The 72089-nt window shown below is 40.8% G+C and overlaps 1 protein-coding gene across 1 annotated transcript; it reads right to left on the bottom strand.

The window, feature by feature from the left end:
- Positions 1-15761: 15761 nt before the first annotated feature.
- Positions 15762-55835, bottom strand: DDX1 (DEAD-box helicase 1). The gene is made up of 26 exons (XM_057741430.1): positions 55719-55835; positions 53053-53104; positions 52710-52773; positions 51679-51708; positions 50642-50738; positions 48900-48947; positions 47191-47274; positions 46868-46951; positions 46413-46489; positions 45174-45246; positions 43502-43578; positions 43284-43398; positions 42410-42548; positions 30692-30752; positions 27310-27408; positions 26420-26509; positions 25497-25685; positions 24777-24828; positions 22763-22909; positions 19807-19898; positions 18322-18394; positions 18094-18166; positions 17968-18010; positions 17127-17222; positions 16753-16873; positions 15762-16101 (listed from the first exon to the last, which is right to left on the bottom strand). Exons 1-26 carry the CDS (start codon positions 55732-55734, stop codon positions 15971-15973), a joined length of 2223 nt encoding a protein of 740 aa, XP_057597413.1. The 5' UTR covers positions 55735-55835; the 3' UTR covers positions 15762-15970.
- Positions 55836-72089: the final 16254 nt, after the last annotated feature.

Genomic DNA, 72089 nt, shown 5'->3' on the forward strand with positions numbered 1-72089 from the left:
GGAGAGAGTGGGTCTGCGTGGCGGAGGGGTGACTCCCTCTCTCTTTTTCTGCATCTTTGAGCTGGGAGTCTATGATTCTAGGAATTCTTCCAGGGGTGAACCCATAATGCAAGATGTGCCTGTTCGGATGCACAGAAACATCAGCAGCCAGAGTCTCCCTGGGGCCATGTGCACGGTGCAGGTTCACTGAGTCCAAGGAGCCCAGCCTCAGGCCCACACCAGAGGTGATGTCACTGTGGAAACAAGAGCACTCCAGCCCACACCTTTCCAGGTCACTGAGCTGTCCCTGCAGCAGGAAGAAGCATTTCCTGGCTCTGGTCTCCTCTCTGGGGTCCCAGCCGGGTATCCTGTTTCTGGTGGGGCAGGGCATCCTGTGGGGGTCCCTGGGGCCTGCGGAGCCTCTCGGGGGGGTGGGCCTGGCAGAGCCCTTGGTCCCGGCCACAGACATCACAGTGTTTGCATAGCTGGGGTGTCGGGCTTCCCTGAGGACAATCTGAGGGGCAGTGCCTCCCACAGGGAGAGGAAGTAGGGCCCCCCGAGTTCCAGAGAAGACCCCCTGCTGTCCTATCATGGCCCTTGCTTCTCTTGGCCAATTCTCTAAAAGAAACCCTTTCCCAGGGTGCTCCATGCTGCCCCTAGAAAACTTACCCAGCACCTGCCATCTGCCAGGCCACGCCACCAATGGGAAGGTCACCACAGGGCAGGCTGGGTCTGTCCCTGAGAGGTGTTCTGTGTGGAGGGCGCTCAGTGCCCAGCGGGGCCGGGCTGTCTGCCTCCAGGAGCCTGAGCACAGCAGCACAAAGCCGGGAGGACTGTGCTGGCTCAGCCCTGTCCACACTGGAGCCCCTTCTGAGGGTGACGGGTGGTCCATCCACTCTGAGTTTAGGGAATTTAGGGCCTGAGTACATGGGGGTGTGGCTTGTTTGGCCACAGGTCTTTAACTGACCAAAATCATAAAAGACAAAAAGCACCCTAGATGCAGTGGTTAAGAATCTGCCTGCCAATGCAGAGGACACAGGTTAGAGCCCTGGTCTGGGAAGATCCCACATGTCGCCAAGCAACTAAGCCGGTGCACCACAACTACTGAGCCTGTGCTCTAGAGCCTGTGAGCCACAACTACTGAAGCCTGTGCACCTAGAGCCTATGCTCTGCAACAAGAGACGCCACCACAATGAGAAGCCCATTAACCACAGCAAAGAGTAGCCCCCGATCTTTGCAACTAGAGAAAGCCCGTGTGCAGCAACAAAGACCCAACACAGCCAATAAATAAATAAATAAAAAGTTTACTTATTTATTTAAAAAAAAAGCACCCTAGGGAAGTAGAACAAACCATCCAGATGATTTTGTCCAGTGTACAGATAGAGAAACCGAGGCACTGGTCAGGGTAACTTTTTCTTCCTCTAGGTTCTAAAGCCCATTTCAGTCACTCCCTTGAGCAAAGCCACCAGGCTCTGGGTGTCCATGGTGCCGGTCATTCCTGTCCCACGGGACATGCGGACACCCTGCCCTGGGGCTTCATCCAGCTCCTGATGGCAGCAGGGTCGTCCTTGACGGCCCACCAGCAAATAACTTAGCTAAGTGCAGGCAGGTCAGACCCAACCATGCAGCCACGAGATTGAAAGGGGTCCTGCTCTGGGACCAGTTATGACAGAGACCATCAGCTTTGCTGTCAGAGAAACCAGGGCTCCAATCACAACTTACTGCTCACCAGGCACAGACGCTGGATAAGTTATCTAACCTCTCTGAACCTCGTCATTTTCATTAGTGAATGTCCATCCCAATACTCTCCATACCTACCCATACCTATCTGTAGTGGATATTTGCTGTTCAATCACCCAGTCTTCACACCCCTTCCTTCTAACCACTGCACTCCTACTTTCCTTAGAGGACCATCTTCCTTCCCCCAACCCTTTCATTTCCGGTGGGGCTCTGAGCTCTAGAGATGCAGTAAGCACACAACCTGGGCCCGACCAATCATGCATCAAGCACCCCAGCCACAGTGACTGGTCATGAGTGGGCATACGATCCATATTGTTCACATTATCGTAATATACCTGAGTCTTGTGCAAGTGCAGCTCTCTGCTTTAGACTCAGAGGCTCTGAGCCTGAGACCATCTGGGGTCAGCCTGAGAATGAGGCCAACCCAGAAAACAGCAGAGCCAAGGAGTGTAGAGAAACCAAGACTCACTGCCTTGGGGGCACCCCCGGATTAAGTCTCATCTCAGGCGACTCGGAGTCTGGGCTTCCTGGTTATGTAGGCTGGTACACTCCCTTTTAGGCTTAAGCCAATGTGAGTTGAATTTGCTCTCATGTGGAATCAGGAGGTTCCTAACTGCTGCATATCTTAAGTTTCTCATTTTCTCTTCATACCATCTTAGTGAAGCAGGAGATGAACAAGGAGATTTTGTTGCTGCTGCTGTGGTGCACGCTGGCGTAGAGGACTGGTTGACACACACCTGCTGAAATAAGTCGACATTCATCTCTGGAATTACGAACTCCTAATCATCCTTCGAAATCTACCACTGTCACCTCTACCTGGAAGTTTTCCCTGAACTCTGCAACCACGGCCCCGTGCTCTGGGCCCTCCGCGTTCTCTCGACCATCACACTTGTGCATCCTACTTGCATTCTGTCTACTTGTCTATCTCCCACAGAATGAGGAAAAGAGCTGGGTATGAATCATTTATGTGTGCAGGTAGATGCAGAGTAAATGACTGATGAATGACAAAATTGATGGGAAAAATTCACATGCATGGACACCAGAGTCACGTAACTCCACCATCAAATATATAAAGCGCATGTTGCAGAGGGTGTTAGATGTCTCCCCAATATTGAATTTTCTATTCTGGCTCAGGTGCAAAACCCCAAAATGCCCAGATAAGGAAGGAAAGAAGGAAGGAAGGAGGGAAGGAAGGAAGGAAGGAAGGAAGGAAGGAAGGAAGGAAGGAAGGAAGGAAGGAAAAGAAAGAAAGAAAGAAAGAAAGAAAGAAAGAAAGAAAGAAAGAAAGAAAGAAAGAAAGAAAGAAAGAAAGAAAGAAAGAAAGAAAGAAAAAGAAAGAAAGAGAAAGAGAGAGAGAAAGAAAGAAAAAGAAAGAAAGAAAGAAAGAGAGAGAGAGAAAGGAAGGAAGGAAGGAAGGAAGGAAGGAAGGAAGGAAGGAAGAAAGAAAGAAAGAAAGAAAGAAAGAAAGAAAGAAAGAAAGAAAGAAAGAAAGAAAGAAAGAAAGAAAAAAAGAAAGAAAGAAAGAGAAAGAATAGGAGGGGAAAGGAAAGGAAAGGAAGGAAGAAAGAAAAGGTAAGAAGAAAACCCACATGTTCTAGCCTCCCTCACAGAGATGTGGCCTCAGGTTCTGGCTAACGACATGTAAATAGAACAACTACCAAAGCCCATGCGCCCAGAGCCCATGTGCCCAGAGCCCATGCTCCATAACAAGAGAAGCCACCACAACAGGAAGCCTGAGCACCGCAACAAAGAGTAGCCCCCATTCACTGCAACTAGAGAAAGCCCGTGTGCAGCAACAAAGAGCCAACGCAGCCAATAAATAAATAAATGAATAAGTTTTAAAATAAATAAGTAAATAAGCAAGTAAATAAATAAATAAATACTTTGCATGTAGGTCATCATTATTTTGAATATGCTACTGTATGTAATTGAACCTCATCCTGATGTAATATGACACCAAATTTTTATATTAATACTCATTGATAATAGGTATTTCTGTTATTCTAATTAGAAAATGAAATTTTAAATCTACATCCAATTTTTGGAAGAGTGCGTGTGTGCCAGATATTCTGAAGACACAGAAGAGGAGAGGATGACGTTTTATAATTTATTAAAATGCAAGTACCAGTTCATCACTTTCTCTGAAAAAAAAAAGGAATTATTTTACTGATTTTATGGTGTGGAAATTAGAGATTGTTAAAGTGAGACTTAAAGCTTATATTTCCTTATGTTAATTCCAGCCCCTTCCTCCCCATCAACAGCAGGTGGGAGGGCTCTGGGTGGTCAGAGTCATTCCTCCACGACTTCCTGTCATGGAACCTGAGTGGATCAAAAGGCCAAGAGAATGGGGAGACTTTTCTCCTTCAGAATAGCTCCTCAGCCCCTTGAAATGAATGAGCAACTTCTTTAACAGACTCCTCCCCCCCGCTCACATTCCCCATGGTTGGTGAAGCAGAAAATTCACAAGAACAAAGCTCTTGCCCTAAAAAGATCTTCTTTTCACTTTAGGGTCAATTCCACATTGGGGGCTTCCAGAAGAGTTATCTTTAAATTAAGAAAAGGAAAAAAGGGGGCCCTTGCATAGAAGCCAGGGAAATCACACACGTGAAGCTGCCAAGCACCCACCCTCCTCCCCGCACCACACACATATCCTTCTTGGGGACCCATAAATAGACCTCCTCAAACAGGCTCCCACCATGTGGGGGTACACCGGGGATCGCTGAATCTGGGAGGCCAGAAAATGGGTTCCTCTCCCTGCCTGCTGTGCATCTTGAGCAACTTCCAGGGGCCTCATCTTGTCCTTCTGAAAAATGGGCAAACAGCCTGCACCCTGCCTTTCTCACATAGCAGAATGTCTGGCCAGAAAGACGTGCCATTTGTGAAAGCGTTCTGCCTGCTCCCTGCCCCCCAGGACCGGTGGCCTTGTCACTCCAGCCTGAATGCATGGGAGCCTCCTAGGGTCCCCTTCTCCCCTCCAGCCTTTTGGGACATATCGACATGCACTTGGGTTAATTAAAGTCAACATTCTTTACATTTCACCCCCTACAAAATGTCAGAAAGCCAGACTCCACGTGGAGCTCAGTCTGGCTCAGCTAGGGTGCCGATGCCACACCCTTTTTCTTAATCTATCCACCTAGGGACAAGATTCAGCATCTGGGGATGCCTGGGATCAGCTGCCCCCTCGGAGCTGGGCCAGCCCTCACCAGGAGTGGTAACCAGGATGGGGAGGGGGTGGACAAGCACACACTCCTACTCTGAGCCCTGGGGCCAGGTCAAGGTGATTGAGTTTCTCACTCCAGTCAGAAACCCCATCACCCCTGGCTCCAAGGTAATAAACTCAACGTTGGGGCTTGAGCTATAACACGGTTCATTTCTGGGCCAAATCCTTGAAGCCGAAAGGTTTATTTTTAAGGACAAGCAGTTTGCTGTTTTCAGCGTTTCTCATCAGAAATAGTGCAATTCAGCCCAATCTGCATGGGAAGCATAATTTATCATCTCACACAGATGGTTGACTAAGGGTGGGGAGGAGGCTTACTTTCCATTTTAGTTCAGCAAACATTTCCTGAGCCCCTGCATGTGCCAGGCACAGAGCAAGGCACTGGGGATGCACAGACAGTAAGGCAGCTCCTGGCCTTGAGACTCACAGTCCAGGTGGGAGACAGACCCCCAGCCCCAGCTTTGGCATCAGAGAGTCCTGTTGTCTATTGGACAATAGCCGTTTACTCCTGGGGTCTTGCTGGGAAAATTACCTCACCTCTTTCTAGCTAAGCTTTGTCAGCTTTGTTGATCTTTTCAAAAAACAAACTTTAGGCTCTGTTCATTTCCTCTGTTGTTTTTATATTTTCTGTTTCACTAATTTCCACTCTAATCTTTATTATTTCCTTCCTTCTGATTGCTTTGGGTTTAGTTTACTCTTTTTTTTCTTCCCAGTGCCTTGAAGCAGTTGGTGAGTGTATCTATTTGAGATCTCTCTTCCTTTTTAATATAGTCACACAGCTATAAATTTCCCTCCAAGCACTGCTTTACCTACATCCCATATGATTTCCTATGCTATGTTTCTGTTTCATTCCTCTTGAAGTATTTTCTGATCTCCCCTTTGATGTCTTTGACTCATTGGTTGTTTAGTATTGCGTTGTTTAATTTCCACATATTTGTTATTTCTTTTATTGATTCCTAATTTCCTCCCATTGTGATTGGAGAGTATATACAATTTCAATCTTTTTAAGCATACTGAGGCTTGTTTTATGCCCTACTGTGTGGTCTATCTTGGAAAATATTCCATGTGCGCTTGAGAAGAATGTGTGTTCTCCTGTTTGTTGGAGTGTTGTAGAGATATTTATTTCTAGTCAGGTTTATAGTGTCTGTCGTTCAAGTCTTCTATCTCCTTGTTCATCTTCTGTCTACTTGTTCTATCCATTGTTAAAAGTGGGGTATTGAACTTTCCAACTACTATTGTTGAACCTCTGTTTCCTTAGAGATAAATAATTATTCTTGCCTTGCAGAGGTGTAGAGACAAAAAATGCGAAGTGTGGTGGTACAGCCTGCTACACAATGAGTGTTACTGCTGTGTCTCAGAATGACTTGACAGAATAGAGGACAGTGGTGGTTATGATTTCCTCCTAGAATGACATGGTGGCTCTGGGTTAAGCCAACACAGTCAGTCTGAAAAACATAAACCCTTCTTAAAGGGAAAGGTGAGGCTCAGAGCCTGTCTATTTCAGTGGCCTTATATTCAGGATATGCAGATCTCATTAAAATTAAAAAGTAGCTAGCAAATTCTAATTTCTCATCCTTATTTTGCTAGCCAATGTCTAAAATTCCTTCATAGAAATTTCTTGTGATAACTCATTTATCCATCCATCCATCCATCCATCCATCCATCCATCCATCCATCATCTTCCCTTTCTTCTTTCCTTCCTTCCTTCCTTCTTTCCTACCTCCCAACAGAACAAATGTTTACTAAGCCATCTTCTCTGGGTCAGACTCTGGTCCAGGTACTGAGTATACTGAAATCAGACCTGCTGTAAAGGATCAGTCCTATCTAGGAAGAAACACTGATATGGAAGCAGGTAAGTAAAATGTAGGAATATAAATGTTACAATTAAGGAAGAAAAAAGGTTTGAAGGGCACAGGAGAGGAAGTGACCTGCCTGATGGGGGAACGAGAAGAGAAGATCAAGACGGCTTCCCAACAAATGTTAACAAAACTGAAAAGACATTGTCAACAGAGGTTCAAGTTTCATAACCCTCCCTGCCCCTGCCAATCCTCTCAGGTAGGAGGGGGCCCATGGGAGGAAAAGGAGGAAAACAAGAGGATGTTACACAAAGTGAGTCATCCAGCCTCAAATAACCGAGAACTGCAAAGGCAGAAAGTTCTTGACTTGGAAGTTTGCCAACTTCAATGCTACAAAAATAACCATGATGAATTCACATATTTCTCTGCAAATGTGGGTCCACCATAATATTGAAACCTCAGCCATAGGAAATCAGAGCTTTGGGCCCCGTATGTTCAAAATCATGCTCATATTTTGGTCAATTTTTCTTAAAGAAGTTAAAAGCTATATTTTCCTATTGAAAGTGGTCCTGCTCTTCCATCCTGTCCTGGCCATTCCTGTTCAGGGTTAAAAGTCACTAGATGTCTTTTGGTTTGGGTTTTCAGTCTCCACAGAATCTTTGTTGCTGTGAGGTAAATGGATAGACTCTCCCCACAGCATGAAAAATAAGCTAATCAGTATTTGTCATATGCCCACGATGGACAGTGCAGGAAGAGAAAGGGGGGTAGAGACCAGAAACCTTCATTAGAAGTACTTTGGATCCACCCAAAGACGTGCGGTGGGGGGGCAGTCATGAAACAATTTTTTTAAATTAGGAACTATCTAACGTACAAGGGCATGACCAAGAGTAATGTACTGGAAGACTTCCTAGAGGCAGAGCATAGAACCAAAAATCATAGACTCTGGAGCCTGACTTAACCTGCTGGACTTGGACTTAACCTTTCTGAACCATGGATTCCTTATCTGCAAAAAAAAAAAAAGAGAACATTGGCTCTTACATGAGACTAAATATAAAATATCTGGCTCATGGTTGGTATTTAAAAACGTGGTGTTCTCTTGCCCCCACGAAGGAGGTAACAGTGACTCAGATCCCTGAGACTGGGTGGCATCTGACTGGTGAAGGGAAGGTGGGAAGGCCTCCCAGGAGGCACAGCAGTCACGAAATCCCAGCAGCAAGAACAACAGGGCGTAGTGGATATGCGCCTCCATTCTAATTCTAGCTCCACTGTTCACTAGCTAGGTGATCTTAAGTAAATCGCTCTCCTCTTGGAGCCTCAGTTTCCTCATCTGTAAAATGGAAACACTAATAGAACCTATATTCTGGGGTTATGAGGGTTAATTGACTTAAGATAAGTAAACACTTAGAATAATACCTGGTACATAGGGATGGGTCAGTTTATGTTAGCTATTGTTATACATGGAGGTAAGTGAGAAGACCAAGTTCAATGTGAATTGGGAAATAAAAAAAATAAGGATGGGAAGACTAGGACCAAATTTTAGAGAGCCTTAAGTGTCCAAGTTAGTTGGTCTGTATTTAATTAAGGCAATAAAGGCCCATTTCAGGTTCTTGAGTGGGGGTTGACATGAATTAATTATAAACTGAGGACTTCCCTGGTGGTGCAGTGGTTAAGAATCTACCTGCCAATGCAGGGGACATGGGTTTAATCCCTGGTCTGTGAAGAGCCCACATGCTGTGGAGCAATTAAGCCCATGTGCCACAATTACTGAGCCCACACTCTAGAGTCCATGAGCCACAACTACTGAAGCCCACACGCCACAGGTACTGAAGCCCTAGTGTCTAGAGCCCGTGCTCTGCAACGAGAGGCCACTGCAATGAGAAGCCTGCACACCGCAATGAAGAGCAGCCACCACTCAGAGCAACTAGAGAAAGCCTGCGTGCAGCACCGAAGACCTAATGCAGCCAAAAAATTAAATAATTTATTTTTAAAAAATTACAAGTTGAAATGGTGAAAATAAATGAACTCCTGTTGTAGTTTTAAATTATACCAGAAAAGGCTGTTCTTGAATAATGACTCAAAGCTCCTGCTTCTACCCCACGAGATGGTATTCTTTGGAGAAAAGTAGAGAGCAAAGGACAGATCACATATCTGGTCATTTTCCCACTCAGATCTCTCTTATCCTTCAATCCTGTGAAGTCACTTGGTCTTGGGGTGTCTGCTCATCATTTTGGCTTTTCAAATAAGGAGGCACAGCCACTTTCTGTAGTGACTAGGCTCATTGTTTGGGCTGCCTGTCTGAGCCCACACATCCTGCCCTCACCCCACCCCTACCCACCCACAGGCAGGCCAAGTCAATTGGGGATCATCCCACAAATCTCCACCATGCTCTCAAAGGGCGATGCCGTAATTCCTAGGATCACCGGATAAGTGGCAGGAAGATGAGTGGTGTTAACATGATACCCCACCGCACTGCATTCAGATCTGGGCTTTTAGAGACAGGCAGAATCAAGGAAAAGAATGAAGAGAAGCAGCCTGCGTTCTGGAGATGGCAATGAGAATGGCAATTAGCCATTTGTACAGAGAACTCCCAAATGCTGGGCCCAGGGGAAAGCAGATGTGGTGGTCCCGTACGTGCTTTGTGATGGGAGAAACCACTGCAGCACATACCGTGTGAGGCCAATGCATGCGGGGGAGAAATCCTAATTCACATTTCTTGGCCTTCAGGATCCAGAAAAAAAGACCACAGACTCTGACAGATGTAATGGGAAATAATTCCTTTGAATCTATGATTTGCTTAGCAGAGAGAAAAAGGAAGTCAGATAATCCTTAAGTGACCCCACGTGGTAAAAATATCCCAGCATAAGGGTTTAGGTCTTCGTGGGTATTCACAATGTGACACTAGCGCCACCTGGTGCACTTGGCTGGAAATGACAAGCCACAGGCCCCCGAGAGCAGATGTAGGTAGGGGTGGGCCCGGCTGCCTTTGCGTCATTTCTCATGGTCCCGGGTTGTGAGCCAACAGTGGGGAAATGAATAAAAAATTTATGGACGGAAGCGTATGATAGAGTTTGTTATTACAACCAACAGAACTAACACCAGTATTTTAAGTGAACGGTATTTAATGATATGGGTATAATCCAGTCTCCAAATTGCTAGCTTTTCAGAGCCAAACAAAATACCTCAAGCTTCCAGCCTGTGTAACTGCTGGTGAGCCAATTCTCTCCCAAATACGTCTATGATGTCGTGGGAGCGCCTGGTACACCTGGTTGCCCTGAGCCTGACTGTCACCTTGCTGAGCTTTGGTTTGGGTGACTGCTCCAGGGTTTTCTTGTCCCTTCCCATCATTATGCAACAATTTCCCACAGGACAGTGTCCTAACCAATTCCCCCACCCGCCAACATCTCCCTGTCCAAACACAGACAGAGCCCTCCATTTACTACCCAAATCATCTAACATACCCAATCGCTAACGCTTGAGCAAAATTTGAGGATCTCAGGGGAATCACACTGCAGGAAGGGAAAACCAAAACTCATTAGCAGACACTGTTCCTCCCACGAGACTCAACTGATGCCATTCCTACCAGCCATCTCTCTCCATCTCCACCCTCCCCCCGGCGACTCCTATTCTGATCAGGATTTTCCAAGCTAGATTCTCTTCCCTGAGACCCTGACCCACCACAAAAAGTAGAACACCCTTAGCATCCAATTATTGTGCTGCAGAGGGACAACCTCTGGCTGCCTCTTCAAAGTCCTACTTGGCAGTAGCAAGTACTTACCCTTTGGGATTTAAGGCAACATACAGCCAACAGCCAACCAGAGCCTTTTCTGGTGAACAGAATGAGTTACCAAGCTGGGGAACAAGACTTCAGGTAAAACAATGTGTTGAGCCAATGATTTCCAGAGGTTTATAACACAGTTCTGTGGAAAGCACAGGAAATGTTTCCAATACAAAGTGGCAAAAAGAAAAAAAAAAGAAAAGGCCAAATGGGCTTTGAAAAACTGAAGCATCCTTAAAAGATTTATCTGAATCCCCAAAGTAAAAATTTTGAAAGGAACTAAACTCATCTGGCTACAAATTTTATTTTATTTTTATTTTTAATTTTGAATTAATTTATTTTATTTATTTATTGGCTGTGTTGGGTCTTCGTTGCTACACACGGGCTTTCTCTAGTTGCAGCGAGGGGGCTACTCTTCATTGTGGTGCACAGGCTCCTCATTGTAGTGGCCTCTCTTGTTGTGGAGCACAGGCTCTAGGCGCATGGGCTTCAGTAGTTGCGGCACATGGGCTCAATAGTTGTGGCTCATGGGCTCTAGAGCACAGGCTCAAGAGTTGTGGCGCACGGGCTTAGTTGCTCCGTGGCATGTGGAATCTTCCCAGGGCCGGACTCGAACCCATGTGCCCTGCATTAGCAGGCAGATTCTTTACCACTGCGCCACCTAGGAAGTCCTACAAATTTTATTTTTTAAATAAACATTAGTTTCTCAAAAATGGTCTATGATACCATTTTTATCAAAGTTTTTCTCTACAGTAACCTCTGTTGCATAGTATAATAGCAAGGGCTTGAATCTAAACTATATTTAACTTTAAGACATGTACCAGCTGGGCCATGTGCAGAGGGCACACGATGATTTGCAGTAGGATCAAGAAACACCTAGTCAGGCCGTTTAAAGCAGCAGCTCTCAACCCTGGCAGTACATAAGCATCACCTGGGGTACCAGGCCCCACTCCAGATTAATAGAATCAGAATTTCTGGAGGTGAAGTGCAGATACTGGTATTTTCTTTTAAAGCTCCCTAAGGTGATCTCAATGCGCAGCAGGGACTGAGAACCACTGACCTAAGGGAAGGAACCGCGTTAGAGGCAGTGGACCAGCCCAGGAAGACAGGCGATTCTAGTACGGCAAGCATCTCTCTCTCTCTCTCATGTCCTTTTCAGTCATCTTGCTTGAGTCTTGGGGTAAAACACTGCAGTGAGAATTAAAGCTCTAAGAGCCATTTCTCCATAACAGTGTTTCTTTATGTGTGGCTCGAGGCCCGTCTGCACCACGATCTTCTAAGGGATTTGTTAAAGTGCAGCTTCCTGGCCCCACTTTAGACCTAGAGACTGTGACTTACAGCTAGAAGTCAGTAACATTGCTGGGATCAGGTCCAGGCCTGTCTGACTCCAGGTTCTTTCCAATTCCTCAGCAACACTTTTGACCAGTAAAAGTGGAATCTCTGTTAGAAAAACCAGAGCTTTAGATGATTTTAATGAAAGGTAATTATTTAAATCTATAGAACGAAAGAAAAACAGTAAAAATTCCCCTCCCATTCCTCCCACCAAAGGAATCCCCCATCAGTCACCCTGGAGCAGCAAAGCACTATCCATCCCTTTCCTTCCTGTTCCACTACATTTTTTCCACTTTAACGAATATTCCTTTTTCCCCTAAATAAGGTCACCTGGAAAAAAAATTCCTGATAGATGTCAGCATCTATAGGGAAATAATAAAATTATTTTATAAGGGAAACTACCCTGGACCTCATTATATTTACCTACACGTTTTTCATATTTTACATATCTCATTCAAGCTGCAATCAAGCACATGGTTCCCCCATAAGTCAGAAGAATAAGGTGAAAATTTTGACTACGTAGTTTTGCCCATTTAGAATTGGCTGGGAACCAATTTTTATTTTTAAATCTGAACCATTCTTCATCACTGCCACACACACTTCTACCTTAAAAAAGAAAGAAGGCTTGCACCTGATTTATAGTAAATTTGGATCCTTGTTTGTAGTATAATGATGGTGGTGGGGCAGGAGTGGGGAAGGCCATGGGGGCTGAAGAGTCACACGCGAAGAAGCTGCAGGTCTGACGTGAGGACCTCTACTCACCGGCACCAATTCACACAGCACACGAAGAGACAGGATGAAAACAAACTTCAAATGCAACAAGTACTATTTCAGTTTGTAAAATAAGTTGTACAGAATTATTCCTATATCGTTAGTGCGAATATCAACCAGTACAACCCTTTCAGAAAGCAATCTGAAAATGACCCTGAAAGATGTCCATAAGGTTCATTTGTTTTAATTTAAGAACCCAGTTTCTAGGAATCCAGGCGAAGGAAAAAATCCCGAAGACAGAGCAAAGATGTTGACGGTAACAACGGACAACTGTCAACAGTGTAAACACCATGAGATGTCGTATCAGTGCCTCTTACCTGCTGACTTCTGCTGAATGTTTAACATAGTCCTGAATGATGAGAATTATTTTCACCATTTTTATAAGCAAAGAAACAAAAGCTGACAGAGGCTTTATGGCCTTGCTTCCGTCATCCTGCTCAGTAGAGATCGAATGGGATGTGCATCCAGGCTTGACATCTGAGGTTCACACCCTCTTCAGTTTCCCTCAATGATCATGAGTTACAGACCACAGCACTTCCAATGGATATGCAGCCATTAAGATATTTATAGCAGGAAAAATACATTAAACAAAGATATAACACTGTACATACAGTAAGATCTAAACTGTATACCAAAAAATTTACAGAAAAAAAGAACGAGACAAAATGTTATTTAGTGGTGACTTTCTCTGCGAGTGGGAATGTAAGTAAAAAAGTAGGGAAGGCTGGGAATTGCTCTAACCTGAAGTTCCCATTTCTGTTTATAATAGGAAAATATATATTACGAACAAGGTACAGAAAGGTTTTGGCAAGCTATAACTAATGCCACTGGCTGGAGTCTTTAAGAATCAGTTCTCTTAAGGCAAATATCCCTAGGCAATGAAAGCATTTGGTCCTTCCGTTTGGTTTTCTATGTTCTGTCTCGGGTGGCTCTGTCCTAATAAGAGGTTCCTAGGATCTTCCAGATGAGCAACACAGTGAAGACACAACCCAGAGTTAGAGAAGCTCATTTAAGTTTATTCAAATTTAGATAGCAAAAAAAAAAAAAAACCCAAACACAAAACCACTCCAGTCACTATGAAAAGTATAAATCTAGCAGAGGCTGAAGGTAGCTTTAAAGAGAATGAATGGTGAACAAAGGACAGATGGGTGATAAGGAGAAACGTTCCAAGACTCATAAGACCTCGAGACATGTCTATAATGTGTTGAAGGTGGGGCCATTCTAGGCGTTTGTGTGCAGAGTGGAGACTGACAGTAAGGGATCCGTGAGTACACGCACAAATCTTTACACCATCCAGGGGACAAAGCTGAAGCTGTAAGTCAGAAATACTAACATCTGCTGGTTAACATTTTAACATTTTCTGGACCTTCAAGTGCCTCTAGTGTCTGTGTTAGCTGAGGACCTGAGCACTGTACCAGGCAGCCTCTGAGAGAGGGTGGCAGCTCTTCCACAGGCCACCCAGGTTCCCTCTGTCTTGCTGCTCTGCCACTCCCCAAGGATGACACTTTTCTAATGGTGGACACTGGCTCATTAATATGCCAGGTCCTGACCTGAGGGAGGAGGGAAAGGGCAGGTGGAAGGACGTGGCCCCGGTGTTGCACAAATCACCCATCTCGTACCCCACTGACCAGAACCTGGAAGGGACAGGCTCCAGCCAGGCAATCTAGGACCAACGAAAGCTCAGGAGGCTCCATGTCTGACAGGAAGGAGGGGGCAACGAGCATCTCTCAGGGCTCAGTGACCACAGCGCAACCAGATTTTAACAACCATTCATATCCTCAGCGTTAACTGGAGGCCTCAGGAATGGGCACCTGGAAGCAGGGACCCAGCATAAAGGGAAGGATTGATGGTGATGTGAGTGGAAAGTCAGGTTTCCAGGCAACCCCTCCGCTAGCCTGGTTACCCGTCGCTTCCTCTTTTAAAAACTCTGTTGCCTGAGTAACTGCAGTTGGACAGTAATTAGAAGAGGAAAAACCAAACAGCCCCTTCCACAGGCTCCTAGCTCTATCCAACATTCCTCTGTGATCTCCCCATTTGGACCTGAGAATCGTCTTCCAAAGGGAGATCCAAGAGTAAAAGCTGAAACTAGGAAACCCAGGTTCTGGTCCCAGTTCTACCCACCGGGCCGTGTGAACATGTACTCTTGGAAACCCAGCTTCTGCACCTACGAGAACATGAACAAGATCAGGAAGATCCCTTCCAGCTCCAATCTTAAATGCTCTAAATCTCAAGTCCTTTCTTTACCATTTGTCAATTAAAAACTCATTTCTAAAGCAGTGATTAACGCACACGAACACGGCCAGGAGCTGTCATCGCACAGCTCTGAGGCTGGTTATGGCAGCTCCAGGAAATCTCTAAAGACGGCGGCCTAGATATAAGTGAAAGAATGGAATCCTCATAATCATGTCACATAACCTATGACTCAATACACTACGTAATGGTTTTCCCACTGCTTACATACTGAATTTCACTCAAGATTTTGTTTGAAGAAAATATTTCAGTGCTAAAAGATTTAAAAACCATCACATAAGAAACTATAACAGCCTATGCTCTTAAGGAATCTCTAGGGCAAGAATAATTTTCCCAGAGAAACTACTTTATAAACTAAGAGTCAAAAGGCGCAAAACAACAATTCAATTGTATCTATATAAATTTTCCCTTTTCCTTCTGGTATTTTAGGCAAGAGGGTTTGAGGAAATATGTTTCAAAGAACTGCATTTAAATTTGATTTTCAGACCTAGAGGGACATCACCATAGTTTTATCTTTACAGCATGTATCATCTTGAAAGAAAGGTTCTTAAAAAGAAGATAAACCTTCAGCAACACATCTTCACTGTCACCATCACCAAATCAGTCATGAGTCCTTAGACACAGAACCTTTTCTAACTCCCTAAAAAACTCCAGGCCTGCAAACTAACCAGCTGTCCTCCCACCTTGGGATCATCCACTTTTCCTTCTTGTCACGACTCTTCTCTAGCTTCAACATACACCAAAGCAACCGTGACCATCTCAAGACTGTCTCCATTTAGGACCACTTCTTGTGAAAACTCCACATAGGCCCTCTGCCGAATGCATATACCCATAAACTTTACTTCGTAAAGCCAGAGCTTTCCTGAAAAACTATAAAGTAATTTTAAAATAAGACACAAACTTTCATGAAAATATAGTCATCGAATTTATTATTTCCATTAGGTTGCCATTCTATGAAGAATTCCTAAGACTGATGTTTCTTGACATGCAAGAGTTAGCATTTATAGCTTAAGTTACTATAAATACTGCTGCTTGGAAGCAGTACAACTATTTTAGAGTTTTAAGACTACAGGCTTTTATTATTCAAATCTTATTCAGTGTGTGTTAAAATCAGAAGGTTCTGAACAGCTGGTTAGGAAGGTAGCCCAGATGCAGGAAAGATGTCTGTGCCTCCTTTTCAAGGGCAGCCAACTCTTGAACCGTAGGTGCCAAAACATCCACATGGCCTTTATAGTTTCCACCTGTATCACACACACAAATCACAAACTAATATAAATGACATGCTTGAAATAACTTGTCAGCAACACTTTGGCTCAATTATATCAATTTAAACATTGCTCCTAGCAATAAAAATGTACTACTGGGCAAGTTATCTCCAAAACTCTGAGTTTTAAAAATGTTAAATCTATTAAAATAAATGATTAGACCTTCCTTACTAACAGCTGTCCCAATACTCCTACCAGACCCTCCCCCATCCTCATTTCCTTGGTTTAGAAACCACCAGTTTCGCCTGAATCTCTAAAAAAATTTCAGGAATGAGCTAAAGGCACTGCAGGCAAAGGGAACAGCTAGTATCCTGGGTTACCCCTTGTTCAAAATTGCCGTCATTCTCTCTGTTTCCTAGTAATTGCATGAATTTTCAACTACTCTTATGACATTAACACCTCAAGAGAAAACAGCTAAGCTGTTGTCCATTCACATACAGATCACACAATAAAAAATGCTGCAAGACAAGTATGAACCAAGTGCTATAAGACTAATAAGGAGGGAATGGTTAATATGCTAAAAATATACACTTAACATAAGGAAATGAAATGCTCTCTTCTTAAACTGAAGCTCAAAAAAGGACATATTCACATTTAAAATAGAATTAAAAGTAATTCAAAGCTTACCACCAGCAGTTCTTTTTTGACCGTAAGTAACTTTCCCGTCAAATTCATCCACTGGCACCTTTATATCTGGCTCAACCTGAGAAATGGTACAGTTCAGATGTTCTTCTACCTCAGACAGCAACTAAGAAAGAGAGAGGAAATTGACAGAGTTGCATTTTAACAGCATTAAATGAAACCAGGAAAGCTATAATACTTAGTATAAATCGAAGTAAGATTTCTGGAGAGATGAACTCACAAGTTACAGTTTATAAAATACAATAACATAATTACTCACTGCTTCTCATAATTCACAAACAGATGAGAGCTGATATGTAACTTTTGTAGGTAAATGCAGTCTGTTCTTACATATTTTAATAAGACTTTGTGAGCCTTACCTGCATCTCATTGTACCATATGGTACAGCCACCATCCTCCTTGAGTCGTGTGTTATAACACCCTTTTCCGCGGCTGCTACATACATGGTACCAAACCTATATAAAAGGAAAGAAAAAAGATTAACATGTATGGAGACTGAAAAATGCTAGATATCTTTGTTCTCAATTCATTTTTTAATAGTTTATGTCCTCAAAGCACAAAAAAATAGAGTGCAGGTAATGGGATGTCATCCAATTACTACCACCATTAGCAGCTCACTAACTAGGTCTTCTGAAAGAGTTCTTTTTGAGAGAAATCCAAAAGTTTTTCTAAAACAGACATCAATTATAGAAAGGAATTCTCAGATAAAAATAACAAGAAAGGTAAATATTGGAGAATGCTATATCAAGATTAGTATCAAGAATAAAGTTCAAATGTTTTCTATAAGATAAAAAAGCAAATAGCAAAAAGCAAAATGAACAGATAGTCTGGCAATGAGTTTGTGGTAGTTCCTTACTCTTGCAACTTTTCTGTAAATGCATATCAAATTATTGTATAATTTATATCAAATTAATAAGTTAACCCTCTCTCTCATAAAAAGTCTACTATGGCAATACTTTTCAGTGAAAACAATTACATGAATGCTACCAGGGAAAATTACATTTTATATTTTTCCTTTCTAAACTTCATGCTAGTAGTCACCCATTCAATGGATAAAGAGAAAAAGATGCCATTAAAAAGTTCATTTATATACCGTATGCAACTGAATTCAATGTAAATGAAAAAAAATCAAACTTTTTATTTCCAACATCTAAAATGACAATACAAACTATGAATATAATACAGCACTGAAAAGATTACCTTCTCTTTTTCTGTTGCCACCAGGGAAATGGCCAGACCCATCCTGAAAGATGTTATTAAGTCTTTTATTAGACTTTATTCCTGAAGCATAAAAATTTAAAAAGGAAAAAAAAATTATGGCAGTACCTTTCAGCTCTTCCTACTCGGCCAATTCGATGAACATAGTTTTGCTTCTCATCAGGCAAGGTAACATTTATAACTGTAAATAAAAACAATTATTACCAATTGTCATTAGTTCCTAAAATTTTCAAACATATTTAATGTTTGATGCTCTAAATATTTCAAACATATTCAATGGTTTCCTTTGAATTCCATAAAATTCAAACTGCAAGCAAAAAAACTTTTTTTTTTTACCATAAGGAACACCATGGATATCAATCCCTCTGGCAGCTACATCTGTGCAAATCAAGAATCTTACATCTCCTTTCTAAAGAGAACAGAGAGGAGAGAAAGGAAGTTATTAGTATGTGTACTAAGAATTAAACACAAATACCATCTTTCCACTAAATGAGACCTCTAATAACTAATGTATTATTAGTATCATATTAGAGGTCCGGTCATTCATAATCCATTGGAACAAGTCTTGCATTTAAGTTATAATTTGCTGAAATATGACATTTAAGGTGAATAAATCAATGACTGGATTCATTTTTGCTTTTCTTACATAAAAGTTATTAAACCGTTGCTAAAATTTAGCTTTATCTTTAGAAACCCTAACTGGTAATTCAAAAGACAGATAAGAGAATAAAATGTAAAACATAATAAAATGTAAAACATTTTAATATCCTTGTGTTAAATAATTCAGAATACTAGATATTTTACCTTGAGGTTACACTTTTTGTGACAACAGGTAAAACCCTAAAGAGAGTGGGTCCCTAGTGTTCTCAACCAAGAATGTACACTTTAGCCTTCAGATGTCACTTGTGCCTCAAAGCACAGCAAAGTCCGAGATCTGGAGGGGGTGAAGAGCATACTGACTTCTGGTCCAATACTATGTGCCAGGATAGAGAATGGTAGCACAAATGCTAAAATGAGGCCATGACATATATTCTAAGATCCACACCCATTACACTCAGCATGGAAACATAATCCAGAATTCCTAAGACCAGTACTTCCCACCTTTTTTCATATTATGGGTCAGAGAAAAATGTTATTTTTACTATACACTGGTAAACACACTGTGATAAACAATAAGGATACTTGTGGATGGAGGCGACTGACCTTGAGTTCTGGCCACTGACCTTGAGTTCTAAATGGCTCAAGCCCTACCCATCCACACCAAGAGCTATACAACCTGTCCATGTGCTGAAAGCATATAACTGGGACAGTCTACACCAAATAATTCAAAATATACTTAATTCTACAAAACCATATTCTGATATTCTGATACCCATTTAAATTAATCTCCAAATTAAATTCCCTATGCGTATTCGTACAAATTATTAAAACAAACAAACAAACAAAAGGCTCACAGACATGATTTAACTATCTAATGATGCTTCTCTTAAAAATATCTACCTGAAAGAATTTAACTAAAACTTCCTTAAGTTGAAAATTCTATCACAGTAGTGCTGTGCTGACAGAGAACATGCAATTTACCACTTAACTGTTAAGGATGACGTAGCCTGCCATGATGAGGATACACCAAAAGAGAAGTATTGGGTGACCAAATAGTTCATTCGGGTTTTTTCATAACATCTCATGGAAAACCTGAACAAACTGTTTGGCCAACCCAATATTTTGAAATTTCTAGGACAAGAATTGCTTTAATAATATTAACTGGAACTGATTAAAACTAGACACAAAATTAAAGAAATGCAGTCAACTAAATATCATTACCTTAAATCTTTCCAAATTTTGCTTCCTTTCATGAGGTTTTCTGTCACCATGAAGACAAACACATGAGAACTGGTGTCCCTTTTTATCAGGTCCTAGTGAAAAGCACATTAAACAGTTAATCCTGGAAAACATTATGCCTAAGACTATGTTAAAAAAACAGTAACAGGGACTTCCTAGGTGGTGCAATGGTTAAGAATCTGCCTGTCAATGCAGGGGACACAGGTTTGAACCCTGCTCCAGGAAGATTCCACATGCTGCGGAGCAACTAAGCCCATGTGCCACAACTACTGAGCAAGCACTCTAGAGCCCGTGAGCCACAACTATTGAGCCTGTGTGCCACAGCTAGGGAAGCCCGTGCGCCTAGAGCCCATGCTCCACAACAAGAGAAACCACCACAATGAGGAGCCCTCACACCCCAATGAAGAGCAGCCCCCACTCGCCGCAACTAGAGAAAGCCTTTGTGCAGCATCAAAGACCCAATGCAGCCAATTAATTAATTAATTAATTTAAAATGGACAGATGGACAGAGAAGTCAGAAGCGATTCAGTTTGATCCTGAGCTATTGGAAAAATGGTGAAGAGAGAGGAGAAAGAACTTACAGAAAAGGGGGTTTGGAATAGGGTTTTGATACATGGAGTTAAAAAAAAACAATAACATTTAGACTACAATGGTACCATATAATTCTATAGAAATCTATACCCCAACTTGTCATAAACCATAGTTAACACAATTTCTGTCCTAGGTGAAATGCCATTAAAATGAACTCCATGAGCATTAAAACTGATTTGTTCTGAAGGACATTTTAAGTAACCTTTCCCAATCTGCAGTAGTAGTTCCTGTGTACATCAGGGACCTCACCTAACCCACGTAAAAGCAAAGAACCAAAAAGTAAACACAAGAGATCATTCTTGGAAGAACCAAAATAGGCATTATGAAGTTCATGCCCTTACTAAAAGGCCATGTCCACAAGCCTGCCCTCCTCAAGGTACTCTAAGCAACTTAGTTATCTGGTTTCCTGGCCAAAGCAGATTAGAAGCAGCAAACTGGAAGGATGGAGAAGTGGTATTTTAGAGGCAGGTGCGGTGGTAGCCAATCCTAAAAAAGAAACTCTTCAAGTAGACACAGTAACAAAAAACAGTGCAGTCCAGACCAGAGTAACAATAGTCATTGTGAAAAGTCTTTCCATTTTGCTCTATGTTTGAAAATATAATAAGTGTTGGGAAAATATATACAGTAAAAATTACCATTAACATTCACTATACTTGTTTTACCCTGTACCTATCTACCCCTTTATCCTTCTATCAACTCACTTCTATATTTTTGATGCATTTCCATGTAAACTGCAGATATCAGTACCCAGCTCAGCACACATATCATTAACTAGAGTGCAGTACTTGTTTAGGTTGTTTTGTTTTCTTGTTGAGGTTAAAGTTACATACAAGGAAATGTACAAATCTTAAGTGCACACTTGCTGAGTTTTGACAAATGATACCCCTATGTAGCCCAAAGCCCTGTCAAGATACAGAACATGAGTATCATCCACAAAGTCCTTCATACTCTTTCCCAGTTATCCGCACTCCCACCTTCCTGGGAACAACCACTGTTCTGGTTTTTTCCCATCATAGATTAGTTCTGACTCTTCTGGAACGTCATACAAATGGAATCATGCAGCATATACTCTGGTGTAAGCATTCTTCCATTCTGCATGCTTCTGAGATTCACCCACAGCTGCTGTGTCAATCAGCAGTCCATGCTTTTCCATTGCTCAGCAGTAAGTATTCCATTCTTAAGTATTTAGCCATTCTCCTATTAATGGCCTCTTAGTGTACAGTTTGGAGCCATTATAAATAAAGCTGCTAAGACCATCTTGCACACATCTTTCGTCAAAATATGTTTTCACTTATCTTGGGTCAATACCTAGGAGTTAAATTGCCAGGCCATAAGACAGCGATGTTTAATTGTATAAAAAACTGTGGTAAGACCTTTTACCTAAGTGACTGTATGTATATCAACAATTATGAGAGCTCTGGTTTCTCCATATCCTCACCAAAATGTGGTGTTTTAAGTATTTTTAATTTAGTCATTCCAATGAGTGTACACTGGTATTACACTGTGATTTCATTTTGCATTTCTCTAATGAATGATTATACTGAACAGTTTTTCAGGTTTATTTATATATTTAAGGTTAATTATAAGGAGCATAAAATTAGTCATCTAGTCCTTGTAGACTATTTCATCGTATAGTGACCCTTTTTATTTCTAGTAATACTTTTGTCTTAAAGTCTATGACATTTCTATTAATACAGTTAGACCAACTGTCTTTTAATATTGTAGCTGACATATATACATATTTTTTCATTCCCCTTCCTTTCAATCCTTCCATGTCCTCGGGTTTTAGGCATGTTTCTTATAAACAGCATACGGCTATACCTCATCCAGCCTAACAACCCGTGCTCTTCATCAGAAGACTTCAGTCCATGGTAAACACCACAGCGCTCACTCATGTGCTCGGGTTTCCCACCAGCCATATTACTCTATAATTGCTAACTGCTCTGCTTTTTCTCATGTCCCCCCTCTTCCTTTCTTAACTATTTTTTTTTCCAGATTAAGGTTTTTTTCCTCATTTATTGGTTTAGAAGATATACATTCTATTATTTAATGATTACACTTGAAATTTTAACATTAATCAAAAACTTTACCCTTCTTCCAAATGATATAAGGGCCTTAGAATGCTGTGATTCATCTTCACTGTAGTGAAACTGTACCTATGAGGAAAATTATTTCACTGTTTTTCCTAGGGCTTATCATATGGAAAAATACTGGATAAGCACAGATGCTTATAACGCACATCATTGCTTTAAATTCTGGGCATGTACACTATACTGCATCAACAAAAGACTAATAACCTATTAAGTGAGGAAATAAACACAATTTATTTCAAGTGAGGAAACATTACCTCCTCCTTGTTGCATAAAATACTGCTCCAAGTTATCACAGTCAATTTTGGTTCGACAGAAAATAATTGCTTGATCCATCTTGTGTTCCTTGATTGCCCGGACAGCATACTCCCCCTTCAGGATTTTAATAGCTTCAGACCACATCTCTTGAATAAGACAATAACAACAACAAAAACCAACAGAATTTCAATCTGAAATTGTCATGAACCACACATAATTCCACAGACTTACTGCTTAACTCACCTAAAAAACTCTACTTTGATACGAGGCTTATAGACAAAACTAAGAAACAAAAAGGGTGAAATGATGGGATTATCCACTTGCTCATTTATTTTTACTTCTCTTAATTTTTTTATGCCAGTTTATGGGATACCCAAACACACATAACCATATCTCTTATAAGGGAAAATGCACATGTACACACACGCACACACAGACATACCCACAACAAAACTTTGTTCTTATCTCTCACTGAAAACTAAGCATATTCTGCCTTGCCTTAACTTCCCTAAATGCTCAATAAATGTTTACTCAATTACTTTTAACTCCTTTAAAAAATAATAAATGTATTTTCTAAATCAATCTAAACACCAGAAAGTTCATACTTCACTCTATGAAATAAAACTTTTACATCAAACCTAGGTAGTAACTTCTTAGCTGCCATCCTCCAAATGTCTATCTTTCAGTGTGAAGCTGGGCTATAGCTACTCCGCAACTATCTAATGAAAAACTTTAATTTTCTAACCCAACATATTTCTAAGGTCTCTTTGGTCATCTCTAATTAGTAAAAACTAAGCAAAACTTTCACAAGGAAAAATATATGAAGCAGTAAAAATTTTTATTTTATAAAATGCATTCTCAAACAGTGGGATGATACATTACTTTGACTATCAGAGTCTGCTCCTCACCAACAATAAGGCTAGCTGAAAATAAACCTTATAAATTTGGAGCTGCACATAAAAATGAATTCAAAGGAACTCGTTAATCAAAATTTCAGATAATTCACCTTCTAGATACTTCTCAAAAATCTACCGGTGAGGGGGAATGAATTGGGAGACTGGGATTGCCATATACACATTACTAACAAGAAAAAAAAAACAAAAACAAATTGTACACTCTAAAGATATGCAGTTTATTGTATGTTAACTGTATCTCAATAAAAGTTCTTAAAAAAAAAATCTACCGGTGAAGCCAACCACGAACAAAATGCAGTCTAACCCTTGCCAATGATCCACCTGAGACACGTGATATCAGACATGTGGCCTAATGAGTTTCAGATCTCTTCTAGGTTCTCTAAGCACTATCCTTGTATCATGTTGCATCTTCATATATCTTTGAAATACTATGCACCTGATACAAACTGTCTCAATTCTACACAGAAGCATCTTCACTGAATCAGAATTTAATTTTAGGCTTTTTAAAAATTGATAAATATTTAATGATATGGAGTTTCAGTATAGGAAGATGAAAAGGTTCTACAGATGGATGGTGGTGATGGTTTCACAGTAGAAATGTACTCAATGCTATTGAATTGTACACTTTAAAATGATTAAAATGGTAAATTTTATGTTATGCCTACTTTACCACACACAAAAAGAATCAATAACCCATCTCAGGATCATTTCTGTATCTTTCACGGGGTTGTAGCTAAAGACATGTTTCTTTGTTACTCAATTGCCAAATATGAAGAATCCACATGACATTTCTCTTAGAATTCAGGGCTAAAATATAACCTGCAGCCAGAGAAATTTGCTGGTTTCCTGGAAAAATGAGAATTCTATAATCCAAAATATTTGTGATTTAGATGCCAGGAGATTAACAGCTTAAATTCAGTAATTAATATTCCTCTAAGTTGACTGGTATCAGCTTTCCCCCTATTTTTAAATTATTTTCGTTCCTTCTATTTTCAGACTTCCTGTCCCTTCATGAGAGCAGATGTGGCATAAGTTTAGTAAGACAGATCAACTCATTTTCAAAATCTTTCGACACATTTTATTGACTCCTCTAACTTACCTGGACTGTTAGCACCAGGTCTTGTGTTATCTTTTGCATGTACTTCATCAGTCTATCAAAAGAAGAGGATAAAAAAGAAGTGGGGAGGGGTTAAGTAATGATTCAGAACAGGTATCTTTTTTTCAAGGGAGAACTGTATCTAACTTTAGACTGCATTTCAGATATATGTCTTTATAATCTACAGGCAAAACCATTCTTCAGATTCAGAAACACCTTTTATTAATTATAGGTCTAAGGCTAGTCAATTTTAAATATAATAATAAAAATGCAAAAGTGGTTTTTAGAACATTGTGTATTTACAATAAGCATATCCTTATTATATAAAGGTAAATCTAACAACGGTGAAAAAAGTGAGAAGATAGACTCATGAAATTGATATTTAGGTAAATAAGGCACATCAAGAAGATTCTAAAATACTACTAAAAATAGAGATCACTGTATCAGAAATTAGATACACACACACAGGTAATCCTATATATTTACAAAAATTATGTCAAGGAAGATGACCACAAAAGTGACTTTATATAGAGAGAAAAGTAAAGCATGAGCCCGTAACTTATTCCATACCTTACAGACCTAAACTTTTCTGGTCAATGTGCCAGACTTCTCTTTTCCTAAAGGTACAATGTCTGGTTGCTTTCAGCATTACGAAGCGCTCAAGGCTAAACTAGTTTATGAATGCTTTACTCTACACAAATGTGAATGTTATAAGGTACTTACCCTAATGTGGTTTTTCCCAAGCCTTTCCCAGAGTCGGTCAGTTTTGGGATTCACTGGGACAACAACATGGTGGACAGTATCTGGAACAGAATCTTCTCCTTTCAAATCAACCCAGGTGGGAAAGTGCATGATCTTCTCAGACAGTTTCTTCACATCAAAAGAATGCAAAGTGGCTGAGCAAACAATCACCTAAGAATAGAAAAACCAAAATTTAGACAAACGTTTATTTTATAATAATAATGATTCTAGCATATGAATACAGATATGGGGCACAAAGTACACTAAGCCTGGAATCTAAGACAAGTTCAATACCTGACTCTGTAGCAACAACTAGTGATGTGACTTTGGGCGGGTTAATCTCTCTGAGCTTCAGTCCCCTCACTGCCACAGAAATCATGCCATCTATTCCTCAAGGTCCTACAAAAACTAAGTAAGATGAAAAGGTTTTTAAAAATCTAAAGTCGTAAGTTACTATTTATCCCCTTCTCTTAAAAGCCTCTACCTCTCGAATTCTTCTTAAGAAAACAGAATGAGAAACAGTAAAATTTTAAGAAATAATTACTAAAGAAACAACTGTTTTTCAATAGCTCAAGACATTTTTCCTTCAAAGAGGAAGCAGCAGTCTTGAATATACACCCTAAATGCTCTATAGGGGAAAAAAAAACAACAACTAAAAATTTTTTACTTATAGTCTCCTGTTAACACCTAAGTAATTTCCTCGAATTCCCTTCACCTTTATTTCTAAAAGCAGCTCATAAGACTGTTCCTTTTGTGGGTAGTATTTAACCAGGTAATGAAGAAAATGTTTCAAACAGTTGTTAACTTAATCAGAAGACACTAAAATGTGAATGTGAAACAAAAAAAAAGCATTAACACCTAACGACTGTCTACATGTATTTTAAGATGCATGAGTTATTTTATACCTGAAGTCTTTTTCCATCAGAGGTAATTTGTGGAATCTGACTGTGAATCCTATTTATAAAATCAGAGTAACCTTGAGAAAGAAGTCCATCCTGCATGAGAAGCAAAGAAAAGCATACACTTTTTAATCAGTATCTAAATCTTTCTTTCCTAAATCAATCACAAAATATAAGCTTTGGAAATTAATTCATATACACACATATCTCCATATTTTCAAAATAATTATTTTCCATTGGATGTTTAAAGATAAGTTGTAAATTCAACTTTAAAGCCCATGTGATTATAATATGAAAAAGTTGACAATAATTCAAAAACCATACTCTGTTTACTTTAGAATGAACACAAGAGTCAACAGCTCCCACCACAGCTCCTTAAAAATATGACTTTATTATGAAAAAATAAAAACCTTCAATGCTGAAAAACTACTTCATCTTGAAAACAATCTGAAACTATATCTCAAGAGCCCAAAACACATTAACGTAATTTGTAACGTGTTAAAAAAAAAATGTATGTACAAACAAGATAACTATTTGGGAAAAAAACCCTACATATCTAGTAATAAGGGTGGTTAAATAAACCATGAAGTATGCATAAAAGAGACCATTAGACAGCCTTTGAAAATTGTTCATAAATAATGACATGAAACACTTATGTACCATATTTAAAAAAAAAAGATTTCCCAGATTCCACATAGCCTGACTGCAACTACACAAAATAGTATTTATTATAAATATAAGAAGTGAATGAAAATACTGGACCAAACTGGTAACAATGTTTCTCTCTAGGTATTGGGATCATGACTGCACTGTATTTTTTCTTCAACATTTCACGTATTTTATCTCCAAAAACATGCAAATTTTTTTTAAAAAAGCATGAGTATATTTTAACATACAGCTTCATCCAGGACCAGGAATCTAACTTGGGATAAATTCAGCTTTCCAGTTGACACCAAATCATCCAGTCTTCCCGGAGTGCCAACGACTATATCGACCTAAGAAAAATCCAAAAAAAAGCACCTTATGAAAACTGAAGAACTATTATCATAATCACCTTAGAAAAGCAACTAACAATGGCCTACTTACAATAAAAACATGCATACTGACGTAGTCAAAGTCAACTTGAAACTGGCAAAAAGGGAATTCTAGATAATGCTATATTATTAAACTTGTATCTAGTTTGAAATTAATGTGAAGATTCTGGGGGCTTCCCTGGTGGCTCAGTGGTTAAGAATCCGCCTGCCAATGCAGGGGACACAGGTTCGATCCCTGTTCCAGGAAGATCCCACATTTTGCGGAGCTACTAAGCCCATGCGCCACAACTACTGAAGCCCACAAGCATAGAGCCCATGCTCTGCAACAAGAGAAGCCACCACAATGAAAAGCCAGTGCACCACAACAAGGAGTAGTCCCCGCTCCCCACAACTACAGAAAGCCCGTGCGTAGCAAGTAAGACCCAACACAGCCAATAAGTTAATTAATTAATTAATTTAAAAAAAAAGATTCTGGCAACTGATTTAAACTGTTATATACAATCTAATATATGAAATTTGTGTTTTCCAAGTGAAAAATCAAATGAATTTATAGGAACTCTGAAATTACATCAGGATTCAAATCCAAGTTCCACTATTACCCAGCTGTGTGACCTCAACTTATTTAATCTCTTCGTTTCAATTTTCTCATTTTTCAAATGGGTAATGCTTTCTGCTTTGCAAGACAGTTGTGATAATTAAGAGACGAGGTATGTAATGCATTTGATGCCTAGTGTGCGGGGTGCTTAATCAATTTGGTTATAATTAATAATGATGAAGACCTGACTAATCCAGAAAAAATGGTAACAATTACTATTTGTCAGGTGCTTATAACAAACAGGTACTGTGCTAATGTCTCACAAGTACTGTATCATTTCATGTTACCACTAAGGAAAACACTACTATCATTATTCTTATTTTTAAATGAGGAGACTGAAGTCTAGAATTCTAAAGTCACAAGAACTTAGATGTAAGTACCCAAACTGGGATTCAAACTCAAAGTCCAAACATGAGAAAAGGTCTCATTCAAATAAGAACAGGTTTATTTAACTTTTTATTATAAAAATTTTCAAATACCCATAAAGAGAACAGTATAATGAGCCCCACACCAGTACACACAATTAACAACATTTTCCATTTTCACACACGCCTTTTAATCAAGTCCATGGTATAGTGATTAGGAACATGGGCTCTACCTGCGAGTTGTAAGATCTGGGGCAAATTACTTAACGTTTGAAGGAAATGTGTATAACGCATTTAGCAGGGCCTGGCCCACTCCTAGAAAGCAGTCCATAACGGATAAGTATTTTTAAAGTGTGTATATGGACACATGTGTAAGCACAATAAGGTATTATATAAAATCATTCAATAAATTAGACAATTCAAAACTTCTACTTTTTATCAACAGGCATTAAAAAAAAAATCACTTTTTCTTCACTTGTGTTCTCCACTCGACTAAAAACATAACTATCTCCTAACAAAGTTATCACTGTAGTCTCATTACTTCAATATCTCACCCCTTGAAAAACTGGAAAAGTACTGTGCTGAATGGACTTTTAATTCGATCCAATAGAAGGCATTTATATTCCCATAAAAAATGAAAGACATTTCTGAAGCTACTGTTTCAACTGTGTTGATAACTATAAGCAAGTCTCAGTTCAATCCAGAAAATACTGTCTGAAAATACGAAGACAAAACCCATTCAGTGCATTAAGAATGTACTATGTGCCAAGCACCATGCTGGACACAGCAACGAATACAACGCCACTCTGGTCCTATGTTCTATGGAGACTGTCTCTTTACCAAGGATTCTAACCCACCTTGCGAGTTTCCTCCCTCCTCAATTTCAGCAAGTAGTCAGCATAAAAACAGAAACTCAGTCTCTCAGGTTTAAAAACAGTCACATTGGAAAAGCCTGAGAGAAATATCTATATGACTTGGATAACAGCACCAACCACTTCTTCAGGCCTAACTGCACGTTGCATAATTGTACAACTTTAAAAGATTAAAAAAATTAAGTAATTCTATTCTCTTCCCCCAGCATAAGACATAACACAGGGCCAAGGGTGAGCCAGAGGATGGTGGGAGATAACAGAAGTAGAGAATGTAAGAGAGAAAGAAGAGCGGAAAGAGAATATATTGCATCCCCTAAGTAGCGTGGAACTGAATGTTGCCAGGAGAGCTAAGGAATAATACTGCCTTTACTTTGCCATTAGCTTCAGCCAGTACCAAATTTCAGATCTGACTGGCAAAAGCAGATCTAATTCCCTAAAAGCTCTGTAACTGAAAATTGTAAGTTAAGAAACAATAACTTATGGGGAAAGTGAATTTGAGTTTGAAGAACCAAGATAGAGAAGGAACATGTTAAATCTCTCTTATAACCATTAAAATATAACCCATCAAATAAGAACATATCAAAGCAATATTACTATCTTAGTAGAGTATTAAGTACAGTAATACAATTCCTTGTTTTTATATGCCACATCAGGTCAAATCGAAATCATTCAGCATAAAATTTCATTTGACAGCGGCACCAAAGGAACTGGAGGGAGAACATATTTGCTCACCATGACTCAATATCAGGTGGTTTAGATTAAATGATAAAATATTTAGGGAAGGAAATGGACGAGAAGTTTGTAAGGAGAAAGTTACTTCATACATACAAAATATTTTATGAAGCTCTACCTGTATTTGAACTGACGAGCAGTTAAGACTTTCCCTAACTTCTTCCCGAGTAATTGAAGATCACAGTCCTAGCTTCGTCCTTGGTAACTGCACAGCCTTTAAGACTTCCCATTACACAAACCTGAACTTGTCTCCCACCTACTGGAACCACTGCCTTACCCTCCTTCAGCCTTCCCAAGGATCAGTGCCAAAACTTCTACCTTCTCTGCAATCCACCTCATCTCTATTTCTATTCTTAACTCCAGTTTCTTCTTTTGCAATTATTCCCAGAAGAAATGACTCAATGCATGAAAAGGGAAGGAAATTTGCAAGGGCTCAAAAGGTAAACCAAAAAAAATTCACATACGTTAGAATTTTACATGAGGTGTTTGGAAAAGACTACTGTGCTGTATACTTTTGGGAAAAGAAAAGCCATGCTTGTAAGATGTTTTTGAACATATACACACTCTTTTGACTTTGTTTTAATTTCCACCTCATTTGACTTTTCTTGAAACACAACAGAACTATATTGCCAAAATGACGATACACAGTGTAACTTTTAAAAGTTAAAAGTACAACTTACCCCATTATCCAAAACAGAAAGCTGATCCCGTGCTGCAACACCTCCAATTATCAGAAGCTCCCTGAAATAAATACCAGAATAATAATGTAGGCAAAGAGTAAAGCCTGCTTTATTGTTTTTTTCTTTCCAATTTTGGGGAGGTGGATATTAACATTGAATAACTGAGAAAGAATCTACAATAAAAGTCTGGAGAAGGAAAGAAACAAGGCACTTCATTTCCAGGAGCTATATAAAATGCTAATGCATGGTACAGTAACTGAGGAGAATGTGAAAGCTTGGAACCCAGAAAACATCATCTATATATCTTTATATCTATACATCTTTCTATATTAGGATAATTCCAGGTGCCCCCAAATCTGGTTTCAATCAGATTTTGACACGTGGTTTAGGTATATAAATATTAATTTTTAAAAGTTGCCTTCAGGTCAATAACTAAAAACTGGGGGATGGGGTGCAAGGAGACTGACTTTTCACAGAATATTCTTTTGTGTTTTAATTTTTCTCATTCCAAATACTTCCAAAAAGATTAGATTAAAAAGATTGCCTTATGCCAAGATAATTCAATGGGGGGAAAGAATAGTCTTTTCAACAAATAGTGCTAGAACAAATGGACGTGCACACTCAAAAGAATGAAGTTAAACCTACTCTTCAGGCCACACGCAAAAACGGACACAAAACAAATCACCAACCTAAATATAAGACCTAAAACCATAAAACTATTAGAAGAAAACATAACAGTAAATTTTCACGATCTCAGGTTAGGCAAAGTCCCTTACGACACCATAAAAACACGAACAAACAAAAAAGCGACAAATGAGAAAATAAATTTGGACTTCATCAAAATTAAAAACTTGTACTTCAAAGGACACTTGAAAGTGAAAAAGCCCACAAGAATGAGAGAAAATATTTGCAAATAATATATCTAATCATAATACTACATATATATATCTTACAACTCAACAATAAAAAGACAACTCAATTGGAAAATGTGCAGAGGATTTGAACAGACATTACAAAAGGCCAGTAAGCGCATGAAAAGATGCTCAATGATTAGCTATTAGGGAAATACAAACCAAAACTACAATAAGATACCAATTCATACAAATTAGGAGGGCTGTCACTGTAAAGACAGGTAATAAGGTGAGGATGTGGAGAAACTGGAACCCTCACACATTACTAGTAGGAACATAAAACAGCGTTGTCACTTGGGAAAACAACTGGGTGGTTCCTGAAGAAGTTAAACATGAAGCTACCATATGATCCAGCAATTCCACTCCTGGGTATATACATCCAAGAGAAATGGAAATGTATGTCCATACAAAAATCTGTACACTAATGGTCATTGCACAGTAGCCAAAAAGTGGAAACAACCCAAACGTCTGTCAACTAGTGAATGGATTAATAAAAATGTGATATGTGCATACAACAGACTATTTTTTGGCAATAAAAAGGAATTAAGTACTGATATACAACACTGATAAACCTTAAAAACATTATGGTAAGTGAGAGAGACCAGTCACAAACGAGCACACATTGTCCAATTCCATTTATATAAAATGTCCAAAACAGGCAAGTCTATAGATGGAAAAGAAATCAGTGGCTGCCCGGGGATAGGAAGGTTCGAGGGAAATGGGAATGTCTGCTAACAGGTCGTGTTTCTCCTGAGGGTGATGAAAACGCTCTAAAATTGGGTTTGGAAGTTGCACAATTCAGTGAATATAATAAGAACTAAAACTACCTGTACAGTTTAAAGAATGAATTGTATGATATGTGAATTATATCTCTCTATAGCTATTCACAAAAGGTTGTCTCCTTTTTATAAATAGCAGACAAAATTACTTCCTGAGGCAGCCAGATAACTTAATCAAAACTATCTTCATTTGTCAATTTTATTCTTATTTAATCAATCATTTAAAAAATATCATAAAATACTGAGAAAGTGGAATGGTGTCAACACTGAGTCTCGTAAATTCTATGACTGATTAAAAAACAGCTTTATGGTTGCCTCCTGTCATCGTAAGTGATTTGGATAGTAAAACAAACAAAACAAAAAGGCTTCTAGTCTGTGAATGTCCATTACCTTGGCATAGTCCCTAACCACCTACCACTCTAGAGCACTTGTGTTTCCTAAATCCAACAGTACCAGATGCCAGACTGGCTACACTGAAGAATCACCTGGAAGAGGTACTGTCCTTCCTTGAAAGACAAGCAAACAGAAGAGCTCTAAAACCTATTCCCTAGAAAATCTGATTCAGAATATCCAGAGGAGACACCAATAAATTTGTATCTTTAAATAAGATCCCTTAGTACCCAGATTCGATAACTATGGGCCTAAATCTATCATTTCTTCTACAAAACTTTACTCTTATCCACCTTCCTAATCAGGTATATTTCTACAAATTTAGCAGAAGAAAACTACACATACACATAACAATCTATGCTTGTGTGCAAAGCACTATAGGGTTGAGGAATATAAAAGACCAGCTCCTGCCTTTGGCACAAGTAAAGCTATGCACATTCAAAACAAGGAACACTAGGGCTTCCTAGGTGGTGCAGTGGTTAAGAATCTGCCTGCCAATGCAGGGGACACGGGTTCGATCCCTATTCCAGGAAGATCCCACATGCTGCAGAGCAACTAAGCCTGTGCGCCACAACTTTTGAACCTGCGCTCTAGAGCCTGTGAGCCACAACTACTGAGCCCATGTGCTGCAACTACTGAAGCCCACGCACCTAGAGCCCGTGCTCCACAACAAGAGAAGCCACAGCAATGAGGAGTCCGCGCACCACAACAAAGAGTAGCCTGTTCTCACCGCAACTAAAGAAAGCCCGCACACAGCAAAAAAAAGACCCAACACAGCCAATAAAATAAATTTATAAAAATAAATAAATAAATAAAAATTAAAACAAGGAACACTAACACATGACAGTGAGCAGGGATTACGGGAAGGCAAACACAGTATCCAATAAGTGAGAAAGGACCGGGGTGGTACCAGTGAATTAGCTTCACAGAAACACCAGGACTTGAGCTAGGTGTCCAAAAAAGAAGGCTCATTTGTACTGAATACTGAAATGAGTAACACAATTTTACCATCTTAACAAATAAGTTGAATTTATCATCCATCTTCCCTTCCAGCCTTTGTCCAGATGCATTTTAACATTTACACATAATTAGAGCACAAAAATAAACTTATAGTAGCATTTTACATTCTTCCAAAAACACTCTCTCATGAAGAGTTCTGAGTCCCTTACAGTAAAAGCAGATGCTCTGGTGACATACTCTTGTGATGACTCCCTGTCGCACCCTTAAGGCATTTTATCACACTCCTTTGGTTGTTTTTCTCCCCTCCACACTATCTCCACACTCCCGCACACAATTCTATAAAAGCACAGATGAATTCTCCTTGTTATACCCTGATCCCTAGCCCAAGTCTTCACACATGGTAGGTATTCAAATAGCTACTGAAAGAGTGAAATGCATCAAACCTCAGGACAAAATTAGGAATTTTTTTTACCTAAAAAGTTTTACTAGGTATAAATTTAATCCCTGAATAAATTTAACTTATAAGAAAGATCAACATTAAAAAGGAGGGACAGAACTTCCCTAGTGGCGCAGTGGTTAAGAATCCACCTGCCAGGAGAAAAAGATGGCGGCGAAGTAGAGAGACGTGGAGTGCATCCCTCTCCACAGATGCATTGGGAATGCACGGAAGGACACAGTCATTCCCACAGAGAACCAGCTGAACACCAGCAGACGGCCTCAGACACCAGAAAGGGCCGCGGGGAGCCCGACATAGCCGGTAGGGAGGCATCTACGAGGGCTCAAAGAGGGGGAAGCGGCGGAGCTGTGGCAGACGGGAGGGAGTGAGAAACATACGGAGGGTCCGCAGCGCAGCTCAGCGTTCCCGGACCGAGACATCGATCCGCGGCTGAACGGAGGGTCCAGGAGCGGGAGCGTGGGAACCGGAGAGCTGGTTCAGGGGGAGAAACATTGTTGCCGGTAGGGTGACGGACCGAGAGGACAGGAAGGAGGAGGTCCGCGGAGAGGAGTGCAGGTCCCTGAGAGCTGCCCGGCCATGATGGCGGCTGGAGGCTGCAGGCTCCCGGGCGGGGGGGAGGAGCCGCGCGCATAGCCTCTCCCTCTCTTTCGGTGCCTCTGCAACAGGCAGTGGAGAGACGCCCTGCAGGCCACCTAAGGCGCTCAGGGATAACAAGCACCCTCAGGCGCTCGGGCGGGGCTAGATTAAAACTCCTTGCAACGCCAGCAGCAGGGAGGCTGCCGAGAGAAAAAAAAAACCAGCATCAAAAAGAAAAAACCCCGAGGGAGGCCCAACTCTAAGACTTTCTGTGTACGCCTGAGCCACCAGCGCCCTCTGCAACAGGCACCTCCAAGCCTGACTGAAACAACAGTGCACCACTGCTCACTCACTCCCAGGAGAAGGAGCCACTATTGTACCCTCTCCCTCCCCACACACCGAGGCTTACAGACGAACAATAAAGGAACCTCTGCTGGTCACAGAATAACGCAAAAAAAAAAAAAACCCAAGGCAAGGAGAAGGACACTTACAGCTGAGACGCTAAGGAAACAGAAATAGTAGTATCAATACCTATTGAACTGGTCCATTCTGGGATCAGTTCTGGATTTTTTTTCTTTTTTTCTTTCTCTCTCTCTTTTTTTTTTTTTGATTTATTAAATACGATCTTAGCCCTAAGGGATCTACAAGTTTTACAACATAATTTTTTAAGGATATTTTTTTTTCTTTTTTTTTTTTTGCCTTTCTATATACTTCTATATCTAGCTAAGTTTTTGGTAGTACGGACAAAATATCTTTCATACTTTCCTTTCATCCCTTTCTTTTATACACTTCTATTCTTTTCTTTTTCTTTGCATATTTCCAACCACATTACGCTCTTCTGTTCCCCTTTCTTCCAGCCATTTTAAGTGTATTTTATCTTAACATACTTATAAGCAACACTATCGGTCTGCTCAGACTCCTTGCTCTATTCTCCAGATGATGCACTGCCTTGGTATTAATATTAGGCTTTTGTCTTTATCTTAGTTCTTAGTACAGTTGTCTAATTACATTCTGAGACTCTCCATTCTCTCTGGTGGTACTCCAGCTCATTTCTATATTTGATCCTAGCTTACAAAATCTCCCTGGATTGATGTTTGTATGTGTAGGGTGTTATTTGTTGTTTGTTTGCTTTTGCTTTTGTCTCTGATTTGTTCTGTTTTAGTTGTCAATTTCTGCTGGCTTTCTCTTTGAATATCTGATAGCACACTGGGGTTCTGTCAGGTCTTTCTAGAGCCTTATGTCCTAACGGATTCAATAATTGTGTGTTTTATACATGTATGTGTTTCCTAGACTGAATATTCGTTTAATCCAATACTTGGACATTAATCTGAGGCTTGGACAGTCTTCTATAAACACCTCTATCACCAGGACAAGTAACCCCAAAAGCTTGGACAACCATGAGGAAACAAAGAAATCCCATGCAGGCAAAGGAGCAGGAAAAAAACCCACAAGACCAAATAAATGAGAAGGAAATAGGAAAAATGCCTGAAAAAGAATTCAGAGTCATGATAGTAAAAATGATACAAAATCTCGATGACAAAATAGAGAAAGTACAAGAAACAGTTCATAAGAACTCAGAAAAACAAACAGCAATGGATAACAAAATAACTGAAATTAAAAATACTCTAGATGCTATAACCAGCAGAATGACTGAGGCAGAAAAACGAATAAGTGAGTTGGAAGATAGAATGGGAGAAATAAACGCCACAGAGCAGGAAAAAGAAAAAAGAATAAAAAGATTAGAAGACAGCCTCAGAGACCTCAGTGATAACCTTAAACGTACCAACATTCGAATTATAGGCATCCCAGAAGAAGAAGAAAACAAGAAAGGGTCTGAGAAAATATTTGAAGAGGTTCTAGTGGAAAACTTCCCCAACATGGGAAAGGAAATAATTCACCAAGTCCAAGAAGCACAGAGTCCCATACAGAATAAACCCAAGGAGAAATACACCAAGACACATATTAATCAAACTAACGACAATTAAACACAAAGAAAAAATATTAAAAGCAGCAAGAGAAAAGCAACAAACAACATATAAGGGAAAACCCATCAGGATAACAGCTGACCTTTCTACAGAAACTCTGCAGGCCAGAAGGGAATGGCAGGATATACTGAAAGTCCTGAAAGAGAGAAACCTACAGCCAAGAATACTCTACCCAGCAAGAATCTCATTCAGATTTGAGGGAGAAATCAAAAGCTTTCCAGACAAGCAAAAGTGAAGAGAATTCAGCACCACCAAACCAGCCTTACAACAAGTGCTAAAGGAACTTCTCTAAGTAGGAAACACAAGAAAAGGAAAACACCTACAAATACAAACCCAAAACAATTCAGAAAATGGTCATTGGAACACACATGTCAATAATCACTTTAAATGTCAATGGATTAAATGCTCCAACCAAAAGACACAGACTGGCTGAATGGATACAAAAACAAGACCCTTCTATATGCTGCCTACAAGAAACCCACTTCAGACCAAGGGATACATATAGACTGAAAGTCAAGGGATGGAAAAAGATATTCCACGCAAATGGAAGTCAAAAGAAAGCTGGAGTAGCAATACTCATATCAGACAAATTAGACTTGAAAGTAAAGACTATTAAAAGAGACAAGGAAGGGCACTACATAATGATCAAGGGATCCATCCAAGAAGAACATATCACAATGGTAAATATCTATGCCCCCAATATAGGAGCACCTCAATACATAAGGCAAATGCTAACAGCTATAAAAGGGGACATCGACAGGAACACAATAATAGTGGGAGACTTGAACACCCCACTTACATCAATGGACAGATCATCCAAACAGAAAATCAATAAAGACACACAAGCTTTAAATGACACATTAGACCATCTTGACTTAATTGATATTTATAGGACATTCCATCCAAAAACGACAGACTACACGTTCTTCTCAAGTGCACACGGAACATTTTCCAGGATAGACCACATCTTGGGTCACAAATCAAACCTCAGCAAATTCAAGAAAATTGAAATCATATCAAGCATCTTCTCAGACCACAACGCCATGAGACTAGATATCAATTACAGGAAAAAAACTGCAAAAAATACAAACACATGGAGGCTAAACAATTCACTCTTAAACAACCAAGGAATCACTACAGAAATCAAAGAGGAAATCAAAAAATATCTAGAAACAAATGACAACGAAAACACAACAACCCAAAACCTATGGGACGCAGCAAAAGCAGTTCTAAGAGGGAAGTTTATAGCAATACAGTCCTACCTTAAGAAACAAGAAAATGATCAAATAAACAACCTAACCTTACACCTCAAACAACTAGAGAAAGAAGAACAAAGAAACCCCAAAGTGAGCAGAAGGAAAGAAATCATAAAGATCAGAGCAGAAATAAATGAAAAAGAAAGGAAAGAAACCATAAGAAAAATAAATAAAACTAAAAGCTGGTTCTTTGAGAAGATTAACAAAATTGATAAACCATTAGCCAGACTCATCAAGAAAAAAAGGGAGAAGATGCAAATCAACAGAATTAGAAATGAAAAAGGAGAAGTCACAACGGACACCTCAGAAATACAAAACATCATGAGAGACTACTACAAGCAACTATATGCCAATCAATTGGATAACCTGGAAGAAATGGATACATTCTTAGAAAAATACAATCTTCCAAGACTGAACCAGGAAGCAATAGAAACCATGAACAGACCAATCACAAGTACAGAAATTGAGGCAGTGATTAAAAATCTCCCAACACACAAAAGCCCAGGACCAGATGGATTCACAGGCAAATTCTATCAAACATTTCGAGAAGAGTTAACACCTATCCTTCTCAAACTCTTCCAAAATATTGCAGAAGGCGGAGCACTCCCAAACTCATTCTACGAGGCTACCATCACCCTGATACCAAAACCAGGCAAAGATGGCACAAAAAAAGAAAACTACAGACCAGTATCACTGATGAATATAGATGCAAAAATCCTCAACAAAATACTAGCTAACAGACTGCAACAGCACATTAAAAAAATCATACACCACGATCAAGTGGGGTTTATCCCTGGGACGCAAGGATTCTTCAATATACACAAATCAATCAACGTGATACATCATATCAACAAATTGAAGGATAAAAACCATATGATCATTTCAATAGATGCAGAAAAAGCTTTTGACAAAGTTCAACATCCATTTATGATCAAAGCTCTCCAGAAAATGGGCATAGAAGGAAATTACCTCAACATAATAAAAGCCATATATGACAAACCAAAAGCCAACATTGTTCTCAATGGAGAAAAACTGGAAGAATTTCCTCTAAGAACAGGAACAAGACAAGGGTGTCCACTCTCACCACTGTTATTCAACATAGTTTTGGAAGTGTTAGCCACAGCAATCAGAGAAAAAAAAGAAATTAAAGGAATCCAAATTGGAAAAGAAGAAGTAAAATTGTCACTCTTTGCAGATGACATGATATTATATATAGAAAACCCTAAAGACTCTACCAGAAAACTGCTAGCACTAATTGATGAGTTTAGTAAAGTAGCAGGGTACAAAATTAATGCACAGAAATCTCTTGCATTCCTATACACTAACAATGGAAGAGCAGAAAGAGAAATTAAGGAAACTCTCCCATTCACCATTGCAACAAAAAGAATAAAATACCTAGGAATAAACCTGCCTAAGGAGGCAAAAGATCTGTATGCAGAAAACTTTAAGACATTGATGAAAGAAATCAAAGATGACACAAACCGATGGAGGGACATACCATGTTCCTGGATTGGAAGAATCAACATCGTGAAAATGACTGTACTACCCAAAGCAATTTACAGATTCAATGCAATCCCGATCAAATTACCAATGGCATTTTTCACAGAACTAGAGCAAGAAATCTTACGATTTGTATGGAAATGCAAAAGACCCCGAATAGCCAAAGCAATCTTGAGAAGGAAAAATGGAGTTGGTGGAATCAGGCTTCCTGACTTCAAACTATACGACAAGGCCATAGTGATCAAGACAGTATGGTACTGGCACAAAAATAGAAAGGAATATCAATGGAATAGAATAGAGAACACAGAAGTAAGCCCAAACACATATGGGCACCTTATCTTTGACAAAGGAGGCACAAGTATACAATGGAAAAGAGACAGCCTCTTCAAGAAGTGGTGCTGGGAAAATTGGACAGCAACATGTAAAAGAATGAAATTAGAACACTTCCTAACACCATACACAAAAATCAACTCCAAATGGATTAAAGACCTACATGTAAGGCCAGACACTATCAAACTCCTAGAGGAAAACATAGGCAGAACACTCTTTGACATACATCAAAGCAACATCCTTTTTGACCCACCTCCTAGAATCATGGAAATAAAATCAAGAATAAACGAATGGGACCTCATGAAACTTAAAAGCTTTTGCACAGCAAAAGAAACCATAAAGAAGACTAAAAGGCAACCCTCAGAATGGGAAAAAATAATTGCCTATGAAACAACGGACAAAGGATTAACCTCCAAAATATACAAGCAGCTCATGCAGCTTCATACCAAAAAAGCAAATAACCCAATCCACAAATGGGCAGAAGACCTAAATAGACATTTCTCCAAAGAAGACATACAGATGGCCAACAAACACATGAAAAGATGCTCAACATCACTAATCATCAGAGAAATGCAAGTCAAAGCCACAATGAGGTATCACCTCACACCAATCAGAATGGCCATCATCACAAAGTCTGGAAACAACAAATGTTGGAGAGGGTGTGGAGAAAAGGGAACTCTCCTGCACTGTTGGTGGGACTGTAAGTTGGTACAGCCACTATGGAAAACAATTTGGAGGTTCCTTCAAAAACTACAAATAGAACTACCATATGATCCAGTCATCCCACTCCTGGGCATATACCCAAAGAAAACCATAATCCCAAAAGAAACTTGTACCATAATGTTTATTGCAGCACTATTTACAATAGCCAGGACATGGAAGCAACCTAAATGCCCATCAACAAATGAATGGATACAGAAGATGTGGCATATATATACAATGGAATATTACTCAGCTATAAAAAGGGATGAGATGGAGCTATATGTAATGAGGTGGATAGAACTACAATCTGTCATACATAGTGAAGTAAGTCAGAAAGAGAAGGACAAATATTGTATGCTAACTCACATATACGGAATCTAAAACTGGTACTGATGAACTCAGTGACAAGAACAGGGAAGCAGATACAGAGAATGGACTGGAGAACTCGAGGTATGGGAGGGGGCGGGGGTGAAGGGGAAACTGAGAAGAAGCGAGAGAGTAGCACAGACATATATATACTACCAACTGTAAAATAGTCAGTGGGAAGTTGTTGTATAACAAAGGGAGTCCAACTCGAGGATGGAAGATGCCTTAGAGGACTGGGGCAGGGAGGGTGGGGGGCACTCGAGGGGGGGGCGTCAAGGAAGGGAGGGAATATGTGGATATGTGTATAAAAACAGTTGATTGAACCTGGTGTACCCCCCAAAAAAAAATAATAAAACAAAACACTTTTTTTTTTTAAAAAGAAAAAAAAAAAAAAGAATCCACCTGCCAATGCAGGGGTATGGGTTCAAGCCCTAGTCCAAGAAGATCCCACGATGCGGAGCAACTAAGCCTATGCACCACAACTACTGAGCCTATGCTCTAGAGCCTGTAAGCCACAACTATTGAGCCCACATGCCACAACTGCTGAAGCCCATGCGCTTAGAGTCTGTGCTCTGAAACAAAAGGAGCCACCACACTGAGAAGCCCGCGCACCACAATGAAGAGTAGCCCCCACTCGCTGCAACTAGAGAAAGCCCATGCACAGCAATGAAAACCCAATACAGCCAATAAATAGATAAATTAATTAATTTTAAAAATAAGTTAAAAAAATAAATAAAAAGATGGGCCTACAGGACACCAATAATACAGTTTCTGAAGTTAGATAGTGGTGATAGTTGCATAACCTCATGATCCTACACTAAAAACCACTGAATTGTACACTTTAAATGGTGAATTTTATGGTATGTGAATTATATTTCAATAGGAAAAAGTAATTAAAATCAAAATTAATAAAAATCAAGTGGTAAGTCAACTGACAGAGCAGTTTACTTAATATGGTATGACTTTTCTCAAATTAAAAGGGACTGCTACTGAGCCAGAAGTTCCCCAAGGTCACTAGACTTACGGTATCCCCCCAATGGCAGAAAGAGCCCCCGAAAGAGAGTAAGCAGTCTGAATGCCCACAGGGAAGAAGGTCACCACTGGGAGGCAGGCTAGAATTAACCTCACCAAGTCAAGTTTACCAACACACTAGACAGAGATACATCTTCTACGCAAATGAAGTGGTGAAGCTAACACTGAGTGAAATGGCCCCTTTAAGAAATTAATCTTTACTCTGATACTGTTTTGCAAACCATGACTCTTTACATAAGAGACACAGGAAAAATCTCAATTTACTTTTTTCTAATCAAACTTTCCTCAGTTAAACAGGAGTTTTATAAAGAAACTAATTGCTGCTATATATCAAAGTTAAATATATTTACACACTCATACACGTGCAAATGTACACACACTGAATTTCTACCTCGTTTCTTCCTACTGTACTCTTCTTCCAAAACACCTGAGACCTAAAGATGATAAGTATTTGAGCACAAAAGGAAGCTTTACCTTAATTTAGGATTATCAACATATTTCTTAAACTGCTTGACATTATTCAAAGTTTGTTCAGCCAACTCTCGGGAAGGTTCGACAATGAGAGCTTTTGGAGCATTGGGGAGAAACTTCGTTTGTGCCACCTGCGCATTACCTTAAGAGAATAAGAAAGGTTAGAATACATTCAGATCACACCTCAGAACACCTTTATTTGTAAAACACGAGTGCAAATATTCCAGTACCAATATTTTATTGATAAATAACGACTGTCAAGCGGTATAGGTGATAGTCAAACAAAACAAAGATTCCTAAAATGAACTAAGACTTCTGTACACCTACTTGCAGTAATTTTAATTGATTACACGCCTTGTGATAAATTACACGAGCTATGAAATGTACTTTCTTTAAACAACCGAAGGGGATCAGGCAGCACAACGGGGTGAGAGTGTGTGCTCTGCAGTCAGACTGCCTGGATTTCAACTCAGTTCCACCACTTATTTGTCCTGTGACCTTGGGCAAGTTTACTTCAAGTCCCTACCCCTCAAGTTCTTTGTCTGTAAAACTACTTTCTAGGGTTGTTGTGAAGACTAAACAGGATGCAGGTAAAGCACTTAACGCAATGCCATGGCACTTAATAAGCACACACTGGATACTAAATATTAGATACCATCATCATCATGATCAGCTTCTCCAAAATGCCTCAACTGAAACCAAACACACTTGGAGCTTATGAATTAGGTTTTGAAACTGAATTTTACTGACATGTTCAATAAAGCTGCATGACTAAACCAGCAAGGGGAGTATCTGTACCTCACTATGAGAAGCCTTACTTACTGGAGTTTTCACCAACACCCCATTCTTGAAATCCTTACCCACTCAGGTGCAATACCTGTGTGCTGTGATTTGACAACACAAATCTCCGGCGCCTTGGAAAGGGCAACAAAACCATCTTTTGGTGGGAACTTAAAATCTTCTTCCCCGAAGTTGAATTTTAGTTCAGCATTCTAGTATTGAATAAAGGAGAAAATGCTTAACTTAAGAGCAAACTAACTAGTATGAAACAGTGAAGATCAAAGTAGCTTATAATCACAGCAAAAATGTCTTTACCTTCAAAACACAGGCAGGAAAGAGGGCTTGGTTCTTCATATGTGGTGGTATTTCAAAGGCCAGACCAAGGTCTTTTCCTTAAAAAAAAAAGACAGAAATTGAATTGAAACCACCAGAAAAGAACCTCCCCATCAAGATGCTCACACCATCAAATCCACCAGCCTACGCGCACTCACACTCACACCCCTCCTGTCACCGCAGATTAACTGTGTCGCCTAATCCCAGCCTCCTCACTTTCCTCCTTTACTTCTGAAATTATCCCCTCCCCCGCTACAATTTTAATTATTCCCTTCCTACAGGATCGCTTCCAGTAGACACGTGAGCTAGACAAACCTCCTTGAACTCAAAACTTCCTCCATTTCTCTTTCATTTCTTCTTCTTTTTGTAGTAAAACTGCCTGACTTCCATGTTTACTATGTCCACCTCATTTCACTCCAGTCTCCGTTGACCTCATTCCCCATCAGGCTCCCCCAACCCACCCCCTGTTCCACCACAACAGCTCTTTGTCAAGCTCATTAACAATCTCCATTTGCCAAATACAGCAGTTAATTCTCATTCCTCATCCTTCTAGACTAGACCCATCAGCAGCACTAGGCAATTTGATCGTTCCCCCCTCCTTCAGAAGCTTTCTTCACCTGGACTGCAGGGCCTCAGTCTCTTTTGGCTTTCCTCATTCACTTCTGCTCGATTCTCCTCAATGTGCCAACTTCTAACCATAAGAATACCCCGGGGCCTCAGATCTCTCCTCTCTATTACCTACGCTCATTCCCTAGGTGATCTTATCCAGACCTACCACTGCATCCTCTACAAGCCAATGACTCCCAAAGATGTATCAATATCTCCAATTCTGATCACTCCCCTGAACACCTGATTTGTACATTTAACTACTTACTTGCTTCCATCACTCAGATGTCTAGTAAGTATCTCAAACTTAACTTGCCCCAAACAGAACTATCAGCATCCAAATGGCTCCATATCTAATGTCACCACCCACCACCTGCCAGAGTGTTTTCAGCAAAGCAGCTATAATGACAGTACTGGTAAACTAGAGACAGATGACGCCAATTCTCTACTCAAAACCTAATGGTTTCCAATCTCACTCAAAATAAAGTTTGTATCATGGCCTATAAGGCCCTATAATGGCCTGGCCTCACCACCTCACTGACCTAAGAGTCTACTCCCCTCTCCCATGCTCGGTGTGCTCCAGACCCACTGGTCTCCTCTCTACTCAAACACCCTAACACGCTTTCATCTCAGGACCCCTGCAATTACTGGTCCTTCTGCCTGAAACACTCTTCCAAGACATTTCCACTCAAATGTCACCTTCTGAGAGAAGCCTTCTCTGACCACCAGACTGCTCTCCACCCCCCTTACCCAGATCGGCACGCTCCCTTAGTGCACTGTTCCCACCTAACAAATCATGTTTGTCTGTCTCTCCCCACCAGCAGGTAAGCCCCACAAAAGTATACATAAATCTGTCTACTCCACTTTCTGCCCTATCTCCAGCACCTACCAGTGTGCCTGACACACAGCAAATGCTCAATAAGTATCTGTTCAAAAGAAAGGCAGGGAGGAAGGGAAAGAAGACTGAAGATGGTGTGGGAATTTTAAAAAATCACACATACTTAATATCATATATATTCTCTAACAAAACAATCCATAGAAAGCTTACCATTTTTGGAGAATTTGACATGCCCTTTATCTATATCTAGGTAACATCCAATGGTATCATGCATAGTGAATTCCTAGAAAACCAGAAAGTCAAGTGCTGTTAATAAAAAGCAAAACTGAAAATAAGGCTCAAAGGTCAAATATAGCTGCATCCAAAGTATGTGCTAGTGTTGCATAATAATCCCTTAAAATTCTACTGTAGATGTTAACAATGCCTATCATGGCGTATCATATATAACAAGAAACGCATCGGAAGGCTTTTTAGAATAAATGTGCTGTCAAGGCTCACCCACGTCACTAGAGACGTCGGCTGCCCCAACAAGTGTATTTAGATCCGACATGATTCAAAATAAGAAATGAGAAAAACAGTATTAAAGTCAAAGCCAACATAAAAATGAGGTGAACACAGAAAACAAAGTAATATACTTTGGAGGCACTAATAAATGGCATAAAAGAAAGATAATTTTCTCATTTTGTAACATTTCATCACTTAAGTCCCAAACTGAACTTTCTGTGGAAAATATTCAGAAAATTCACTTGAATTTGACAATCATTTCTATACCCTCAGTCATGTCATGAGTGATCAAGTAAATATGCAACAAAACTTACTAATGCTATGATTAAGTCATTAATACGAGGGTGAGTCAAAAATTATCCGCACTCTGGCTATAGAATTCAATTAACTTATAGAAAAGACAAATACATCATGTTTGGACATAATCTCCTTGCTTTCAACACACTGTTTATCTGTCAACAAGCTTTCATATTTCCTCATTAAAAAATGTTTTAGGCTGAGCTGCAAGCTACAAATGCACCACCCTCTTCATTTCTTCATCAGAAGTGAATCTTTGTCCTCATAGGGCTGCTTTCAGGGGGACCAAACAAGTGAAAGTCCAATGGAGCAAGATCAGGACTATAGGGAAGATGCTTTAACACCTCAAAACAAAGTTTTTGCAGAGCAGTGTCAGTGTGGGCAGAAGTGTGCGGACGTGCACATCTTCGGACCACAAAAAACGAATCACTGCACACTGCTCTTCCTTCATGCAAATCACAAGTGGGGCATCCATTTTTGCTTGCACCACAGTTACAAATGAACTGATGTAACATGTTCACACCTGCACAGCAGTGACTGGGGAGACAGTAGCCTTGAATGGAAAGCACTGATAAGACAGTGTGGCCAATAGAAGTTTTAATATAAGCAGAGTGCAGATAATTTTTGACTCACCCTCATACAACTTACCTCTCCATAATTATCAAATTGTTTATTGTGGGACTTCTTCCCTGTTCCACCAAAGCCAAATCCAAACTTGTCAGTACCTAGATTTTGAAAGTATTTAATAAGTGTGGTAAGAATAAATATAAAATTAAAAGTATCATAAAAGAAGTTTACAAGTTGAAGATAATGTGAAGCATCTACACAGTATTGTGTGGTACATATTAATGCACACTAACTTTACTGCCTTCCCTCATACCCTTAACCTTATTCCTCCTGATTTTATCATGTTATAATATCTACTTATTGGTACTTCAAATCTTTCTTGGAATGGTGTAGGGTATAGGTAAATATTATTATTTCCATGTCTCTAAATATAAACTTTGTATGGTTAAGTTTATCATTTTGCTCCCCATTAAAATAAAATGTTAAAAATTCACAAATGTAAAACAATAAATACAGTTGATTCTAGAAACACTTACCTAGGTCTAAGGAAGCCTGCATAGACGACCACCCAACTCTGCACAATCCTTGGTCATGACAGGACACTTCATAGTAGTGTTTCCCTACAGGGGCAAAATACTTTGAGACTTATATAAATTATACACATATGATTCATTTACCATGGAGCTACTTTCCCATTGTTTCTGAATTACAATTTGTATGTTCCAAACGAAGAACTGTAGATCTTTTTGTAACATTAAAAATCTTTTCAGATCCTTGATTTAAAGCTACTTTAAAGAAAGTTCATGTATTAATACATCACCCCAAAAGTTTATATAAAGTACAAATGTCATTTAAATACCTTTTGTTAATCCTTTAGTAGCTCTACATCCATGCCATTCCTTTACTTCTCTGCTCTGACAACAAAGACCGTCTGACCCAATTGCTGGATTTGAGAAAAACAAAGATTACATAAATCACGCATTCTGAAATAAGTATCGGTCAGTCTCACTAATGAGACAATTCTTTAATTTGTTGCAATGTTGCAGAGACTGAGACTTGCTGATTCCTGAAGGACCGCAATGTCTTCCCCATGAGTAACTGCCCTCATTCATCCCCTAGAGGGCCGTCGCTTACATCAGGGACTGGTTTCTCTACTGTCATCCGCTGACTAGGACAGGATTTTACCGCAACAATTCTAAAAAAGGAATCAACACAACACCTAATCTGACTTGCACTAACGCCAGCTGCATCACCAACACACACACGTTTAAACAACTACTCTCTATAGAGTCCTTTAAAGAAAGGATGACATGGCACCAACTCATCAATACTTGCTGCTCTGATTTTATGCCAAAATTAGAGCTTGAGTGAATGTTACACTAAAAGGAAAACAGAAACTGTCTCTGGCTTGTTCCCTAATCTGTGGATCCAGAAACCACAAAGGGAAAGCAGGAAAAGCCTGAATAAATAACCTCATGGCTGTTATTTGCTAATATTAGGACTCTAAAAGATGAAGTTCTATGTTATACATCACAGTCAGTCATGCTTATTGGTGCTTTTTGGCTTTAAGTAAAGCATCTGGCTTTTGTCTGTACTGGAAACTATAATTTCTGTCCTGGTTCGGGCTTGCAAATCATATTCGGCACGTGAATGTAGAAGAAACTTTTTAAAAAAGCACCTCATCACACATTTCCTTCACTTGTAAGAAATTAAATTATTTATTCAAAGCATAAATTTTTACTCATATGAGTACATTATATAAGCCTCTGAACCTTTAAAAAAGTTTTATGACAATGGTAAATTCTAAAAATTTTTGTATTTAAAATTCTTTACACATACATACATATATAAACTTTTATATTAATTAAATGTCACATGGGTTGTTTTTGTCATGATTCCTCAAGCCCATTTACCATTCTCTGCATCCTGATTTTCTTACTCATTGACACCTGGAGAAAATTCCTCCAAGCCAACTCCACAGTTCTGACTTACTCGTCATAACAGCTACAGAATAGTCCTTGGATACCGCCTAATCTTTGTGTACCATTCTAGCAGTAGCATTTACTTTGCTGGCAGTTTTTGTCATCACAAATAATGTTGCATCAAACAGCTCTCAATGTATATTCTTACATACTGGCACTTTCATTCCAATGAGCTTGACCTTCCAGGAATATATATATATTTAAAATATTATAGGTAATGCCAAACTGCTTTCCAGAGAGGCAGTAATTTGTAAGTTGGTTATCACTCTTTTGGATTCTTGCCAATCAGATGGGTATAAAACAACATTCACTGTAACTTTAATTTCCATTGCCCTTCTACCTGTAAACTTGACCTTTGCATGTTTATTGCCATTGGGATTTGCTCTTCTGTGAGCTGCCTATTCACATCCTTTGCCCATTTTCCTTACTGATTATTTACCTCTTTCTTACTAAAACAGGTAACACTTTATCTACCATCAACACAAGAACCCCTTACCAGTTTATAAGGAGTCTTTATCTTTCCTCAACACTGCATTAAAAACAAGGCTTTGAATTACAAATGTGCTGCTAAAATCTACCTACTTACCAAAAGCAGATCCTCTATCATATGGGTTCATCTGCCATTTGTTCAGCACTAAGCAAATTAAAATAAGAAAAGTTAACCCCAAACAAACATAATTTAAGACATTCTACAAAGAATAAAGCAAGTATTTTGTATTTTATATGATACTTTAACTCCTCTAAATTCAATATGGTTTTACACACTATTTGAATAGCACAAGTGTTGCTGTTTTTATTAAAGGCAAACATGAAACTGAAAACTGAAACAGGTCAAAAATAACAGTCACTAGCCATCTAGGGCTAAAACCTTTTCTGCTCACTTGCTTCAGTGCCTTTTTATTAGATGGCACTGATCTTTGTCATAACTATGAGAGGATTAATAAAATGAAGTTCTGGTGACTTCAGTCATAACGAAAATAACCCACCAACATATCAGAATCTAATTACCACTTAACATTATTAAAAGAAAAGCAAGTCCTTTATTGTAAATAATTCAAAAGTCACAAAATATTTTCCTCCTCACTTTCCAGGAATCAGCATTTTCCTTTTCTAAAACATCTTAAGAGTCTGGATAATCAAAGAATTGCAATAGCTAAAGAGAATGCCATGTGTTTTCAAGCCCACCTTTCGCCTAAGGTAGAAATCTTTTCTATCATTTCTGGTCAAATGATATCGATCATCTGTTTCAACACCCAGAATGATGGAGAAGTAATGTTCTCTTGAGGGTCTCTATCCACTGTGGGCTCAGTCGAGCTACTAGGAATTAAACGCTACTTTCTAGAACAATTATTCTCTTCCCAGATCCCTACAGTGATTTAACAATTATACCATCTCCCTTTTTATTTGTTTCTCCATCTTTAAATATCTAGCTCCCTTATTCCTAACAGGACACAATTTTTGGAACCACTACCATTCTGGTTATCCTTCTGTGAAAGCATTCTCTTTCATAACCATCTCTTATAAATGATGGTTTATAGCTGTTACAAGTTCTGACACTATTTTTAAATAGGCTAATAGTCTAAACAGTTCATATCCATTATCTCACAATTCATTTACAAATGAGTTCATTCTACAAACTATGTAACATTGTTTCATTCAGCTTGCAATTTTGTCACAATCATGAAACAAAAGTGACTTAAAATATAACAAAACCATAGATTACTCAAGATAGAATGGAATTCAGAAACCATTTAATAAAAGCAACAAAATTTAAGGATGAGAAAACTGAGGTAAGATTGTCCATGGCACAGACAGGACCAATCTCCATGGAGATAGGACTGAAAATAAGAAACTGACTTTAAAATGTACACTTTACATTTTAACTTCCTGGGCTCCTTCTTTCTTATCTTAAAGGAAAATGCATGCCTCTTTTCCCTGTAGAAGGCAGTATTTCCTACCATGGGTTTTTACTCTACCAATTACTTGTAAAATCCTTCCTTATTGCCTTTGTAAAACACTGTATCAATTTAACCACAACAGTATGCATAAAAAGTTATCAGGTTAAGAAAAACATTAAAACAACTAAATACAATTTCCAAAACGCCACTGTCTTCTCAAAGAGAACACTATTAGTATTTTCGGAGGGACAATCTTTCAATGTTTATGCTCTAAATGACATTTAGCAACCCTGTTTCCAAGGCACCAAATAACAATATCATCCCCTGGATACTGACAATAAAAATGCACACTCAAATCTCACATCTGTAAATGCCAGGAATGAGAATTACTAATTTATACAAAAGGAAATTAATAATATGCAAAAATTACCGGAAGCACCAGTTTTAATTGTCGCTTTTCCTTTTTTGCCTTCTTGTTGGTCTTTCAGCGTTTCATAAACGATCTGGATAACTGGAATACTGAAAGCCTAGTAAAGAAACAAGAGTTCTCTGTATTAGTGTTCATCAGTGACAGTTTAATAATCAATATAAATTACAAAGATTATGCACGCACCTTAAATAATTACACATTCCTGACTGCTGTTCCAATTTGCCCCAACCCAAAATACCAGCAAGAAGATAACAAGAGTTGACTGAATGAAGGAAATAAGAGCCAACTGCTAGCCCAAAACAATAAACAACAGAGACCTACAGAACGAACTAAACTGAAAAGAGTAAATGTTATTCTGATAAACAGTTTCTCTAGTCTAGGCCAACAGGAGATCAACCTCTATTTGAAACTTCTTTATTACTAGAGCCACTGCATTAAAGTTCAGAAGTGAGTAAAAATACTAAAGATACTGTAACTCTTTCTCCAAGACTGGTTTAAAACTATATTCTTAAAGCCATACTCTTGTAAATCTTATTTCAGAATTAGCTGGCAACAAAAATACCGCTCTCGGTGGCAAGCAATCAATTTTTTTTACATTTTGGAAGGGAGGTTATTTGATTAAATATTTCAAAGTAAAAGTCACTGTTCAAAATTGCTTTAAAAATCAACTCCTGGGACTTCTCTGGTGGTGCAGTGGTTAAGAATCCGCCTGCCAATGCAGGGTACAAAGGTTCGAGCCCTGGTCCAGGAAGATCCCACATGCCTCGGAGCAACTAAGCCCATGTGCCACAACTACTAAGCCTGCACTCTACGCCCACAAGCCACAACTACTGAACCTGCATGCTGTAATTACTGAAGCCCACATGCCTAGAGCCCACACACTGCAACAAAGAGTAGCCCCCTGCTTGTCGCAACTAAAGAAAGCTCTCGCAGAGTGACAAAGACCCAACACAGCCAAAAACAAATAAAAATAAATAAATAAATCTTTTAAAAAAATCAACTCTTACAAACTAAGTCAGTTTAAGTTTATTACTTACACCCGTTTTTCCACTTCCTGTTTCTGCAGCCTAAATGGGGGAGAGGGAAAGTTTAAATTGTCAGTTAAGGAAATCAAATTAATGTGATGCCATGTAGAAATCTTCAAAAATTCACAGGCTAGCTTTATCTTCACAGTGTCTGCAAACTATTCAGATTTCCCCATCAATCCTGACTACTGCCAATCTTGCCATTTCTCTTCCATCCCCTCAAAAACCTGCTTTGCCTTTCCTTTTCCCATTGCTACCATTCAAATCTAAAGTCTTATTATTCTAACCTAGATTATTACAGAAGCATCCTAACAGTATCTCATCTCTCAGAGCTATACTACACGCTGCTACCAAGTCAGTCTTCAAAAAACACAATTCTAACCATGTAACACACCTAGTTAAACATTTCCAATGATCCGCTCAGCCAACAAACACCCAAATTCTTTAACATGACACTTAAGAAAGGGTGCAAATAATCGGACCCACTACATACTTCCATCTTATCTCAAGTTACACTCCCGCATCCCAGACACATGTATCCTTTGCTACCATCGAAGTGAATTACTCTGGGATCATATCCTGCATTCTCCTATTCACCGTTTTTGTTGATGTTCTCTCCACCTAGAGGGCATTTCTCCTTTATCTTCCCTTGTCCAAAATCTACTTCCTCCAAGCAGAGTCCCTTATGATTCCCCAAGCAGAAGGATAACTGGACCCCAACTTGAATCTTGTCATACTTTGCATTTCTTGGGCAGGTGCCACATTCTCCCCTATTTGACATTTACCCATGTATGTACATGTCTCACTGTGCTACTAAGTGCAAGCTTCTCAAGGGCAAAGACTGTATCTTACTCACCTTCCTGTTCCCCACAACTTGTACCTAATTACTTTGAATATAGCATATGTATTTTAAATGTTTGTGAATAAATAAAATTGATTTGGTGAAAACACCATTTTTAAGCCCATGGAATTCTTAAAGTGAGTCACAAACAGCCCCAGAAGTGTGTTTCCCCAGCTGCCAACCACCTCACATTTAAACATACCATAAGGACATCACCTCCTCCTAGGATCAATGGGATGGACTCAGCCTGGATATCAGTTGGGAGACTAAAAGAATCATATTTTGAAGAATTTTAGTTTAAAAAAAAAATCACATAAGTCATGTTAAACTATAAACACTACCAATCTTTTTCAGCTAAAAAATATATCAACATTTAAAATTCACAAGAAAAATTTAAAAGATAATTTAAAGAATCACGAGAAAAAACTGAATTTCACTTACCCAGCTGGGACCAAAAACATTTGATAAAACCACTAACCAACATTTAAATTGTAAAACATTGCTGTCACAGGTACATTTGAGCTTTTAGAGATGGAGGTACTCACAGCCAATCCATCTCTTCCACAGCTTGTGCAATCTCAGGCATAACACCCATCTCTGAAAATAAAAATTAATTTTAAAAACTACACATACTAAACTCATGTTGCTCTTAAAATTACTGTTCAATGGAGAAACAGTTTGAAGCACAGCTAAGTTACATAGTATCTCTTGAGTATAAATTTAGGAGAAAGACTTGAGTTCAAATCCAAGTTCTCACTTGCAACACTATAAACCTATTTCTCCACACAAAGTGGAGCTAACATTGCTTATGTAGGGATACAGGAGGATTACAGATAATCACATGCAATGCATCCGGCACACAGTTGTCACTTAGTACATAAGAGCCACCAGTCAGTGTTTCCTGCCTATGACTAGTGAAAAATGTGCCAGAGTTGCAGAGAAGGTTCTAGACCAGCACCTTGGTCGTTTCATCTAGAGATAATGTGGAAATCATGCGCTTTGGCTCTTTGAGGACCATGTGAATACCCTCAGTGATCTGAGAAAAATGAACAGGCAACTAAAGCAAGCCCACCTTATAGACAGTCGTAATCCAAACTCTGGAACTGAAAGGGGAGAGGCTGGTGATAAGAATTCGAGTGAACTGCAAAGGTCAGCTGAGGAACCACTCTATTCTTTACTGTCCACACATTTAAGTAATTTACATCAAAGTGAATCCTAAATGAATAGATTCAGTTATTTCTGACTGGATTTTGAAATGTTACCACTTCTCAAATGAACTGTAGAGGGTACACATGGGATAGTCAGTTGTATTACTTAAACCTCCTTTCCAAATGAGAATTGATCTTTAAGTCTGCATTTTTAAAATGTAGCTTTTATTAGTTACCTTTACAAAAGTATATATTCCTATTAAATGAACAATACTCAAATATATCCAAGCCCCAGAGATAACCTGTTTGGAAATTTTGTATTTCTTATAATCATTTGTGAAAAGGCATAAAATACTGCTACAATCCACTGCAAAAGTAGCTTTCTCTTTGCATCAGGTGAGAAGGCTCATACTCGCAATTAACAATAGATAAAACACTAACATTTGACACAGTAACCTAAAGTATAAAAATCTTTTTCAAAAAGGCAGGCTCTCCTACCCTGAAATCTCTTCAGGAAAATCCACAGACTGAAAAAACTACTCAAGATGGAAAGCTGTATACCCAAGCTAACCTTTTTAAGAATTGCCCCCATTAAAGTCTAGGCGTATTCTCTCTTCTAAAACGCAAACTGCTTAAAAAAAGGAAGTGATGGTCTTCAATGTGCTGCGTACACAGCACTGCAAGCTGAAGTTGCTTGTGAGATTGTTATATTGCGAGCAGCAACCACAGGCGGCTTTCAGCAAATTGCAGGCAATTTCTTGTTCCATTTTGGTCCTGTTCTCTGCAGGTTTGCTTTAAAACCATGTTTTCTTTAAACAGAACATTTTTTAACACTCAAAAGAAAAACAGGCATATTCATGCTCTTTAATTTCACTTTTGTCTTTATTTCACATCACAGACACTTCTAGCCCTTTATCCTAATATTCCTGAAATCTGCACATGACTCCCAAAGAAGTGACCCTATAAGATGATAATCTGGAACTGCTCTACACACCGTGGCTCTGAAATCTTGTTTCAGGAGAGAGCCGGGGAAAGAAAAACAGCTCCCAGTCTGAGCAGATTTCCCCTTGCCTATTATGAAATGCAACTAAAACAATCAGAAATCCTCTCTCACGACTAAAAATCTGGAATTCCTAATATTCTAACAGGAGAAAAACGAAATTAAACTACTGTGTTACATCCGAAGTCATCTTAACAGGTTAACAATATTAAAAGACAGCAGGCCTAACTTGATACATTTATTGCTACATAAAGGTACAACTTGTAGTATATAAGGCTTACTGCAACTTGTAAAACTGTAGATGTATAAAGGAAGGATGATCAAGGAAGAGAGGAAAATAGCTGTCGGGTTAGATAGATCACCTCAAATCCCCGTGTGGAATAAAGGAGGGTATCATCAGCAAATAAATAACGATTTTCAAAATCTGTGCTGGACTCGTGCGTACGCGGAAGAAACTGCTTTCCCTTTAGCTTATATATTTAACGTTACTGTTGGTATAACAGCGCTTAACAACAAACGAGTATCAGGTTTGTGCCTGGGACTTTTCGTTTTGGAAGGGCCTGAAAAAACTAGATGCCGGATGGTGATTTCCAACCCACCCCTCCCCGCGCCCTGCTGCTCCTCGGCCAGGCCAGGCCAGGCCAGGCCCCTAAGGGCGCGGGCAGAAAAGGGTTCCCGGGCCCCCCTGCCACGTCGGAGAGCAGGAGGCCGGGGCTCCGAGAGCAGCTGCAGCGACGCCGCCGCCTCGTTCTCGCAGCCCCGGATACCCTGGAAGCACAGCCGAGCGCAGGGAGGCTGGAGGGGAGAAAGAAGACGGCGAGCCCGGGGAGGCCCGGCGCGGCCGGCACCCGGAGAGCCAGCCAGGCTTTCCCCGCAACACCGAGGCGCGCCGACCGGGCCTCGCGCGCCGCCGCTGCTCGCCCCCGCAGTGCGGGAACCGAGGCCACCGCCTTGGACAGCTCCCTCCGGTCCCTCCTGTGCGCCCCCGCCCCGAAGGCTCCCCGCCAGCCGGCCCAAGGCGTGGATCGGGCCGCCCGCTCCAGCCCCGGCTCCACAGACGCACCGGAGAAGGCCGCCATCTTCGCCCCGTCCTCCACCACTCCGCTCGCGCTCCCGCCCTCCGAACGGACACGCCGCGCGGTGGTGGCGGCGGGCGCTTCCGGCCCCCGCCTGGGTGTGCCGCTTTCCCAGTCCGGGCGAGGACCCAGCTCCGAAAGAGCTGTTCCCGCCAAAGAAAAGACCCGCCCCGGACTCGACAGCGCGGGCCCACGTTCAGCTGCACCTTGCTTTTCCTCAGTAGCGAGGACACCTCATCGTTAGCGCAACTCAGAGTGACCTTTTTTGGAGAGCGTGCTATGTGTCATCAGGACCACTTTTCCACATGTAAGGAAGCAGACCTTACGTGATGAGGGTCCAGGATGATCTGACAGCAAAAACAGGGCGATCTCTGCTGCCTCACTCAGACCCCTCAACCACAAAGATAAGCAGGGCCTTGTGGTGTGTGAATGACCTGGAGAGAATGTACTGAATTCATTGCCCAGAAAACCAGTGCTAGTGAGCGCCTAGCACCCAACAGCCATTTACTAAATACTTTTGACTGATTTCGGTCTCCCAAGGTCCCTTCCCCGGTGTTTGACAGAGTATTGATAATTTCACATTTATTTTATATACAGTTTATTGTATGTCAGTTGTATCTCAATAAAAGTTCTTAAAGAAAAAAAAGGGGGGTGGGGTGGGGATCTTGACCAGGAGGCAGTTTCAATAGACCTAATCAATTCCATAGCATTTACGCAGTGGTAGCAGTCATTTTGCAAGGGCTGAAAACGAACATACACAAGAGATTATGGAAATTATGTCACTAAACAGAGCCTATATTCAAATCAGCCTTTGGGTGCCACAAGAAAAGGGGACTCAAAGGGGAAGTGAAAATTGGTAAGTTTTGATTATGCTGGTGTAAAATCATTAGAGTGATGAAATAAAATTTATATTTTATGGCAAGACAAGAAAAAAAGGGGAAAAAATTTCACATTTATTTGACGTCCATACAGTTTTGACTCTTCTCTTTGCAGAAAGATAGGAAAAAGTAAACGAATGTTTAATCCTCCCAACAACTCTGTTAAGTAGTATTAGCATCTTTAGATGAAGATACTAAGTTTCAGGAAAAGTAAGTAACTTATCTAAATCCCGAATGGCAGCACGGGATCTGAGCCACATCTGCCAAACTTCAGGGTCCGTGCTGTACCATGTGTAGCCTGCCCCAGAATGACATGAGAAAAGTGAAACCCTCAGGCAGGATGTTTTAGATGAACTTAGAACTACAACTTCAGGAGCCAGACTCCTTGGGTTTGAATTCTAGCCCTGCCACTTGCTAGCTGTGTAACCTTGAGCAAGTCTGGGCTTCAGTTTACTTATTTGTGAAATAACCGTGAATAATAATAGTACCTATCTTGAAAGACTGGTAGGATGATTGAATAGAATAGGTAAAGCACCTACAACAGTGCACAGCATGTGGTAACAATATGTGTGTTAGCTCTATTGTTACACTGTTACATGTAACAGGATTCACCTGAAGTTCCAGCAAGGCCAATACAGTCAGGGCTGCCTGCAGCTTCGCACCTCCAGGGGGCCCCATTCACACAATGTTCTATATTCCTGTTATAGTTTGTATAAATTTATATAAATGATGCCCCTGAGAGTTATGCAGTGTAGCAGTTCTGAATGGATGCCACATACCCCATATTCTCCCGCTCTCAAGGGACAAAGCATTTTCCGGGGTATGACTCAGAGGACTTTTGACCTCAGGAGTTTGGGAAGCAGAAGGCATGCTATGAGAAGCTGTGACTAGGAGGCCCCAAGGCAGAAGGGCAGGAAAGGAGCCAGAGGGAAGAGAAGGCGACTGTGGGAGCAGACCACGTTTCCAACAACTGTGGGGAAATGTGTGTGACTTTTTCCACCCGGAGCTAACTGGACCTATGGAGCATGGACTTGAAGCTCTCTTCAAAGAGAATGTGCCCAGGACCTCCCTGGTGGTCCAGCAGTTAAGACTCCTTGCTTCCAATGTGGGGGGGCAGGGGGGGTCCATCCCTGCTTAATCCCACATGGTGTGTGGCACAGCCAAAAAAATAAAATAAAATGAAAAGGAACACACCCAAGAGAGCTGCCCGGAGAAGCTAAATGATGCAGCAACAGACCCCCCCCAAATTACCCTGTTTTATTCATACCTTTTAACCAGAGGACAGACTCACCTGCTTCATGTGAGTTGCATTTGAAAGATACCAGCACAAGAGTCTCTAAGAAACCAACAAAAAGTACCCCTGAGCTAAAAAAATCAACCTTGGGCATGGCTGAGCCAGAGGGCCCCAGATTCAGATCACAAAGGCACCAGCCAAATAAAGGTGGGTCTCCTCCCTGCCCAGATTTTACCCCTCCCCAGGGGTCAGAAACAACAGCTCATGGAAGAGAGGAGAGCAGAAAAGAGATTGATTGCATACCTCACCGCATTGCTAAACTGGGGAGGGAGGAAGCTGTCATTTTGGTTAAAGTTGTGAGTTATGAATCATAACACTGGACTCAATAGTTTAATTACAGAAATGAGACTATAATTGTGATGAAAATAAACAGGCAACTTTCTGTTATCTGGGAGTGGCTAGAAAAACTCTGGAAGATGCTGGAGAATCCATCTAGGTCAGGGGAAGAAATAGCCCCTAGAGAGGGTTTCAAGGTAACAAATAATGTTTTCTGCTTATTCCCTATCAAGTTCAGCTTATTTAATAAGTATAAATATGAGAGGGAAAGAGAGAGTTAATAATATCTTCAATAATGTGAATTGAGATATAACGTGGTGGCTCTTTTCCTTGGCAAGTAGGACAAAGCCAGGCAAAGAAGTAGCAGGCAACCCCTTCACCAAACCAAGAGACAGATGATGGATGTCCCCAGCCCAGTATCCTGCTGGTCCACTCTCCCCAAAACAGGCTGATTAAATGGGCACCTACTCTCAGGGAGACAGTTCTGGAATCCTTGCCTGGCCCCGTAAACCCCCACACAGAAATCATTAGGTGGGAAGACAACGACCACTAGGTGGCGCCAAACTGCGGTTGAGACGAGTGAAGGTTGAAGGTACTTAAAACTCCCAGCTGGGAATTTTCCCCCTGACATTTATTTCCATAACCTCACAATAACCCAGCATTTTATGTGCTTGGACCCTTTGGACCCACAGACAATCATGTTTGGTGGAATTTTGCTGTATTATCCATATACCCAGAGAGATTGTGCTATGTATTTTCAACTAAGCTGTACTATAGGCTACTGCACAACAGGTGGATTTGCAACTGTGAAAGCAGGCCTAAGAAATAGCTCCTTGGGATAACCAGACCCTTGAGAGTGTAGAGAACATGGGCCCTGTAAAGGGCTCTGTGGACTGGCCACTCAAAAGCCACACACAGTTCCATTTCCCCTTGCCTTTGTCTACTATACAGCCTGGGAAAAGAAAAAAAGAAGTTGCCTTTCCAAACTCCCTTGTAGAGAGAGATAGCACGAGATCCAGTTCTGCCTGGACAGAGGTAAATGGAAGTCTCTTTTTAAAAAGGGACGCTCCGACTGGCAGATACTCTTTGTGTCCTGGGAGACACACATGGTACCTGGAAAGGCAGCACTGAGCCATGAAGATGAAAGCTTCATGCTAAGGCTATTGAAGCAGCAAATAGGAGGAGACTGGACCCTTGGTGATGGTAGTGAGCTACCAGCCCAGGTCTGTCTGCCTCAAGACCTCTTGTGGCTGGAGAATGCCTTACGCAGTTGAGCCACTGTTAATTCTCTCTAGCTTGACACCCAAAACATTCCTAACAGGTACAGAAAAGAAAGGAGATGAAACATTCATCAGCGTAGATTTTGTGTAACGAGTCACTCAAAATTTGTTCAAATCTTCTAGAAGAGAGCAATAAGAAGCCTATTGTGGCTCCAAGGTGGAGGCGACTTTGGCTTGAGTCATGAAGGCACCATCAAAAACAACCCTTACCCACCTCCTAGAGTAATGGAAATAAAAACAAAAATAAATAAATGGAACCTAATGAAACAAAAGCTTTTGCACAGCAAACTATAAGCAAGACGAAAAGACAGCCCTCAGAATGGGAGAAAATATTTGCAAATGAATCAACAGACAAAGAATTAATCTCCAAAATATACAAACAGTTCATGCAGCTTAATGTTAAAAAAAAACCAAACAACCCAATCAAAAAATGGGCAGAAGACCTAAATAAGCATTTCTCCAAAGAAGACATACAGATGGCCAAGAGGCCCATGAAAAGCTGCTCAACATCACTAATTATTAGAGAAATGCAAATCAAAATGACAATGAGGTATCACCTCACACCAGTTAGATTGGGCATCATCAGAAAAATCTACAAACGGGCTTCCTAGGTGGCGCAGTGGTTAAGAATCCGCCTGCCAATGCAGAGGTCACGAGTTCGATCCCAGCTCCAGGAAGATCCCACATGCCGCGGAGCAACTAAGCCCGTGTGCCAAAAAAAAGAAAATCTACAAACAATAAATGCTGGAGAGGGTGTGGAGAAAAGGGAACCCTCTCGCGCTGTTGGTGGGAATGTAAATTGATACAACCACTATGGAGAAAAGTATGGAGGTTCCTTCCAAAACTAAAAATAGACTTGCCATATGACCCAGCAATCCCACTCCTGGGCATATACCCAGAGAACACCATAATTCAAAAAAAATGCATGCACCCTTATGTTGATTGCAGCACTATTTACAATAGCCAGGACATGGAAGCAACCTAAATGTCCATCAATAGATGAATGGATAAAGAAGATGTGGTACATATACACGATGGAATATTACTCAGCTGTAAAAAGGAATGCAATTGGGACATTTGTAGAGACATGGATGGACCTAGAGACTGTCATACAGAGTGAAGTGAGTCAGAAAGAGAAAAACAAATATCATATATTAACACATACATGTGGAATATAGAAAAATGGTACAAATCAACCAGTTTGCAAGGCAGAAATAGAGACACAGATGTAGAGAACAAACATATGGACACCAAGTGGGGAAAGTGGGGGTGGGGGGGTGTTGGGGTGGGATGAATTGGGAGATTGGGATTGCCATATACACATTACTAACAAGAAAAAAGTATCCAATTGTACACTTTAAATATATGCAGTTTATTGTATGTCAATGAAAGTTCTTAAAAAATTGTATATTAATGCATATATGCAGAATCTAGAAAAATGGTACAGATCAACCAGTTTGCAAGGCAGAAATAGAGACACAGATGTAGACAACAAACATATGGACACCAAGTGGGGAAAGCTGGGGGGCGGGGTGGGGTGGGATGAATTGGGAGATTGGGATTGCCATATATGCATTACTAATAAGAAAAAAAATATCAAATTATACACTTAAAAATATGCAGTTTACTGTATGCTAATTATATCCCAATAAAAGTTCTTAAATAAAAAAAAGAAAGAAAGTAAAATAGTATTTGCCTGGGACTGAGGCTGCAGTGGGGATTATCTGTAAATGGGAATGTGGGACCTTATTGGAGTCATGGGAGTGTTCTGAGACTGAATGATGGTGATGGTTGCACAGCTTGGTAAATTTACTAAAAATCATGAGTTGTATACTTTAAGTGGGTGAATTTTATGATATGTAAATTATAGTTTAATAAAGTTTTTGTTTTTTTAAGTAAATGGAAAATAAAAACCAACCCTTGAGAACTTCCCTGGCAGTCCAGTGGTTAGGACTCTGTGCTTCTACTGCAGGGGGTGCAGGTTCAATCTCTGATCAGGGAACTAAGATCCCACATGCCACGTGGCATGGCCAAAAAAAAAAAAATCATTTAAATTAAAAAAAAAACAACCTTTGAATATATGATCATTTCCTCACAACCAAAAATGAAGATGAAATGTACCATATGCCTTGGAGGCAGTGACCCTGAACCCAGCCTAGGGAATGTGAGTTGTTTACTTGGTCCTTTCATTGGCACAAGCCACACTCCCCAGGCCCTATTCTGGCTCCTTCTGGGCCTGTGTTCCCAGCTCCTGAGGATCCAGCCACCACCAAGAAGGAAGCAGCAAGACAGAGTTGTTTTAATGTAAAAGAAGTCAATTAGCAAATGCAGTATCATAATTACATATCCCCCCAAGTCCTTCCTCACAATTCGTGATACACACACACTCAATCCACACATGTAACAACTTCTCCCTCCTCAGCACTTCCCCAGGAAGTTTGCTCTCAGATCTACGTCTTAGGAGAAGAGACAACTTGGCAGCACTTGCCCTGGACCCTGAATCCTGCTGTGAGTGGATCCGGCCAACCTTCCATCAGGACACCCTCTCCACTTTGATACAGCTCTCAGTGGGTAAGACTCCTGATTCCATCCTCCTGGGGATGGCACACCCCATCTCCGTGTCCTGCCTCCTGCTTCCTGCCAGCATGTACCCTGGGGTCATTTTACCCTCTAGCACATCAAACTATATAGCATTCCTTGGGAATTCCCTGGCTAACCAGTGGTTAGGATTCTTTGCACTTCCCCTGCAGGGGGCATGGGTTTGATCCCTGGTTGGGGTGCCATCCAGCAAGACCAAAAAAAAAAAAAAAAAAAAAAAGAATATTAGAATTCCTTGCAGCTTGCCTCTCACCACTGGGTATTTCCTTATGCTGTTTCCTTTCCCTAGAATAGCCTTCCCCTTTTAGTTTCAGTTATCTATTGCTGAGTAATACCCCCAAACAAATACAATGACCAACTTATGGGTCATGATTCTGTGAGTCTGGAATTCGGGCAGGGCTTACCTGGCTGGTTCTTCTGTTCCACACGGCATGACCTGGGGTCATTCACTCGGCTGCATTCAGCTCATGGGCCGGACTGAAAGGTCTGAAAAGACCTCCCTCTTGTGGGTGGTGCTGCAGGGCTCACAGATGCAGTCTCGCTCTCTCCACATGGCCACTTTGGACCTTCTCACAGCAGGATTAGTCCCAGGGAAGATAGACTTCCCACATGCTAGCTGGGTTCCAAGAGGATAGGGCCCCAAAATAGAAAGCTGAGGCTGCACATCTCTTAAGTCAACTGTGGAAGTAGCCCAGCGTCACTTCTGCCGGATTCTATTGGTCAATACAACTCACATGACCAGCACAGGCCAGATTCATGAGGAGGGAAAATAAGCTCCACCTCTTGATATAAGGAATGGCAAAGAGTGTGCTGTCATCTGTAGTATACCACACCTCTCTCCTTGACAGACTCCTAATTATTATTCAGGTTAAGCTAAGCTAGCAACTTGCAGCAAATCCTGCTTAATGCCAATCCCTAGCTAACAGATACTGCTAGTTTGCCCCAATGTTTATTTCTTTTTCCTTAAATTTCTGACTTTAAGCCAGATGTATGGCTTCCCAAAATAATGACTGCACTTCCTAAGCCCCCTGGTAGTTGGGCCATGTGCCTGTGTTCTGGCTAGTGGCATATAAACAGAAATGCGCATAATGGAGTTGGTTCAGCTTTCTTGCTTTTTCCCCTTCCTCTTTCTGGAATAGGGATGCAGCGGCTGGGGCTTGAGCAGCCATGCTGGGCCATGAGAAGAAAGCCATGTACTGAGGATGGCAGAACAATAAGAGCTTCACTCCCTGGCACCAAGGAACACCATACCAGCCAGAACTGTGACTCTAGATTTGTTACATGAAAGAGAAATAAACATCTTTCTTCTCTGTTTTGGGTTTTCTGTCCCAAATGACCACACCTAATCCTAATTTAAATACCCCCATTAGTTATCTATTGCTACAAAACAAGTGACCTGAAAATCTAGTGACTTAAAACAGTGAACATTTATTATCACTCACAGCTTCTGTGGAGCAGGAATTCAGGAGCAGCTTGGCTGGGCATGTCCACTCAGAGCTGTTCTTGCTGTTGTAGCCAAGCTACTATCCAGGTTTATAATCATCTGAAGTCTAGAGGAGGATGCCGGCGGGGGGGCGGGGGGGAGATCAGCTTGTAAAGGTCGCTGGTTGTTGTAACCATGTGACAGTTAGCAGGAGGCCTCTGTTCTCCACTTGGACCTCTTCTAGGGCAGCTTGAATGTTCTCACGCAATGGCTGTTGGTGCCCGTTATACCCTCCCCTTGCCACTGAAATCAGCGATCCTAGAAAACAAAGCAGAGCAAGTAGTAGCTTTTATAGCCTAGCCGTCAAAGTCACCCTGCCACTTCTGCCATATCTCATTGGTCACAGAGGCCTATTCGGTGTGGAAACACAGGAAGGCATGAAGACCAGTGGACAAAGATCATTTGGGGGCCAGCTTCGAGGCTGCCTTCTATACCCCTTGCTTCCCTAACAGACCCCTCATTTGTTCAAGTAGCTGGTGGCAGTCCCTCAACATCAGGAAAAAGCCTGTTCCTATAGCATCCAATGGGATAAATCACGTTCCTTCTAGACCAGCCATTGTTGTCATTAAGTTTGTTGGCTTAGCCTACCCTGTTTTTCACAGTTTACTTGACTCAGAAAGCAGTTTGGAGACAGGGAAGGCTCATGTTTAAACATCCTCTTTTTTTCCCTCTGAATTTCCTACAGCTTCTCAGCCGAGCAACAATCATTGAATTTTATGCTTTTGTCAAAATAAGCTGTCAGAAACGTGTCCAGATCTATTAGAAAGTAACATCATTCTTGCTGCCCTAGCATTCACCTTATGGTGCAGGGACCAGAGGGGGCCCAGCAAACAGACATAAATCCAGAGATCTATATTTCTCTCTCCCCTGAAGAAGTAGCCATAAAGTCCATCACTCCAGATATATGGGAAGCAGAAGACAAAGGACAACTTGGATGAGTTTCAGAGGGACTATAAAACAGAAAAAGAAATCTCACTCACTGTGGCGGTCTCATTATAAGCAAGCCAGGCCGGGCACGATTTGCGGCTGGGTGCTGAGTGGCAGGCAGGCAGGAGCATCACGCCGACCCCCTTGCCCGCCATCTCCTATGCCATCAGCTCCTGCCAGCGATGCCGATGGCTCTTGGGGAAATGACACCACACTTGGAATGTGAGCAAGAGAACACGCCCTGGAGGTTGTGGGTGTTAAAGTACAGATGGTATACCAGACAAATATCCTGAATCCAGCTGCCCAGAATCTGCCAGGACCCCTGAGTTCCATTACCTGCAAAAGAGACCCCTTTTGCAGCTGCACCCCGGGTGCAGGCTTTCTTTCTCAGTGCCCCACCCCTGGCCACGGTCCTTGCTTCACTGCACTTCCTTTCCATCTGTGAAACCGATCACTTAACAAGGTCTGTGATTTTTTTTTTTTTACCTTTTTTTTTTTTGGCCACATAGCACAGCTTGTGGGATTTTAGTTCCCTGACCAGGGATCAAACCCAGGCCCTCGGCAGTGACAACAAGGAGTTCTAACCATTGGACCACCAGGGAATTTCCCCAGGTCTGTGATTTTTATTTGAAGCAGACTGAAACGAGACCACTTGTTATATTTAAAGAAGTGGGGGGTGGGGTGATAAAAAGGATGGTCAAGAATTCGTGAAAATGCCTGGACAGAATAATCCTGAATATGGAAATTTATTCTGCCTGGTCATAGGTTCCCATGATATTACAATAATAAGACTGGGAATTTGTGAAGGCTGCTTCAAGTGTCGCTCTGAATAGTGATGTTCCAGTTACTATGGCTGCATAACAAATTACCCCAAAATGCAGTGGCATAAAAGCTGCATTTATTATGCTCATAGATTCTGTGCGCGAGGAACCTGCACAGGGTGCAGCAGGAAGGGCTTGTCTTTGTTCCTCAGTAACTAGATCCACAGCTGAAAGACTTGAAGGCTAGAGGTTAGAATTATTTGAAAGTTCCTTCACTCATGTGACACAACTGATGCTCGTGACACAGAAACTCTCGCTGGGGCTGTTGGCCAGCTGTGGCCTCTTCCACGTGGTCTGGGCTTTCTCACAACATGGTGGTTGCATTCCAAAGACAGCATCCCAAGGACCGTGTGGTCTTTAATGACCAAGCTTCAGAGGTCAAGCGGTGTCACTTCCTCCTCATTCCACTAATTGAGGCAGTTACAAAGGCCTGCCAGGTTCAAGGGCACCATAAATCCCATCACTTAAAGGGACAATGTCAACATTTCATTGTAAGGAGAGCACGTGGGACAGGATATAAATTGGTGTGGCCATGTATTAGGCCATTAGAACTCATTGTCAGACTTCTCCAGAGAAACAGAACCAACAGGATGTGTACCTGTAAAGAAAGAGATTAATTTTAAGAAATTGGCTCATGCCATTTTGGAAGTTGGCAAGGTCAAAATCTACAGGGTGGGCTGTCAGACTGGAGAACCAGGAGTTGCCAATAACGCAGTTCAAGTCGAAAGGCTGTCTGCTGGCAGAGTTTCCTCTTGCTTGGGGGAGGTCAGCCTTTTGTTCTATCAAGGCCTTCAACTGACTGGATGAGGCCCAACTTTACCCAGACAAGTTAACACACAAAATAAACCATCACAAGTCCACCGCTTGTCAGCTTGGTACCCATATGCATCTCCTTAAACCATACTTAATCTCAAAATAAAGACGATAACAAGGTCAACTTCTGTGTATCTATCCTGTGTACAGCTGAAAACCCACTAACCCTTTCTCCAGAGGAGGCTGTAACATCCTTGCATGATGTCTACTTTTCTCGATATCTTGTAACCTGAATACCATGATGTAAGGTTATCAACACAAATACGATGACATGAAATTAACACACCTTATGTTACATGATAAAGGGATTTAGAAAGGGCAGGAAATAAAGCTATTTGTCTTGTGTGCGTATGAGACTCTGTGTGTGTGCGTGCGTGCGTATACATATATATGCATGGATGTGAATGTACGTATATATGTATATGCGTATGTGAATCACACATTAATAACAACATAAGGAAGAAATACTCATGACAGTTGTAGTCCACATTTCTGAAACTGGTCATGTAACCAAGCAGGACCCTGTGGGGCCTTCCCGAGACAGACTCCTCTCCCATATCCTCTGCTGTAGCTCTTCTCTGAAGTAGCCTGACAGTAGTATCTCATGCATATTTCCTGAGTTTTTTAGATGCTAAAAACCACCATCAAATGGAAGAAATTAACTACTTGATGACCATGAGCACGTAGCCCCCAGACCTACTGGCCCCTAAGGACCGACAACGTTAAACCCCTGATACCTCACCACCAACCAATCCGAGAATCGTGCACAAACTGATCTCATACGCTAGGACACCCCTCCCTCACCTGGCCTTTAAGAATGCTTTGCTGAAACTCTCTGGGGAGTTCAGGGATGGGGGGAGACTTTGGAGGCATGTCACCGTTCTCCTTGCCTTGACCTGCAAGAAAACTGTCTTTGCTGCAAACTCTGAAGTTTTGGTTTGTTTGGCCTCCCCATGCATTAGGCACACAGATTTGCTTTCGGTAAACAATCAAGTGGTGGTAGTGGGTATTTGTAATTACCTTCTTCTACTACCCATTCCGTCTCCCCTTGCCCTTGCACCTCATGTCTTAATTACCAGAACATCCTACTGACTAGAGACCAGCCCTATTCCATGTGGAGGGAAATACACAAGGCATGAAGGCAAGGAGGCTGGGATCATTGGAGGACAATTTGGGGGATGGGCTTCCACACCTGGAAATAACAAATACTTCTCCATTTTTTGGATGTCACGTTCAAGTCATAAATAAGATAGAAATAAGGTGAACGAGTTAGGACCTGGACTAGATCAGGGAGAACTATGTGTGTATGTCAGGTTAAGAAGACTGGTTTAATCTGGTAGATGTGCGGCTTTCAACCTCAGTGAGCCTTCACCTGGAGGGCTTGTTAAAAGGCAGACATGAGGCGCTGCTCCCCAGAGTTTCTGATTCGGTAGGTCTAGGGTTAAACCTATCATCTGTAGTTCTCACAAGTTCCCAGGAAATGCTGATGCTACTAATCTGGGGACGAATGAGAACCCCTGTTGGGGGTAAAGTCGATTTTAAGCCAGACAGTAGTGTGATTAGATTTTTATTTTATATGACTTTTTTCCCTTTTTTTGCAAGGCTTTTTTCAGATTGATTTTTATTTATTTTATTTTTATTTTTGGCTGCGTTGGGTTTTTGTTGCTACACACAGGCTTTCTCTAGTTGTGGCGAGCGGGAACTACTCTTTGTTGCAGTGTGTGGGCTCCTCATTTTAGTGGCTTCTCTGTGGAGCACTAGCTCTAGGCATGGGGTCTTCAGTTGTTGTGGCATGTGGGGCTCAGTAGTTGTGGCTCACGGGCTCTAGAGCACAAGCTCAGTAGTTGCGGTGCATGGGCTTAGTTGCTCCACGGTATGTGGGATCTTCCCGGATCAGGGATCAAACCTGTGTCCCCTGCATTGGCAGGCAGATTCTTAACCACTGCACCACCAGAGAAGTCTTTATATGACTTTTTCTGGTGATTTTGTGAAGCATAGATTTGTGTAGGTCCCATTAACAGGCTTTCAGCCATATGCATAAGATGTAACTGAAACTTGAACTAGGACAAAGAAAGCACGTTCTGGGACTTCCCTGGTGGTGCAGTGATTAAGAATCTGCCTGCCAATGCAGGGAATACAGGTTCCATCCCTGGTCTGGGAAGATCCCACATGCTGCAGAGCAACTAAGCCTGTGGGTCACAACTACTGAGTCTGTGCTCTAGAGCCCACGAGCGACAATTACTGAGCCCACGTGCCACAACTGCTGAAGCCTGCCTAGAGCCCATGCTCCACAACAAGAGAAGCCACCGCAATGAGAAGCTTGTGCACTGCAAAGAAGAGTAGCCCCCGCTTGCCACAACTAGAGAAAGCCCACGCGTGGCAACAATGACCCAATGTAGCCAATAAATTAATTAATCTATTAATTAAATCAGGTACACCTTCATTATACTAAAAAAAGAAAAGAAAGTATGTTCTACTGGAAATGACAGGTAAGAGAAACATCATTAAACTTTCTTGGTTTGATGGCTGTTTGGATTTGATTGGGGTTGGGGAGGAGGGGAGAGTGGAAGTGACGTAATGGGAGAGGAAGAAAGGCCTTAGTACAATGCCTGAATTTCTAGTATGGATAACTGGGTGCTGGTGTTAGCATCAATGAAGAAAAAAGATGAAAGGAGGAGGCAGCAGGTTGACAGGTGGTAAATATGCTGAACTGAATTTGAAGGTAGGACTTCTACTGGAGACAGCCAGCAAATACTTGGTTATATGACTTTGAAGCCTGGAGGAGGCACTCTGGGTAGAGACAGATTTGAGAATCATCAGGAAGTAGGTAGTGACCCTGGGAATTGATGAGCTCACCCAGAAAGTGGAGTGAGAGGAGAGCGGGGAGCTAGGACTGAGTCCTGGAGCAGGGCTTCTCCCCTTTACTGTGCGTAGAAATCACTTGGGGATACTGTTAAAATGGAGATTCTGATCCAGCTGGTCTGGGGTGGGGCTTGAGATTCTGCATTTCAAACAAATTCCTAATGATGCCAAAGGTGCTGGCCTGATCACCATTTCTGTAGTAACAAGGCTCTAGAGAACCCTGGTACTAGAGGGGCCAGAGCAGCACTGAAAACAGGGAGAAAGCTCTGAAGGAGATATGAAGTCAGAACTATGAAGACAATTCAAAGAATGTATTATCACAGAAATGCACTGTATTGTATTAAGAGAATAGACCTTCCAGAAGTTCACACAATTCTTAGTGTTAAATGTGTAGGGGAGGAAAAATCTGTTTCCTCTACCCATCTGAGGTTCATTGGCTAGGGCTCTGTCAATAAGACTGACAAAAGACAAATTAACAACAGAAAAGCAAACATTTATTAACACATGCATCCCACACACACATGAGAGCACTCAGAGATGAATAACTCAAGGGGATGGTTAGAACTTGGATTTATATAGCATCTCAACAGAGCAATATAATTTTACAATAGTGACAAGACAACGGAAAAAGACTTCAAATTTCTAGGGGTGTGAATCCTAGGAAGGTAAATACATGGGAGAACTACTGGAAGATAAAGGCTAGTCAGCAAAGTTTGTTATGTAGATCCCTCCGGTGCTGTCTCTGGGCTGATAAGGGTCTAGAGTTGTCTGGTTATTAACTTCTGTTCTTCCTGGTAGAGAGGAGAAGGGGGCAGTTTTGCAAATGTATGTCCTGCTGTTGGGCAACTAGGAGGAAGGCAGGGAGCTTCTCTTGTATCTGCTTCCCCTCAATTGCCTTCAGCTCATAATAATCCTTATCCCAAAGCAGCATACTTTAGGGTGGCATATTCTGGTCCCCTGTGAATGCTTGGACAGTTTAGTGGAGGGTGCAATTAGAAGCCAACTTGCAATAGGTTAAGGGCTAAATGGGAAGTGAGAGGATGGGATGAGGTGAAGAGACGTTGGGTGAAAATTAGGAATGGATGTGGAGCGAAGGAATGACTTTACGTTTTAATCCTAATCATAAAAGAAACCCAAGTGTGGTTACAGGCTGAGGGTAGCCAGTAAAGAGGGGGACATGGAAAGATGAGGATACCCCCAACTTAAGCCCAGCTTCAGAGAAAGAAGAAGGAATTACGCTGGGTAAAGGGAATGGTTTTGATCAGGAGAAAGAGAGAAATCTCACCTCTTTGCCATGGGTATTAGCCCTACAGACCTGGCAGTCTGCAGTGACAGTGGTGTCCAGATGTGCACCTTGAATAACGTCGTGGTCCAACACCCAGTCCTAGACAAAGAGACTTGCCCTTGCATCAGAGTTCAAGGATGATCAAGCCCTGGGGTCTGGCTTACATTACCTCTTATCTACAGTAAAGTTTGAGGATCCCTGGTTTAAATGATACAGTATAAATGTGCTGCTGTAATGTTTCCTCCAAACGAGTGGTGATCTGGGCATAGCACATAAGCTCTGTTGACTGCAAAAAAAAAAAAAAGGCACCACCAGAAAGTTGAGAATTATGTTCTATTTGGCAGAATTGCTGAGGACTTAAGCCCAGGAGACAGCCTCTAAGATAGCTCTGAGGGACTGCTCCAAAGAGGTAAGGGAGAAGCCAGGGTATATAGGAGTTTTGCAACAAAAATCAGGTAGTCAGAACATCAAAAGATTACTGTTAATTAAAGAAAAAATGAATGTCTCAAGTTAATGAATTTAGTGCTTTTCTTTATATGGGAAGATGCAAGAGTCTGGGCTCATTGAAATAATTTCTTTGATATGCATCTGAACTATCTAGGGCCAGTATCCTGGTTTCTTTTTTCCCATCCTGAATCCCCTGGGGTGCACAGTCTGAGGCAGCTGCAGTGGCTGATGGCTTGATGGCCGCAATATCCTTTATTTACTGATATGGCAGGTGACATTCTTTGTCCACAGTTGTCTGTTTCAGCATCTTAGTGTTGAGGCATGAACATGATATTAACATCCAAAGAAAAAAAAATGTCAAGAGAAGATGACTCATGTTTTGAACGCAGATTCCCAGGATTGCACCCTCAGAGGGTTTTTTCAGGAGGCTGGGCGCTGTCAGAGTGGGATGTGGAGCTTCTGTGGTCCTCCCTGTGGCCCCTCCCTCGCCTGCTGTCTTCTCCAGGGCTCCTCCTCTGGGCCTCTCTCTTTAGTAGGCTGGCCTGGCTTTCATGGCAGCTCAGGAATCCAAGAGGGAGGAGAGGGAAGCTGCTAGACCTTCTTAAAGTCTGAACTCAGATGCAAGAGGAACCACTCACTGGCTCAGCACAGATTCAAAGGGAGGGGACTTTGCCCTATCAAAACACATGATTAATTCCTCACCAGCTTCACTGAATTCTTGTTCTCTAGGTTAATATTTCCATTGCAGGTTTCCATTACAGGCAACTCAAGGATAAACTGAAGGACTTGACCATAATTTCACTACAATTGCAGTAAAAAAAAAAACCCAATCATAGCTCATGAGTGGTCTGTTTATTAAGACAAATTTTCCTTGAGCCTATATTATTTTGCTGGAGAAAAGAAATGATTTCTTAAAGTTACAATCTCTCATTTAAGCAAAAAGGGTTAAATCTGTAACGGTGTCAGCATAACCATGAATAATTCATGCAGCCTATAAAAATGTATTCAGAGCCTTCCTTCAAGCTGGGTTTACAGAGATTAAAAAGCCATTGTCCCTGTCCACAAAGAATTACAGCATTTTGGTTTCATAGTTGCCTTCTGAATTTTTGAATTATTGGTGTTATTTGAGACTCCCTAGGCGTCCACATTCTGTGGACATGAATGGTAGTCATCACTGGAACATGAAGTGCTGTAATTTCACTGGTTTTGTTTCCAGTTGGTGACATGGGACCCTCCGTCATTTGTAAGATCCCCCACCAAATACTTCTGGGGATCCCTAGAGGCATCTTATACATGTTGGCAAATGAGTCCATACCTTTCGGATGCTGCCCGTCACCTCCCCCTGGAGCCATTGTTGATCTGTTGTCTGTGGTCTGTGTGCCTATGAGCTGCGT

This window comes from Hippopotamus amphibius, chromosome 7, assembly GCF_030028045.1.
Source record: "Hippopotamus amphibius kiboko isolate mHipAmp2 chromosome 7, mHipAmp2.hap2, whole genome shotgun sequence".
Lineage (NCBI taxonomy): Eukaryota > Metazoa > Chordata > Mammalia > Artiodactyla > Hippopotamidae > Hippopotamus > Hippopotamus amphibius.

What these genes read in the sequence shown, in the direction of transcription:
- DDX1 (XM_057741430.1), bottom strand. An exon ending in TTTCTGTTTTGGATAATGGG is followed by an intron (nt 27,409 to 30,691) that starts GTAAGTTGTACT and finishes GATTTTTCTTAG; the next exon opens with GTCGATATAGTCGTTGGCAC. An exon ending in AAAATTTGGAAAGATTTAAG is followed by an intron (nt 18,395 to 19,806) that starts GTAATGATATTT and finishes TGTTCTCTTTAG; the next exon opens with AAAGGAGATGTAAGATTCTT.